The sequence below is a fragment of the Eriocheir sinensis genome, chromosome 17 (genome assembly GCF_024679095.1).
Source record: "Eriocheir sinensis breed Jianghai 21 chromosome 17, ASM2467909v1, whole genome shotgun sequence".
Lineage (NCBI taxonomy): Eukaryota > Metazoa > Arthropoda > Malacostraca > Decapoda > Varunidae > Eriocheir > Eriocheir sinensis.
Genome location: NC_066525.1, coordinates 8309720 through 8381808, shown reverse-complemented (window position 1 = coordinate 8381808; position 72089 = coordinate 8309720). Strand labels below are relative to the sequence as shown.

At 39.0% G+C, this 72089-nt stretch overlaps 4 protein-coding genes across 10 annotated transcripts in view; 2 read left to right on the top strand and 2 right to left on the bottom strand.

Moving 5' to 3' along the window:
* The window catches only part of LOC126999903 (uncharacterized), a 5521-nt gene extending 4510 nt beyond the window's left edge, over nucleotides 1-1011 (top strand). The window contains exons 9-10 of the mRNA XM_050863039.1: nucleotides 1-365; nucleotides 492-1011. The exon at nucleotides 1-365 is cut by the window's left edge and continues 268 nt beyond it. Of these exons, the coding sequence (XP_050718996.1) occupies nucleotides 1-119 (119 nt within the window). The 3' untranslated portion in view covers nucleotides 120-365; nucleotides 492-1011. The remainder of the gene's footprint in view (nucleotides 366-491) is intronic.
* Nucleotides 1-21658, bottom strand: part of LOC126999901 (uncharacterized) — a 41573-nt gene extending 19915 nt beyond the window's left edge. For 3 of the 5 annotated variants that reach the window (XR_007753655.1, XM_050863038.1, XM_050863037.1), the window contains exons 1-12: nucleotides 21046-21657; nucleotides 16139-17533; nucleotides 15305-15736; nucleotides 14721-15035; nucleotides 14186-14368; nucleotides 13916-14087; nucleotides 11525-11670; nucleotides 10887-11152; nucleotides 10519-10643; nucleotides 7538-7725; nucleotides 6725-6892; nucleotides 5322-5459 (exon numbers count right to left, since the gene is read on the bottom strand). Coding sequence is in view for 4 of the 5 variants with exons in the window: in XM_050863038.1 (XP_050718995.1) it covers nucleotides 5322-5459; nucleotides 6725-6892; nucleotides 7538-7725; nucleotides 10519-10643; nucleotides 10887-11152; nucleotides 11525-11670; nucleotides 13916-14087; nucleotides 14186-14368; nucleotides 14721-15035; nucleotides 15305-15736; nucleotides 16139-17533 (3528 nt within the window). In the remaining variant the exon portion in view is untranslated. Of the gene's footprint in view, nucleotides 1-5321; nucleotides 5460-6724; nucleotides 6893-7537; nucleotides 7726-10518; nucleotides 10644-10886; nucleotides 11153-11524; nucleotides 11671-13915; nucleotides 14088-14185; nucleotides 14369-14720; nucleotides 15036-15304; nucleotides 15737-16138; nucleotides 17534-21045 lie in introns of all 5 variants that reach the window. The other 2 variants (XM_050863035.1, XM_050863036.1) reach the window with 1 other exon arrangement.
* A 4013-nt stretch (nucleotides 21659-25671) lies between these two features.
* On the top strand, nucleotides 25672-53472 carry LOC126999900 (uncharacterized). 3 transcript variants are annotated; one of them, XM_050863034.1, is made up of 5 exons: nucleotides 25819-25839; nucleotides 27652-27931; nucleotides 31096-32111; nucleotides 40589-41529; nucleotides 44801-44925. In XM_050863034.1, coding segments are annotated over exons 2-5 (2070 nt in total). In that variant the 5' UTR covers nucleotides 25819-25839; nucleotides 27652-27929; the 3' UTR covers nucleotides 44912-44925. The 3 variants fall into 3 exon arrangements, with proteins under 3 accessions (XP_050718989.1, XP_050718991.1, XP_050718990.1); XM_050863032.1 differs by lacking the exons at nucleotides 27652-27931; nucleotides 44801-44925 and adding an exon at nucleotides 52995-53472 and having other exon boundaries at nucleotides 25672-25839; XM_050863033.1 differs by lacking the exons at nucleotides 25819-25839; nucleotides 27652-27931; nucleotides 44801-44925 and adding an exon at nucleotides 52995-53472 and having other exon boundaries at nucleotides 31096-32060.
* Nucleotides 53473-62667: 9195 nt separating this feature from the next.
* Nucleotides 62668-64728, bottom strand: LOC126999899 (migration and invasion enhancer 1-like). The gene is made up of 3 exons (XM_050863031.1): nucleotides 64524-64728; nucleotides 63512-63609; nucleotides 62668-63028 (listed from the first exon to the last, which is right to left on the bottom strand). Exons 1-3 carry the CDS (start codon nucleotides 64547-64549, stop codon nucleotides 62868-62870), a joined length of 285 nt encoding a protein of 94 aa, XP_050718988.1. The 5' UTR covers nucleotides 64550-64728; the 3' UTR covers nucleotides 62668-62867.
* Nucleotides 64729-72089: the final 7361 nt, after the last annotated feature.

Sequence of the window (72089 nt, the reverse complement as noted above, 5' to 3'; positions counted from 1 at the left end):
AAAACCGCTCCAAACTGAACACTCCTCGTGACCCTTGCCAGCGTGTGTCATCGGAACGAGGCGTGAGGGAGGCGTCCAGTGACCTTGATGGTGTGACGTACCGCATCTCACCCCATTAAGGACTGGCACATTGTGCCTTGCTGTAGATTAGAGATCACAGACCAGACGCTCCATTAACAGTTTATTATAAATATGGACGCCACCAAGCCATACTTCCCTTTATCAGTTTTACTAGTATACTACGTTTTAAGTAATTTTTACTGATTGTGAAAAAAGTATTTATTTTCATAGACTACATACAAATGAAAAAAAAAAAGGACCCTCGGGTGGCGTTCCTGGACGTCTAGAAAGGCAAAAAACACAAGGTAGGGATGAGCACTGTCTTTGTGGGATCAAGCGTGGCATACCAGCACATGTAAATAGCTCTCACAAATACACACATATCTCCTCTTTCTAGATACTTATGGTTGCATATTGGCCTTCTTTTGCAGATGCTTCCTCTCCAGGGACGCGGCCCTCCGCCACTCACTCAACATTCCTTGCGGCCACTCGCGGTGACGGGCCGGCCACTCAGCACCGCCAGGGCGGCACGATCCTGCTTTTGTTTTCCTCTCATTAGTTATTCTGGCCATTAGTGAATGGCAATACTTGTCTATTGTTACAAAAATCACTTAATATGGCTACTGTGAATTTTTTTACTGCTATGAGTACATATGCTATAATTTTTTTTATAACCCTTATGTGATATGAAGATTTAACGTTCGGAAATTTGCTGTGACTGGAGATGATGGTAGAGTTATCTCTGAGTAGCCTTGGAGGCACAGATTACATGTCGTTAATCTCGATTCTGATTATAAAGAGGACAATATAATTAATGGCACAATGAATGATTAACATAATTAAGCAGACAATGATATACATAACAAGCTTGTGAAGAAATATGTGACAACACTATAAACAGTGTTATCCATTGATAAATCCATTTCTGTTGAATAAAAAATAAAAAAAACGTATGCACTACGTTAAACATATTAATTCTTTCTAGGTAACAAACATCTCAACCTCACTATTCATGGATCACTCTTGCCATGTAGAACAAGACTTTGTACACCATTCCATTCCATAACACCGTACTCATCATGCTCATCTACAGTATTGTCTCACCTGGGTCCAAGGGAAATGCTCCCAATCCAAGAGCTCTCGAAAGCCTTTACACTGATCAGGAAGAAATGACAGCAATACACACTGAGAGTAACGGTTTATTGGTACAATAACGGTTAATAATTTAAATATACAAACTTCAAGGTATGCTAATAAGTATTTTGAAATGTGACCACTAAACATTGCTTTAATACGATATATATATATATATATATATATATATATATATATATATATATATATATATATATATATATATATATATATATATATATATATATATATATATATATATATATATATATATATATATATATATATATATATATATATATATATATATATATATATATATATATATATATATATATATATATATATATATATATATATATATATATATATATATATATATATATATATATATATATATATATATATATATATATATATATATATATATATATATATATATATATATATATATATATATATATATATATATATATATATATATATATGTACATTCACAAATATAGACTGTTTGTGTGTGTGTGTGTTCCGTGGGCATCACTGCGTCGTTTGGGCTAAGCGGGTTTGTGAGAGTGCTCACCAGCACTCATATAGACGTCAAAGAGCAGTACAGTGGTCACACCATATTGCCTACTACTATTGTGGTTGCTCTATTGGGAAAAAAATATTCCTTTCTTACAGTTTAGCTTACAAAGTACAAGGCGGAAGCCAAATGTACAGTCTAATTATAACTAATATCACAGATACAAGAAGACTACTGACACTGTACCTTTGCTGCCTCTCTTTACCGTAATACTAACATACGAGTGTAATAAGGAAGAAAAAAACAGTAAAATGATGTGTTTGTGTGTGTGTGTGTGTGTGTGTGTGTGTGTGTGTGTGTGTGTGTGTGTGTGTGTGTGTGTGTGTGTGTGTGTGTGTGTGTGTGTGTGTGTGTGTGTGTGTGTGTGTGTGTGTGTGTGTGTTGTGTGTGTGTGTGTGTGTGTGTGTGTGTGTGTGTGTGTGTGTGTGTGTGTGTGTGTGTGTGTGTGTGTGTGTGTGTGTGTGTGTGTGTGTGTGTGTGTGTGTGTGTGTGTGTGTGTGTGTGTGTGTGTGTGTGTGTGTGTGTGTGTGTGTGTGTGTGTGTGTGTGTTTGTGTGTGTGTGTGTGTGTGTGTGTGTGTGTGTGTGTGTGTGTGTGTGTGTGTGTGTGTGTGTGTGTGTGTGTGTGTGTGTGTGTGTGTGTGTGTGTGTGTGTGTGTGTGTGTGTGTCTGTGTGTGTGTGTGTGTGTGTGTGTGTGTGTGTGTGTGTGTGTGTGTGTGTGTGTTGTGTGTGTGTGTGTGTGTGTGTGTGTGTGTGTGTGTGTGTGTGTGTGTGTGTGTGTGTGCAATATATAGAAACTAAATTTGATCTCATCCGAGGCGTTGTTTTTAAAGTGTTTCAGAATTTCCATTTTTCGTTTATTTCTGAAGAGGAGCCACAAAAATATCTCCAGGTAAAGATCACGACCTAAATACTGTTATTTCCTTCGCTAGAATCCTTTAAATCCACATCGTTCAAGGACGAGTTGACCCGCAGGGAAAACGAGGCGAGTGTATCTTAATAGCCGGAAGAGAACATTAAATTTTGATGCAGGGCAAGCCTTTAAACGATAGTGACAGCTGTATCTGCCACCCAAGGAAGCTACTCTTATTGAAAATATAAAGCTGAGTGGCCCAGTACAGATCAATCACGGATGTTATGGATGTCTGGCTGCGTCCTGCTTTTGTACTGGAATAGTCAGATTTTTTTTGTTTTATACATTTTTTTACCTATAAATATATATTAGACAGAGCATGTGCAGTGAGAGTGTGCAATAGAAATAAAAAAAAACTAGAACGTATTTGCGACTCTTCAAAATTTCTTATTAGTATAAGCCAGTTAGAAAAAAAATGTACTCTTTTCAGTATCAGATAGTTTTCATATCCGACGTAAACACAAATAAACACACAAAGATAAAATATTACGTCAAACTTGGAAAACTATTGAAACAAATGAGTACTAAACACCAGCCATTCGTCTCGGTCCCTCCATCACCTCCTTACACCAACTGAGAGTCGTCTGCCTTGACGAAATTTTTCACTGTTACTTTCAATGCGTCTTCTCACTCTAAATACGCGTTACCATGTTGGGTCTGTATATAATATTATGTACTATTTTCGCTTAAACGACACTTTCTTTTTTTAACGCACTTTAGGGTCCAACTCCCACGTCAATGGCCTTCGAAAAATATATTCAAGCAAAACCTTACACCCTGCCACTTTGAGAGCTTATGAAAATTTGACAACAACGCACAAGTAATTCTGAATGTAGTAACACAACAACATACTCACAGATGTTCAAATTCATATGTGTTATGTAGCCTCAATTCCTGCGATCGTATGGGATTAACTTAAGTTTCCATTAATTTCTACTCGCACATCTCTCGATCGTTTCCCAAAAAGTAAGCACCATTCGAATTAGCATTCATACTGGAGAGAGGGAAAACCAAATGATACTCATAAATACATAGCTGAGGTATGAAAATTGATTTGAATCGAAATCAATCATGATAAGCAACTCTTTTTTTTTTTCTTTTTTTTTACGAGGTTTTATTCTTATACCTTAACTTAATTTTTCTGTTTTTTTTTTCTTATATGAATACTGATTGTAATGGTGTATAAAGGAGTGGCGAGCACATATCTTACACCACAAGGCAGTCGTTGTGCATTTAACTCGGCGACAAACACTGCTGAATCCTGAACAAGGTGCCGAGTGATGTGGCGAGTGGGGTTGATCGCTTGACTTTTCGTCTGATTGCCACCTGGCCAAGTCGGTAATGTACTACTATAATCTAAGGACCCATTACATCAATACGTGAGGTCCTAGTCAAAGAATATATATACTGCTTACACTTATTCTTACAGCTAAACACACACACACACACACACACACACACACACACACACACACACACACACACACACACACACACACACACACACACACACACAGAGAGAGAGAGAGAGAGAGAGAGAGAGAGAGAGAGAGAGAGAGAGAGAGAGAGAGAGAGAGAGAGAGAGAGAGAGAGAGAGAGAGAGAGAGAGAGAGAGAGAGAGATATAGAGAGAGAGAGAGAGAGAGAGAGAGAGAGAGAGAGAGAGAGAGAGAGAGAGAGAGAGAGAGAGAGAGAGAGAGAGAGAGAGAGAGAGTGTTTAATGTTGCATTATTGCATTATAAAATTCAATTTTCTTAGTTATACCTTTGCAATTATTCTTATTATTTTCACAGAAACGTCACTGGGCTTGACATGACTATAAGTACAGTAAGTACAGTGACCTTCGTTTGATGCCTCATTATCTTCAATGATGTCTAGTCTACTGCGGGCCACTAATTTTATCTCCGGATTTTTGTCAGCCCTGACTTTTCCTACAACTTCTAGGTTGCCACTCTAACTTTAGCTATACATCATTTATCAGTTTTACACATATGGCAAGCCCAATATTGTTCGTTCTTTATCGTCATTAGAATGTCATCAATCTTTTTTTTATTCCTTAAGCCATGATACTCCCTTCCTATCACACTATATGTTATACTTTTTTCTTTTCCTTTTTTACGTTTCCCCTATGGCGCCGGTAGTCTTTCTTGGTGGGGCCTGGTGGTCAGCCCCAGTCCGTTATGGCGCGGGTAGTTGTTTTTAGCGGTGCTATCTTGCTTGGCTCATACACAACAATTATCATTCAATTCCTCTTTGTACTCTTCTTAGTTTTCTCTCTGGGGATTTTGTGATGCGCCTAGATTTTGAACCGAATGTCAGGACTAGCACGATAGATTGAATTGGCCACTCTTCAGGAAGAGTGGCCAGTTGCCATGCATAGTTATATCGACCAAAAGCACTCCATCCCTTTCCAATTATTTTCCTGATGTTTGCACTTTCAATACATTTGTCAGCAATACTGATAAGCTTGCTTGTTTGGACACAGCACGCTTAAAAAAGTCATCACTACGATTACAAATTATACACAAGTGGATTTTCACCACATTTAAGAACCGATACGAGGTTCTTCGTCATAGAAAGCATATATTTAAGATACAAATGCTACAACTACGTATCCATCAATCCTAACTCACTGTATAAGCATCGTAGGGATCCAGTTCAGTGTCACAGATGTCGTACCACCTCTTGTAGACAGAAAAGGGTCCTACCACAGTGTTGTTACGTTGCTTGTCATGAGGATGGAAAGTTGCTACCTCCCAATAACGCTGACCCTGGAAAATAATAAACAATAGAATTTTGAATTAATTATATTACACACACACAACACAAAAACTGTATGATATAATTAATCATAAGTTTAACCATTCATTAGTAGCAATAAAATGTATAAACCAACATAGCATTATCACTCGGGATCATAAATATTCATACCACACCTCTGGGAAACAATCTAAAGTTTATAGTAGGCTATTCTTTTGCTGCTTCAACTTACGATTGTTGGGTAACTTGGGCTATTTTCCGTATTCCTTTTTTTTTTTTTTATGAAGCTATTTCTTGCCGTTGATACTTAAAAAATACGATTGGGCTATTTCTTGCCGCTAGTATGTATTTTAATCACTAGGTTTTTACTTGCTATTGACACACAGCTGTAAAGTTAGGTTGTGTGTTCCATTTTTTTATTAGCTTTTTTCTTGTCCTTCCCTCTCTTCTCTTCTCTGCCTCGGAAAAAAATCTAACACGGCCAGTTAACCCCGCCCCGAAAATAGGTCAAACATCCAACATGGCCACATAAATATTAGCAAAACATGATAAAACGTAAATAATAAACCAGGCGTAAATATTAGCCACGAGGGTCAACATAGGTTAATATAGGTCAAAATAGGTCAAGTAGCCTTAACGACCACATAACAGAAGAAAAAAAAAAACTATAAAAAACAGGCGTAAATATTAGCCACGTGGGTCAACATGGGCCACAATAGGTTAAGCAGCCAACACGACCACTAACTGCTTGTAAAGAAAAAAAACATCAGAAAAATTAACTGTACTTTAAAATATAACATGCGAGCGTCACGAGTGCAAAGGCAAAAGCTTACATGTCTTAATTAACGAATGCTGGCTTTGTTATACACTTACCCACACATCGTACAAGGCTCGCCCACTTTCAGACATATTCAAATGGCGACAGCGGCGACTTACCGGAGTGTGGGCCGCTTGGTTATAAAAAGAAAAAAAATTAGGCGCCAGTCAGAGCGTCGTGGTGGTCTGCCGTGGTCTGCTGTCCGCGCGTTCGACATTGCCATAAAATTTGTCCGAAGTCCAATAAACGGATGGACTGATTTATTAATATGGTATATAAATAAGCAGAAATACTAGATAATAGCAATAAATAGATGAATGAATAAAGTTAAATCATCATCATCGTCTCCATCCTTTATAAGTCGTTGCGTACTGGACAACGGCCAAAATAGTATGAAACTTGCCTTTTACGAGTACCTGAAGGTCGCCTGGAGGATAATAATCAGTTCCAGACACTCACCTTGATGAAGTAAAGTTTTTGGTCGGTGTAGGAGTAGTAGGCTGCGTCGAGGGCCCGGGGCAGGCGCGGGAGGTCCTCGGCCGCGGGCGGGAACTCTTCGTGCACGCGGCGAGGGAACCCCGGCAGGCAGCACCCTTCCGACCCCTTGCTCACGTCATACCCGTAGACCTACGGTAAGCAAGAAGCCACTCAGCGTACACTTGACAGCTCCTTAGAATTACCATTTACTATCTGCCACCCTATAGCCTACTACTCAGTGTGCAAAAGGAATACAAAGAAATTAGAAGAAGGTTTTTAGTTAAGGAGCCACTTAGCTATACCTGATAGCTCTTGAAGACCTATAATTCAATATCTGCCATCTCTATACCCTCTAATGTGCACACGGACTAAATAAATTAGAAGTTAGTGTTTTAGAAGCCATTTAACCTCCACTTGATAGCTTCTTCAGACCTATTATTTGGTATCTTCCATCAGTATGCTATACCCAAGGTTCACTAGAAATACAAAGAAATTAGAGGTAGGTATCTAAGAAGCCGGTTAGCCTACACTTGATAATGAAAAGGACGTGGTGACATTGAGATCAGTCTTTCAAAGTCCTTAGATTTAAACAAAACCGTCTTCCCCCCCAAAAATCATCATAATTTGAGGTAAAAAATAAAATCTTCATCCTCAATATCAGATAATTTTGATCTGTTTATAAAAGAGCCTGCATATTACTCTGATGCAACAGACAAACAAAAAAATAAAAGCGAATGGCATATTTCTCCCCTAACCATAAGTTGACGTGAATATTAGGGGATTAGGCTGACTGACCTTCTTCCCCTTGAAGAAGTAGAGGTTCCCGTCTCTCTTGTCGAAGTAGACGGTGTCGATGTTGTTGGGGATGATGCGTCCATTGGGTCGCTTGGGTGTGGGCGGCCCGTGGAAGTCATGGGCTATGCGTCGGGGGTAGCCGGGCGTCACTTTCTCCGTCCGGGGGTCGTACACGTAGTAGTGCTCACCTGTGTGCAGTATGTTCATCAGTGTGTAGGTACGATTCTTATCTTTTTTTTACATATATAATCAGAGTACAAATTGGAATGGTGCGTGCAAATTAATGGATATCCTCTACAAAGTGTCTTTACACTGTTAGGATCCAGTTGTGTTATAAACAGCAGGCTCTATGGGAATTGTAAGCTCCCTAACCAGTTTTGATAAAGACTACGAAAAGTTCTCGTGTAGAGTTTGGTGTTCGTATAGGGCTAGTTACTAACATACTTGATGACACTTAACAGGAAATCTTTTTGGTAACGGGAAAATAGTAGAAATCCTGACCTTTAAGGAAAGTATAGTTTGGTTTAATTATTACTAAATACTACGAAAGTTTGCTGTATAATGTTTGATGTTCATATAGTAGCTAACATATGGGAACACACTATACAGGGAAAACCTAAACTTTATGAAAAGTATAGTTTGGTTTGAGCGCTTATTTTGGCTCAGTGTTTGAATGTGAAACTCGCTCAAGGACTCCAGGCAATGGCATTTAAAGGAATATTGGTCGTTGGTGTGAGGCGAAATGGTTGTTGTGGAAATAATATTGAGCAAGTCAAGCCATGATGCAGCTTTTACGACCGCCATGGCAGCGAGCAGTTCAACCCAACAGTAAAATACTCGTGATGTCAGCCAAGAAGGTGTATGTTCAGCAAGGTGAATAGTAATAATAATAAAAATACCTGCTCTCTCTCTCTCTCTCTCTCTCTCTCTCTCTCTCTCTCTCTCTCTCTCTCTCTCTCTCTCTCTCTCTCTCTCTCTCTCTCTCTCTCTCTCTCTCTCTCTCTCTCTCTCTCTCTCTCCACTCCACCCCAACAGAGAGAGAGAGAGAGAGAGAGAGAGAGAGAGAGAGAGAGAGAGAGAGAGAGAGAGAGAGAGAGAGAGAGAGAGAGAGAGAGAGAGAGAGAGAGAGAGTTTTATATAGTCATACAATATCATCTTCCTATCATTGTTCCTCATTGAGCCAATCATGAGCTGAACACAGAGTCACCGTGACCGTCCACACCCTTCTGTCTCGGGGATCGTGACATACCCTGTTGCTGCTGCTGATGATGATAATAGTATAAGCATAAGATCGTCCCCGGTGTAGTGAGGGCCTTAGATCAGCGCTGATGGCCCAAGTGTGTTAGCAGTGGGAATGGATGTGCTTGATGCGTTTTTAATGAGTAGAGTGTGTAGCTAGGGTTAACAGGAGGCCTAGTTGCTTACAGACAATCACTAATAGAAAGCCTAAACATCCCTTCTCGCCTGTTTGGTGCTCCATGTCAGGCAGCGCGATAACACTAAACTGAGTGACTCATTCTTTTTATTGTTGTAAATTTTATAGCAGAGAAAGTGTGGGTGGGTTGCTTATCATCTCATCCACCAACCAATGTAAAAGATACTGTGATTGTGCGTAGTTTTATACGCCAGATTTTACGGTAAGAGAAGAGTCAGAAGACATACTAAAAATGATGAAAACAAGGGTCGCAACATGCTGCTTCAAGAAGGAAGATGATAACTACCAATAAAAAATACGAAATCTAGGTCCAGTTTAGGTTTACGTTACGAAATTTAGCTTCTTGATAGTAGCCTCTTGAAAGAGATCAAGATTACTGTCCAGTCTCTTAACTTAATCACAAACTCAGACGCTGGAATTGCTAGAATTACTATTTTGAGGTCACAGTGTCGTCGAAGCCTCAGCTATGAGTCTTTGAACAGTCTCCATCAATCATTTTGTTTAAATGCATTAACAGAAGGAAAGACCAAATTGAAATTGAAAATAATTCCTTTCTTCCTCGTGCTTGATTAATAATATAGGCGATGGTTTCCTCAGTAGCCGCAGGAACATTTATACCACACACACACACACACACACACACACACACACACACACACACACCAGGCCGCAATTTCTAGGGGGCTAGCGCGCTACAGCCCTCCAATGTTTACTATATCGGCCTCAAAATGCCCCTAAATGTGTTTACTTGTCAACAAATTTCCCCCACTTGTGCATGTTCGCTTCGCTCGCCACTCTCCCCTCCCATTTCATGAACCTATGATGCCCTCTAGCCCCCCCTCAAAATCTGCCAAAAAAAGGGCCTTCACACACACACACACACACACACACACACACACACACACACACACACACACACACACACACACACACAATTCAAATATAATACGTGCAAACACAAAGGAATATTTATATGCTTACGATTTATGAAAAATGACCGTTTGAATATAATATTATGCTGCAGACCAACCGCCTTGACACAGGACAACTTACAACAGAAGGTCAACAGATTAAAAATGAAGGCCTGTCATGCATATTTGTGTATGTTTAAAATTTATATCACTGCAACCCATTTCTGTTTTAACCATTACCCTCACTACCCATTTCTAAATCACTGAATATTACTGTGCTCTAATTATGTTTCCCGCCGTCTGGTTCTGATGTTTACTTGTTGTGTTGAAAAGTGGTTACCCAGAACGTGGTCCGTCGTGACCTGGTATGGTATTTATCTCAAGAATAAGAAATGAAAAGATAGGGCGTGGAAAAAAAATGCATAATAATAAATTAGTGATGATAGATGTTGATAATGAAATTTTCAGTTTCTATACCTTAGAAAAAGCTTAGATCACTTCTTTAGAGTAGTTATTTTCCTGATGAGTACTAAATGACTGGTGAGAACGATTTAACCCACGCATTCATTAACAAAACACCTAATGGACGATTCCCTATATAAGTAAAATACATATTTTCCCAGACCTGCCCTTACCTTTGAAGGCCAGGTGAATGTCTTGCGTGCGTGTCCACACGTGGGCGTAACCATCCAGCTGATCAGGCAGACCACCCCACTCAAACTGTATTTTCAAGGGGTCTCCAAACCTCGTCCTGTTGTACCTGTGTAGTGATAACAAGCATCAGTATTGCTGGTCGTGGATACATGAAATATTAACAACAGGTCTTTGTTTAAAATGATAATACAAGATCTATTACAATATATTTCTGGCTTACGATCCTATTGATGTTCATTTTTTACGCATTACCCTTTAGAATTAATGTGTTGCAGAACTTAGAGATGAGGTGAAAAAAGGGAGACATTTAGCATATATCAAAAAAAATCTGAGACCTCCCTCCTCTCACCTGTTTTCGTACATCCAGAAGTGATTCCTCCTGAAGAAAAATGTGTTGTAGGTGAGGGAACCGTCGGCGCGCCAGCGAAGGAGGTCAAACACAGTGTCGAAGGAGCCCATGCATGGCCCGTAAATCTTCTGTACCAGCTTTCGGTCATTCCACCCCAGTTCGAATCCCTGATTGGGCAAAACACGTTCGTACACGGCGTGCATTACCGAGTCTCGCTGTGCTACGTGGTTGAGACCTAAGACGTGTCCGATTTCGTGCACGGCAACCTGGGGAAGAGGTGAGCGTAAGTTAATCAAAGAAAGGGGACCCGAGGATTGTTGTGTTCTCTGAAAAATATACTATGAAAGTGGCGGGTCTCGTATTTGTTTGATTGTTTGTTTGTCATTGTTGTCGTTGTTGTTGTTGGTGGTGGTGTTACTGTTGTTTTGTGATGGTAGTGTTGCAGTTGTTGTTGTTGTTGCTGTTGTGTTGCTCTTATTATTCCTGTTTTTGTCATTACCATTATAGATAAAGGTTGTAGAAGGGTATTCATATGTCACACGGATGAAATGGAGCATCGATGACATTGAGTGAAGAAGCTGCGGGGTGTAAGGAGTAAGTGATCAGGAGGAGGAAAGACGCTATACAGGACTTCATACCTTTACAAGATTGGTGCCATGGTCGGAATCGAGGGTGAAGTGCTCGTCGTCGTCCATGTGGATTTGAGCGTCTTGTGCTGGCCTCAGAGTATGTCCAAGCTCGCCGCCCAGCCCATCGAACTCCGTCACGCATCCCAAGTGGCTTCCTGCGACAAAAAATCACGTCAGGAGTTATATGCGGGTGAAGAGAGAGAAAGAGATAGATAGATAGATAGATAGACAGATAGATAGAATGATAGATAGATAGATAGATAGATAGATAGATAGATAGATAGATAGATAGATAAATAGACAGATATTTAGAGAGAGTATAGAAAGGTAGCGAGGTAAAGGGAATGGGAGAAAAAGGTGTAAAATGAGAGTTACGAAGAAACTATTGAGATGGAATGATTGATGGAATGAAACATCGGAAAAGTAGTAAATGTGTGTGCGTCAAGAAAGTAAGAATAATATTAATATGAAAATTGTTGAAAATAAATGAGAGAGGAGTAAGTATGAATTATAAGAGAGGGAAAGAAAAAAAATAGAAAAAAGGAATGAAGGGAGAGAGAGAGAGAGAGAGAGAGAGAGAGAGAGAGAATGAGAGAGAGAGAGAGGTGAGCCAAGTTAGCTGCAATCAAAGATAAATGGTAAATGGCGCTAAAACGTCGAGATAAGTGACCCAGCAGGAGTGAATAGGTGCTCCTCTCTCCATCCTCAGCGCGCCCCTCCCTGCTCTCGGTCACGCCCTCTATTGTTACGATGGTTAGGTTCATACAGTCACGTCCAAAACCCTCCTCTCTTTCATTCCTCACTGACTGGTAGCATGACAGGTGACAGGTCGTTTTGCTATGCAGGAAATGGGAGGCTGTGGATGATTGATGACGTAATGTGCGACCTACCTGGGGAATGGATCTTATTCTGAATCTTACTGCCCAGAAAAAAAAAATCAAACTACATTAGAGGAAGCAAGTAATACACACATTCAGAGTTTATGATTATGAGAGCTTCTGAAGTAAATGTATATGATTCTATCTTCTGTATTATTTTTTTGGGGGGGAAAATAAGTTAAATATACTAGACGTAATGTTATATGTGTTTTATCCCAAGAAAAAAGTTGAACGACGTGAGCAGTTGTCTGGAGGAAACCCCACTCTGGGGGTCTGAAGGAGAGCTCAGAAAACTACATGAAACGCCAAGATGAGTGAAAGTGGCTCACAGTGATGTATACCATAATAAACGTAACCCTGCCTGCTACTTCAACAGAAAGAAAAATAATGTGCAATGATCTGATCGATGAAACGCTGTAGAGTTGAAAAAAAAAAGTTAAGGTGCCCTTCATGCAGGGTGATTACGATATTGGAGGCAGGAGGGTTGGGTCGTAAGGCTATGGTGGGGGAGTATATCCTGATAAGGCCAAATGGCTTCCACCTGGCCGCTGATTCGCCTCGCTCACGGCGGGTCAGGCCAGGAGAGAAGACCCCCTCCATGACGTAATGCATGATGCCCTCGCCTCTACACCCAGCAGTTTTTTGTAGAATATATTTATGGTGAAAAGGAATGCAGAGATATGTGCAAGTAATAAATGTATACTCTGATAAGTGTTAATATATTTCCGATATCAGTCAACGCTAAGATTGTGAAGGTGTACAGAGTGAGGGAATGCTAAAGACAATGACTATAATAGATGCATTCTCTTCTCTGTGTGAAATACTTCCACTTCAGTACATGACGACGATGCCCCTCCCCTCAGGCTGCACCGGAGTGCCGGATTGTATATCAGCCTTCTCTCAGCAGCGAAACTTAGGAAGCCAATAACTCAAACAAGAGAGTTGGTATATTCTCAGGTCTATTTTACGAGGTGGTACCTCAGCAGAAATTGAACCGATGGCCGACACTTGGACGCCGCCAACCCCTCAAACGCTGACGCGTTCATCGTTAGGGACGCCGCGCAAGGCCGGCGCCCGCGGAACAGATGTCACTCACTGCAAGGCCGGCCCGCACGGCAAGGACGCCGCCCGTGGCACGGCAACAGGCACCCGCCGCACCCACTGTGTCACGGAAAATGGCAATCATAAGTATGAACGCAATTTATGTTTTTAAACACGCCTGTAACTACAAACACTCATAAGTTCAAATCGGGAGATTTGTGAAGCTGCATGTTGCTAAACACCGACCTTTTGGCCTTATGTTTTATATTCGAGCCATTGGTATCTATTGTCCACAGGTGTCCCGAAATATCTATTGCTTAAAGAAAAGGGTTGATTATCTTGCACTACATATGGAACACCACAACAGTGAAATCACACGACGCTGACCGCAACAAGGTAAACATATAAGGAAGTGAAAGGGTAGTTACACCTCACATGCAGAATTTTCATATGCATTACTTATGTAACAGAGACTACTTACTTTTCCCAAAGCCGATGCTGATGTCAACCGTGGAGGACGCAAAATGTTCAAGGAAGATAAGCGGGACAACTTCAGACCACATTCGGAAGGCGAGGGCAAGGGAGGCTCGCTGCGCCCCTACGTCCAGCTGGGAGCTGTAACCCGTCGTTACCAACCGCCACCTGATAAGGTTCTAAAAGACACATTGAATTCTTTTCTTTCTATATTTCACCAAGTCATATTTCTGGTGCAAGATGATTTATCATGGATCACTCCTAATAAACAACTTACCGCGGTGAAGTGTCGTCCCAGGTAACTGAACAATGACCTCTTGTCTCGGCCGCGACGTGACGAGTTGGATGCCCTTGCCACCACGGGGCTGGACAGCAAGGAGGCAAGGCGCGAGTCTTCTTCGCCGCTGGCGTAGCGTCCCTTCATTTCCTCCAGCCACCGCTTACGTCGCTTCAAAGCCTCCTGGTTTGACAGATGCACACACATGCTAACACAGCTTTAACGCTTCTGATTTTTTTTCTGATTACTGAACAAGAAACAAACTGAAGACCAAACAAAATAATATAAAGAATACACCTTCAACGCACTGCTTCTCAAAATAAAATAAAATGGAAACAAGAAATCCAAAGCAAATGATCAAAGATAGCTCCACAGCTCTCTCGATCTTTCCCTCCTGAACAAAAAGATTAAGCTAATACTTATTCAGGTTCCAAAGATTGCTTTAATTAAACCATGATGTTTATGATTAATTTCTAAAAGGATAAATTTCATGAAAATAAAAACGAACTGCCCCTCTTGAGGCAAGAATATTTACGTGAGGATTCGGCTCCCACTCCTGATGTGAATCTGGCTTGGGATGGCGCGCGTTTGCCGCCTCCCTCAGCTCTGCAGCCATCCTGTGCAGCATTTCATGGTAGGGAGGTATGTTTGTGTCTTTTGAATCGTTTCCTGGCACCTCACTGTGCTGGGGAGCTCCCCTTCGATATCTGCTGCCGGGTGATATCGTCTGCCAGCCCTCATCGGCCTCGGGCTCCTCCATCACGTTGTCTGGGTTTCCGCAGCGAGGACGCGACAGTAACCCAACGGTGGGTGTGTCCAGCGTGCCCCCACTGCCTACGTGATACACGTCCTGACGGATACCGATGGTACTCGTGTGATATACAGTATAAGTAATTCACGAATAAAACATTTAGCTCCTATAGTGTAAATCAATAAATTAATAAACATTTGTTGAACGATTTAAACATAAGACTTTCTCAAGATAAACCGGCTTTACCGTTTCATTTACAGAAAATAAGATTAAAATTTTAAAACTATACAACTTTAAGTGGGTACCCTTTTTTTCAAACCTCTATAAAAAAAATACTAATATCCTTGCATACTATATCGTTGACTCACCTGAAACTTCCTGACAGCCTTTGCTATGTCCCCGGGTGAGCAGATGGGGAGGTGGTGGAGGTGGCCCGAGAAAGGGTCCCAAACAGTGACGGTGCGACGCTTAGAGTCAATGTACTTTACAAGGTCTTTGTCTGGATTCCTTGAGGAGGAGGAGAGAATTCCTTTGGATGCACCTAGTTGTGATTTATCCTCAGTAGGTGCCCTGGTCCCAGATATGGCCTTCTCGAATCCTTCATCTTCATCACTGTTATGCCTTTGATGTAGATCCTTCATTAACATGTGCTTGTCTGATACTGGCACGCTGCCGTCGAGCGTGTCAGGGCCGGAGGGAAGGAGGTGGCGGCGGCGGTACAGCAGCAGGCGGTGAAGGCGAGTGTTGGCCTCACTGCCGGATGGCACACAGTCCAAGTAGCCATACTTTTCCAGCAACTCCTGACAAACAAACACTTTCAGGGTCAGGGTGATATATTTTCAAACAAGGGTTGCTCACCAATTCATACGGACAGTTCAAGTCAGTCCCCACGCCAAGAAAAAAAATGTGATGAGGTATAAGAAAGTACAGATAGGCAGAATAGTTTAACATTAATTAGATTTTACAGTATGTATTTACCATACCTCGTCTTAATTCTCTCTCTCTCTTTTTATATGAATTCTGCGCACGATTTGGTGAACATACTCCTATACACATAGACACAGATAATCAAACAGCATATTTACAAGTTTCTACACTACTGAAAGCCACAAAATAAACTTTGCATCACAAAAAAGCACTAAAGTAGATAATATAAACTATAAATGGAAATCATTTACTTCAATGAGCCCTTAGGAACTGACCTCAGAGTGAATCAATTGGTCCTTGTTCTTTGGCTCATCTATGACCCCTTTGGCAATGGTAGGCCTTTTCGTCTCCGAGGCTCCTTCCAGAACTACGGCAGCCATACTTATTTGGTCCTTGTTTTCCGGCACGTCTAGTTCCCCTACAGATTCGGGAGAACTGTTTGTTTCTTGCAGGACTTCGATAGTTGGCTCGGTAGTTGGTAGTTCGGTAGTTGTCCTTGTTTGGTCCTTGTTCTCTGGGTCGTCTAGTTCCCATGTGGCTTGAGTAGGCCTTGTTTCTTGCAGAACTTCCGCAGCACCATTCTTTTGATCATCGTTCTTCTGCTCGTCTAGTTCCCCAGTGGCTCTGGTAAGATTTGTTTCCCGCAGGACATCAGCAGTCATATTTATTTGGTCCTTATTCTCCGGCTCGTCTACTTCCTCTATGGCTTTAGTAGGACTTGTTTCTTGAAGAACTTCGGTAGTTGGTTCGGTAGGAGGTTCGGTAGTTGGCAGTTCCGTAGTTATCTTTGTTTGGTCCTTGTTCTCCGGCTGCTCTAGTTCCCCTGTGGTTTTGGTAGGACTTTCTTTTTCTTGCAGGACTTCGGAAGTTGGTTTGGTAGTTGGTAAGTCGGTAGTTGTCTTTATTTGGTCCATATTCTCCTGCTCTTCGATGTCCCCTGTGGCTTTGGTAGGACTTGTTTCTTGCAGGACTTCGTCACTCAAATCCATGTGATTCTCGTTCTCCGGCTTGTCTAGTTCCCCTGTGGCTTTGGTAGGACTTTCTTTTTCTTGCAGGACTTCGGTAGTTGGTTCAGTAGTGGGTAGTTCGGTAGTTGTCCTTGTTTGGTCCTCTTTCTCCGGCTCGTCTAGGACCCCTGTGGTTTTAAGAAGACTTGTTTCTTGTGGGATTTCGGTAATCATATTAGTTTGGTTCTTGTTCTCTGGCTCGTCTTGTTCCTCTGTGGCTTCGGTCGGATTTGTTTCTTGTAGGATTTCGTTAGTCATATTCATTTGATCGTTCTTCGGCTCGTCTAGTTCCCTCGTGGCTTTGGTATGACTAACTTCTTGTAAGACTTCGGTAGTCATATTTATTGGATCCTTGTTCTTCGGCTCATCTAGTTTCCCAGTGTCTTTGGTAGGATTATCTGTATCCTGCAGGACATCGGTAGCCATATTCATTTGGTTTTTGTTCTCCGGCTCGTCCAAGTCCCCTGTGGCTTCGGTAGGACTTTCTGTTTCTTGCAGGACTTCGGCAGTCATATTCAGAGGAGATATCACATTCGGCACCGTCTGAATGGGAATGCCGGGTTGTGAGGCTGTGCTGCGTTTGACAGGCTGCCACGCCAGCCGAGCGCCGCCCACCACCCCCACCACGGCTGCAGCCCACCATGTTACTAGTCCGAGGCGCATCTTCAAAAGGAAAAGAAAATCACACAGGGCATACACGTCAATTCGCAATCACCATTCCAATTACTACTCATATCATGGAAAGAAGGAGAAAGAACATTAGCTGAGGATGTCAAATAAACGAATATCTAAATAATACTCAATTTGCAAATTACATTATACTCTTTTAGCGAGTCTAGTAGCGAACTGCATCGTTTGATGGCAAAAAACAACAAGCAATGCGTACTAAAAGGACTAAAGATGAATAAGTAAAATACTTAAGTTATGTTGAACGATTATGTTCATATTTAGAAAAAACAGTCAGCTAAGAAGTTGCATACACAGTGAATTAATCTGTATACTTAGGATAAACAAATTCCACATTCTAACTAGAAATACAAGGACGCATAAGAGTGGGCTAGAGCTCTTTCGGAAAACAAGGGAATACTATACTGAGAGGCTCTCCACCCGGTGTGCGTTCTCCCCGCCATGACAAATAAATTAGAAAAGTGGATGTTGACCAAGTCTTCGGAAAATAGACTGAGAAATGCTCAACGTGAATAATAAAGCTGCAAACGGTTAAGAGAACGAGAAAAATGAGAAAATTTAAAAAAAAGATTTAAAAAAATATGTCGATGACCAGAACAAACGAGAGGACAACATATGAACAAAAATATTGCAGAAATTGGGAATAACTGGTATAAAAAGACTCGAGGGGCAACCGTTCACCAGATAGTGCGACGAAACTAAGAAATGGGCACTAAAGGCGCACTGCAAACAATGGAAAGATTTGGAAGAAGCTTATGTTCTGGAATCTCTCTCTCTATCTCTCTCTCTCTCTCTCTCTCTCTCTCTCTCTCTCTCTCTCTCTCTCTCTCTCTCTCTCTCTCTCTCTCTCTCTCTCTCTCTCTCTCTCTCTCTCTCTCTCTCTCTCTCTCTCTCTCTCTCTCTCTCTCTCTCTCTCTCTCTCTCTCTCTCTCTCTCTCTCTATATATCTCTCTCTCTCTCTCTATATATATATATATATATATATATATATATATATATATATATATATATATATAGATATATACACACACACACGTTTGGTCCTATGGCGTCGGTAGGCTTTCTTGGTGGGGCCTGGTCCCAGCTCATTTTGGTGTAGGCAAGGGTTTTATAGTGGCGCCATCTTGCTTGGCTCATGCTGTCTCCTGAGCCTCATCTTTGATCCTACTTTCGAGAGAATCTAGAGTCCGGGTTAATAAGTGGTCTTCAGGACAGCGTGTGGGTAATTTTAGGCTCTCGGCGATGGCTGAAAAATTGCCAACTTGATTGTCGCGGCGGGCGGGACGCGAACCTACGTCTTTTTGAACGCCGCGCCAGCACGCTGACCATTCAGCCACTGCCTATATATATATATATATATATATATAAATCTATATATACATATATATATATATATATATATATATATATATATATATATATATATATATATATATATATATATATATATATATATATATATATATATATATATATATATATATATGTCTTGCATGATCACCTCAGAGTAGCATCAATTCATCTCCGATAAGTTCCTTCCAGCAGTACCTCAGAAACTTATTCGCGACCTTCGCCGTGGAGTTTCCCAGATCTGCCCCGTTCAACCCTTATTTGGGGTTGAGGTACTTAATCTCTTATAACCTTTCACAACTCCAATGAATCGAGAATGTTTACAAATAAAGATTTGAGAGTCCTTCAAACGTAATAAAAAGGGCATATTTTCAGGTGGGAAAGCAAGGCAAACGTATATATATATATATATATATATATATATATATATATATATATATATATATATATATATATATATATATATATATATATATATATATATATATATATATATATATATATATATATATATATATATATATATATATATATATATATATATATATATATATATATATATATATATATATATATATATATATATATATATATATATATATATATATATATAATTTCCATCTCTAAAGATTAATTATTTGCTTAAACTTTCGCGGAAAATTTTACTACGGACGATTCAAGGCATATTTCTTCCCATTATCCCCCTTGACCTTATGATACCTCTTATTAACATTCTCTATATTGATGTATTCTACTCCCTCTCTTGCCTAAATCCTCTGATAGTTTTGACGGAATCCCTCCTATTGTCCCAAACTGTCTTTCCGCTTTGATGCCCTGCCTAGTCAAACTACGACTTGAATGCTTTTAATTTGTGAGTATCAAAATAGCTCGCGCACCTACACTGATTACTCTTTTTGATGTATTCTGTCATGTGTGCAAGAGTAGCGATTTGGCGTTATTTATTTTTATTTTTTCGCTGTATGTGTGTGTGTATGTGTGTGTGTGTGTGTGTGTGTGTGTGTTTTGCCCTTGGCTGCCTCCTTTGCTGTAAACACACACACACACACACACACACACACACACACACACACACACACACACACATACATGCGCGCACACACACACACACACACACAGCTTTATCAACCATCAAATGCTTTTTTATTATCTTTATCAGCCCTAATCAATGCATTGTTAACCCGTTCATTTGTACCAACGTGACGGAAGAGCTGCATATATCACTTCAGCCTTTAGTGTAATGGGCTTAGAGCTACTGCTATTGTTAGCGTGTGCCACCATGAAATATCAATATTTGCTTAACACAGTCTCATGGAGTAAATGAGGACATATACATTACTTGCATTGTCACGAAAATGCTAGTTATCTTCTCTGATATATATATATATATATATATATATATATATATATATATATATATATATATATATATATATATATATATATATATATATATATATATATATATATATATATATATATATATATATATATATATATATATATATATATATATATATATATATATATATATATATATATATATATATATATATATATATATATATATATATATATATATATATATATATATATATATATATATATATATATATATATATATATATATATATATATATATATATATATATATATATATATATATATATATATATATATATATATATATATATATTCATATATATATATATATATAAATTATGGGAAAAAAATGCCCGCAATTAGCTACCCAATGCATATCGAAAGACATAGTTTAATTTTGGTTTGATTGGTGTCTGGATACCCCCTCTTCCCCCTTGAAAAAGTGGTTCAAGACTTCACCAATAACAAGGAGTAAAAAATGAATATATAGGTAACATTTTGCATTAGGAAGTTGAACAGCAAAAGGATAAGCAAATTAATTCTTTCCGATAATCACCGTTTTTCTTCTTTTTAGATATAGTGATTGGGATTTCTAGTACTTATGAAGAACCTTAATTTTGGCCAGAAGTATATCTAGGAGTGAAGGAACTTATATTTCCACCGACACTGTTAATCTAACCTGCTGACATATCCGACTCAACGTTCCGGGAAAAGTTTTCACCAGTATGTTCACGTACCTTGAGGAAACTGAAACAAGTAAGCCAGTTGTCGTCGCACCAAATCTCAACGTACACCTCAAAACTTTGTTTAATATGGACTTGCTTATCGACGCTGCCTTTACTTAGCCAGTGTGTCTTTCCGTGCACTCCGTGAAGAAAGCCGAGTAATCGTAAGTTATTTATTTGTTCTTTTATCCTGATGATTTCTCAGTTCCAAAGAGATCTTCTCCCGTAGGAGTTGATAAAATTGATATTATTGTAAGAAACGGAATGAACCGGAGAAGCTAGAGACGAAGGGAGTCCCTGCCCTGGCACCAAAGGCGCTGGCTGGCGCCTCAACTCATGCCCACTTCAGGCACTTCTCGTGCCCAGCGTGAGCGGCCCAGTGCACTTCACAACACTTCAGAAGCACCTAGACGCCCGGGCCGCCCTCATCTCTCCCATAACATTAATGGCACTAGTGGGCGGGGCTTCCCGGCAGGGACGCCTCCCCTTGCAGCGTCAGCCGTGACGTCACCCCGCCCTGTGAAGGACGTAACAAAAGGAAGATCTCGCTTCACCTTACGAGGCTTTCCGCCGATCGAGTTCTAAACATCGGCCTCAGCCAAAAAGTCAAACAATAAATAAAATAAGATCAATGAATGAATGATTTAATAACAGATATATAAATAAATAAAAATACAGATATGGGAGTATTTCAGACTAATGTTAATAAGACAACGCGCCATATAGGCTATAACATGCTGGCACTCTGAAGGTGTGTGTATCCTAATAATATTATGTTTCCACCCTTTTAAATTGCTTACATTCATGAATGCACTGATACCCATAAGTGCCTTAATCAGGCACTTAGTTGGCCGGTGTCGCCATTACCTTCCCCTCCCCTCCTCCTGACAAGACGAGTAAAAGACAAACACATTTTCCACCGGAAAAGTTTCACTTAAATTGGTCGTTGCTATCTCATAATCCACATTCGTATACCTCAACAATTTGTTGTTATTACATTTTTAGCTATTTCTAATCCGATAACTTTTAGAATATAACTTTGAAATTTACACGCTTTTTGAGAGGGACTTACTTTATAGCCACATATAATATTACTATGGAGACTCCATGTTTTCTGTTTTTCATATTTGAAACGCGTTGCTTCTCTTCATGGGGACTCTGCAAGCCAGCGGGTCGCTGCTTGCATCGTGCCGCAGAACCGCGAGGATTCCTGCTGTCCCCTCGTCGCTGACCTCGCCCATTCTACTGACGACGGAGAATGTAGTTTATCAGACAGACTTGACAAATTATTAAGGCATTAAGTAACGGCAAAACTATTATAGTCAACATAACGATAAAAGTATGAAAAACAGTAACAATTAACAGCAATGACAAGAACGACTGAACAAGAACAAGATTAATTGGTGTGTGTGTGTGTGTGTGTGTGTGTGTGTGTGTGTGTGTGCGGGACTGGCGGGCTGGCTGGCTGGCGTGAAGTAAAGTGGTGCGGGCATAAACAATGATAAGTGTTTCACACACCTGGCCTGCCAGCCTACCTTCCTTCCTCATTATCTTCCACCACCGAGGAAGGCTCCCTCACCACACCGTCCCCATAGTTTCCTCCCTACCTCTCCTCCTCCTCCTCCCTCCACGCCGCCCATTTCCCTCACTGTCTCGCCTGCTGCCCATACCTCCCACATTCGCAAGCCCGTGGCGCCGAGTTGACTGCTCCCAACTCTCCTCTTCACCACATCTACTTGCCTGACCGTGAATAATTGGCTCGTATTCTCAAACATTTCGGGGTTTACACACCCACACGTGATAAGACTTTCGTAGACGCTGGGGATATTTCCATGGACAGTGTTATGAGCCTAGAGATAGTTTGACAAGACTTTTGCACCATGAATGTGAAAAACACGCATGAGAACCCGACAATTTCCGATGTGGCCTTTTGAAGCATTCGTTGTGAGAGACGAAAGCGTCTGAGAATACGAGCCATTGTCTCGAAATTTATGGGTAGAAATAGTGGGGTAACGGCTTACAACACACCTTCAGAATCATAACACATATGAGAGAACCTTTGAATCTGCTCAGTTTTAATTATAAGAGACAAATGTGCGTAAAGGATCCTTATTTATTTATTATTCGCTTCTTCCAAAATGAATGAGGGAGGACGAGCACTCGGCAAGCAAAGTGAAGGATGGCTTCATTCGCAGTTATGATATTTGCCTTGTAACTTATAACAAGAATATTCATCATTAAAATGATACAAGAACAATAAAAAACAACAATGACAACTAGCCTACTACTACTACCTACTACTACTATTACTACTACTACTACTACTACTACTACTACTACTAGCCACTACCACTACTACTGCTGCTACTACTACTACTACTACTACTACTACTACTACTACTACTATCGGTACAAGTTCTATCGTCAACTAAAAAAAAGTCACCACATAGAAAAAAAAGTCGCCGGATAAAAGAAATGTATTTGTCAATAATAATTTCTGACACTTTTAAACAGTATATTACAACTCATTCTGACATACTTAAAATTAAACAGCATAATACAAGTCTTCTACTTTATGTGCATACCTAATAATGTAGGCCTATAGTGCAGTGGCTCTTAAATTTTTATTACCGCGTACGCCCTTTATAAAAATGGGTCTCTCCTTCGACGCCACCCCTTGCATATTAACAAACATTCCAAAAACATAAATTCTAACATTTCCCCATAGGCTCGCGCCCTCCCTAGGGGGGCGTGCCCCCCAGTTTAAAGAGCCACTGGTATAAGAGGCTATAGTGTCAGCAGACAAAAATGACAAACTGAACAAGTATTTTTTCCTCGGCAGAAGGTAAAGGTGGAAAGAATTGATCCGCTGTGGCGACAACAGGGACAAGCTCAACAGGAACAAGCCGAACGAAGAAGAAGTAAATATTGATGGTATATTCAGGTAAAAAAAAAAAAAAAAAAAAAATCCTTATTTTTCATCCAAAACGGCCGCTCTACAGGCGACGTCATCCCACAGTAAACGTTTTCTTCGCGTTGAGGGAGAACTTCACAATTTATTTCACTGATTCTTCCTCGTACACAAGAAAAATGCACTTTACCTATGAATCAGACTGATAGAATTATAATCATGTGAAAATAAAAAGCATATCAATAAAAATATATATAGCTACATGTTCAGACTGCATAAGTAGGCTATGCGAAGCTGCTAAAGTAGTATATAGCTAGGCAATGTCAATCAAAAAAATTGTAAATATGTAAGAATAAATAATAGGTATATAAAAAAAAATACGTGTAGATATCTGACGATAATGTCTGATATTAATAAGTTTGTGAGGTTTGGTAGAAGGTTAGTGGTAGGCCTATATCAAAGAAGAGGTTTCAGGAGAAATTTAGGAGAAAGTGGCGGTGGTCGAGAAGGTTCTGGAAGTCGAGATCGAAGGAGGTTGAAGAGAACGAGGAAAAGAATTTGTAAGTCAAGGAACAGGTCATACGGGTCAAGGTGAAAGTTGTGGAGGTTAAAAAGGTTCTCAAAATCGAGGATGAAGTTGTGAAGGCAGAGAAAATTTTGGAAGTCGAGAAGCGGGCTGATCGAGAAGACTGAATGGGGGGAGTGGGGGGGGGTAGGTCGAGGAGGAGGTTAATTGTGGAAATCAAGGAGGAGGTCATGGAGCTCGAGGAAAAGGTTGTGGAGGTCGCGGCTAATGTTCTGAAAGTCGAGGAGGAGTTCTGGAGGCCGAGGAGGATACTATAGGTTCTGGAGGTCGAGGAGGAGATATAAGTTCTGGAGGTCAAGGAGGAGGTCCTGGAGGTCAAGGTGAAAGTTCTGGAGGTAAAGGAGGAGGTTGTAGGAGTTGAGAAAGGCTGTGCATGGGGATCGAGGAGATGATTTGGGGTTTGAGAAGGAGGTTTTCGGGGTCGAGGAGGAGGTTGAAGTGTTGAAAGTTGTGGGAATTGGAAGAAAGGTTGCGGTGGTCAAGGAGGATATTGAAAAGTTGAGGAAATTGAAGGGTGAAGAGTTAAGGAGGTGGGGGTTTGAGGATGAGGTTCGATCGGGGGTTAGAGGAGGAGCTATAGGTTATGGGGTTGAGGAGGAGGTTGTGGAGGGAAGGAGGAGGAGGAGTGTCAAGGAAGAGATTAAGGGGTAGGGGAGGAGACTGAGGGGTTGAGGAGGAGGTTGTGAAGGTACGTACAGGTGTGCGTGCGTGTGTGTGTGCGTGTGTGTGTTTTGGTTTGAGGTGATTGCACTCTGTTGGTTCAAGTCCTTTTGAACAGCTTAATTTCCAGCCGGAGAGGAAATATTTCAGAGCTAACATTTTCTGTGTAGTAAGCTATTCCCAACCTACCAATAATAATTAAAATATAAAAAATAATCTAGTAGAATTTCGTGGGGGGGAAGCGCAACACACAAAATTGGCGTTACTCGACAAATAAATGGAGTTAGATCAATGAAACGTGGCCAAAGAACTCGTCTTGGTTTTGATCTCCTTGGTGACAAGTGTTTAATTTCAAAACTGGCTGGCGGACCCTAGCGGCCATTGGCTATTGCCGCCCCCTAGACGTCACAAGGACACCAGAAATATCAGGGGGGCGGGTGGAATGTAGAACGCTGGCCTTTACCATTTTACAGATTCAGATTAGGAGAGTTTACCTCAAGATACGCCTTTGTAAGATTAGAATGCAATATAGCGAACGTCATTTGTCTGTTTTGTGGCTCCCGTCAGTGGCCGGCGTCAAGGCTCCGCAGCTTATACTGTAAACACCCAAGGGAAGTAGTTTCTTCTGCCTTATTCTCGCCCTTTCAAGGTAAGAAATGGGAATATAAGGTGCCTCAAAATCCTACACTGATCCCGCGAATTTTTGGCAGTATGTTCTAGCCGTCAAGGGGCAGTATAAAAGCGAAAATGGGAGATAAGCCTGGGGAAGATTACGTATGTACGCACACACCACCGGGCCAGGGTTGCCGCTGATGTGTGGCTGGCATTGATCTAGACGGGAACGGCGGGTGGCGGCTCATGCTACAACCATTTACACCTGTCTGACTTAAGCCCCGCGATCCTGCTTGTGGTGCCCTGCAGATGATGGATGCTGCTAAAGTTTTGACTGGAATAAATGAACTAGAGTCGTTTTATAGAGTTTGCATGTTACGTAATTGTATCAGCATTACAGTTTGGGTCATGGAGCAAATTGTTGTCTGCCATACATGTAATTTAGAGATGAGCTCTGCAGTCTTAGCTTTGATATACTGCTTCTTTAATTTCCCTCCAGATATTTTTATGTTTCTGGTATATATCGGTTATGCTAGACAACTTTTACTTATGATTAATACTCTTAGTGTTAGTTACTTGAAAATCGAATAAAAGGCATTTGATGGAATGTACTTTATATATGATTGGTTGGGGAATTTTGCCTTCGTTTAGCATTGCCCAGAGTAACATTTATATAAGGTTTAGTATGGTAAATGTAGTGAGCATCCCAGTGGTGTAGGGAAGGTAGGGGAGCAAACTCATGGCAAGGCTGTCACTAGTAAGGTTCGAATGGGATTTGCTTTGCCAGCTAGGAGAGTCCTCAAATCTGAAGATTGGGTATATTAGTTTGCAATCTGCAAACCTGTTATGGTAATTGGGGTGAATCATTCTTTGCCTCCAAAAGATGAAATTTTGCCTCCCAGTTGCAGTCGAAGAATGAAATACACATCCCAAAGCATATTATATAAAGGCTCAACCATTTCAAAGTAAACTAAAGGGCAGTTAATCGTAATGTGCATTTTAAATGCTCCTGCATTTTGTGTTGAATGTTAACCTACTGTGTGTTGAATAGTAACTTGCTGTGTGGGGGATAGTAATCTAAATGCTTCATGAAAGTTATTATAAGATAACAAAACCTTCCCAGTAACCTATGGATAGTAACCCACTGCCATTAAATAGTGACAACAAGACCAAGAAGCAATGTTGTCTAACAAAGGGCTGCCATGCTCTGCAAATTATTTACAAAATTCCAATATCCCTAAATTATTGTTCAGAATTGCTTCATATCAGTTGGAACAACAGTGTGCTTTTACCCCACCATTTCTATAGTCTCCCTAGTCCTCCCCATTACTGTGTCTTAAGTTTGTTGGATTGGAGGAACAATATCTGTCCCTTGTGTAGGCCAACCAGCCTCTTGCTGACTCCTTACCTTCTTATGTTCTTATAACATCATTTTTAGACACAGTAGATATGATTCACTGGTTAAACCAGAAGTAAAGCAATGTAAGATCTCTTGGTTGGAGGATGATTCTCATGGGGAAAATAATGGAGGAATGGAAGGATTTTCCATAATTATTTACTCCAATTATACTTGATTTGAGAATTCTCGTGAGCTGAAGGTTGGGGGTATAGACACACCTGCAGAAAGTTATGTATTTATATATAGTGTGAATTATAATAAGTGAGTGTGATTAATTAATCTACTTGAATTTTTAATCATACTACAGAAAACACTTTCTAGTAGGCATACATTTCACTATTTTTCAGGGAACTATGCAGACATTGCAAGAAACATAGAGGGGAGACACACAAATATATAACAAATTATCTTGCAGACAATGTAAGAAATAACTACAGAATGTTTTTTCAGATTCTTTAGGTATGCATGCAGACAAGATACAAACAAAATTACAGCACTAAAAGACAACAACATACTGATCCTCACTCCAAGACACAAATACTCAACACAGTTACACAGATACCCAATCAGTACACACATGAAGACAAGCAAATGCTTAACATGCCAGACAGCCCTTTCCCTGATGCTCCTATTGACTTAATGATTAATGGAATATATACAGAATTACTGGAGTGACAACATCGCCAAATCTACACTGGCCTGGATTTGAGCATGATTGTTAAGCATAAATGTAATCTTCATATTCATCTTTATCCCTACTGTTTTACTCAACCTTTTATAGTTCATTTATAGTATGCTGCAGTTTGCCACCAGTCTTGCTAAAAGGCGCAATGTCATTTGCAAATCGAAGATTATTTAGGTATCTGTTTCCTATTTTATTTCCCTTATTCCTCCAGCCAGCTTTTCAATATATCCTTTCAGGTGCACCATGAACAGTTGGTATATGTTTGTTAGAGATTACTCAAAGGCTTTACAGATGAGTGCCATTTCCTAACATATTTTAATGTGCTTTTTAAGAAAATCACAATTATTTTCCTCACAAATCACTAGCAGGTTATTTTTTTTACCCTTTACCCAGGGAGGAATGCTGATGTATGAGAAACAGCAAACAGACTACATACAACTCATCAGATCCTATCAGAAATAAAAGAAGTTTCATTTTAGGGGGTGCTAGGACACTGCAATTTAAATATAAGGGCTGGAAAGGCAGAAGGCAAGTGTGGTTGGGTTCCATGGGAAGAGTTCTGATGTCAAGATGGCGATGTGATGCTTGACTTTTGATCTTTGCACGAAATACTGACATTTTTCTGTAAAATTTTAATCATGGAATATTTGGAGGTTGCTGGAAAACAAAAATTTGTGAGAAAAGATATCACAAAACTTGGTGCACCATTGTACTCGACCACATCCAAAAGGATGTATCTAGATCCATGGCAAGAGGGAAAATATTTGTCAGTCTATCCAGGCCAAATGGCCTTTCTCTCTTAGTTTTGAAACTTATCCATTTCTTTCTGTTGGTAAACATTCTCTTAATCATAATGTAGTACCAAGTGGTAGTCTCATGTGGCAGTAGCAGCTTGCTGATATGCCTTGGCTTTGTTGTCAGCAGGAGTGTCTGAATTCTGTTAGCTCCTTTATATATATCTAAGGAGAAAAATTTATCTGCTATTTACTCGTTATTTATCATAAATTATCACCTTTAGCCCATATGATACGTACTTGAAATATTTAGAATAACATTTTATGTAGGCTACTTCCATTAATCTAGAGTTCATTCTCAACAGTGATAATGATATAGTTAGCACCTTTTAGCTTACAGTTAGACACAGCAGTGTTTTATCAGCTCATACTTGCATTAGTCATCATCTGTGCTTCATTGTACAGCAAATCCTGCAAAAGCTTATGGGCAGTAGCAGAGCTTGGAAGTATGAGAGTGAGGTAAGATAAGTTAGTAAAGAATTAAATATTGCAGGAAAATTAAAAGGGAACACTTCTTCCAGGTGAGATGAACTGGAAGTAGTAAACAGTACTTTCTAAGTACAAGTTACATACATTTATGTCGATTTCAGGTGCTATATCATATTAACACAATCTGCTAATCTAAGAAGATGCAGGCCTGATGTTACTTTAATTAATGAACTCAATATATATATCAGTTTTACCTACTAAAAGTTTGTGATAATTACTGAGAAGTTATCTTTTATCAGTTTTAATGGCAAGACTTGTGTAGGAAGACTGGACTCATGCAAACTCTTTGATTGTTCATATATTCTTAATGATTTTTTTAAAGTACATAGGAATAGTAGTTGTACTATGAAATAATTTTGCTGAACCTGAAAAAGATCAAAGCCAAAGGTTAGAATTATTTGCTGTCAAAAGGCCTATGCATCTTATTGTTGATCTTCATGTTTAATAACTATATAATACCAGTAGCAAGCTTCCATTTTGGGAGATATAAGCCTGTAGGGCTGCAGTTGCGTATTGCATTTCCTTTTTGTACTAACGTGCACAAGTTTATTGCTTGCACCACTGTGAGTAATAATCTCACTGGCATTGCATTTTGGGTTAAGAGAGACAACATGCTGGTTGGCACCCTTGGAGGTTATTGCATGATGTGTAGGAAGCACACAGCAGAAATGTATCAGCTTCAAAATAGATTCCAACTTGAATATTGTGTTATTCTCCAGGAGCATAGCCTGCCCTCTGAATAGGATGCAAGTGTAGAAGGTGGGTACATGAATAACATTTTTTTTTTTTTTTTTTCAATTGGTACAAACTAGGACTACATAATGAACACTTCAGATTGATTTTTTTCTCATCATCCCAGTTTCATTATCAGATGCATCTAATCTATGGCTCTTTTATATCTTGGCAAATGTTTCCATCCACCTCATGACACATCATTCTTATTTGCTGTTCTTCATCACATTTTCTATGCTATTTTTCTTAACTTGAAGTTTTTATTTATTTATTCTTTCTTTAGTATTCTTTGTAGTATGTATTGTGTCTTCTTTGCCAATCTCACACATTATAATGTCCATAAAAACAAAATAAACATTTCCACCCTTCTTCCAGCATGCTTCTTCTTATATACGGTATTAAATATAATCCCCTTCTTTCCTCTATTGGCTGATCTACTCACTTTTTTTTCCTTCATTTTTGTACAGTTTATCTGCAATAATAAAGAACCCCCCAAAAAGTTATGTAATGATCCAGCTAACCACTTCACATGGTGAATTGATGCAAGACAGAGAAGTCCGTGGAGCAAATCTCTGCTGCTTCAGATTTCTGATACGTTTTCATATGGATATAATGATTATTCATTGAACAAATATGCTGTCTAGTATAATGTAAAACTGAAACTTTACTCACAAAGTAGATGTTAATTAATGTCCAGGTGTGATTCTACAGAAATGTTAATGGAGATTAGATTTGGGGCATATAGGGAAATAATTTGTGTTGATTTACATTTCACTTACTATATATTTTTTTGTTGTTAGAGAATTTGTGGAACATTGTGTTTGAATTTAGGGCTTTGTACATTGATGGGTGAAACTATTCCAAAGTCTATGGACGTAATCCCATCACAATTGTGATTTCTGTGCAAATTATTTTGTAGCGATACTAAATGTTATTACCCATGTATTAAAATATAATGAAGTTTTCTTTGAAGCTGTAGGATCAATTTAATATGTGGCGATCAGTCTTAAGTTTTACCTTAAGCCAAATCTAATATCCAATCTTAGCATCTTCAGTTGTGAACATATTTATAAGAGCAAGGTGCTTTTTTATTGATTTTTTTTTTATTAAGAATAGGAAGTTAAAGATAATTGTGCAACAATGATAATTGAATTATTAATCGTATAATTGAAGAACACAATTGTTTTCCTCCAGGAGAGATGAGTGTGTGTACTCTGTGAAGATGTATACAGGCAGTGGGATAAGTAAGGAAACACAGCATATATCTCCTCACATAGCAGCCCACAAATCATCATTGGCACCAACCTCTTCTGTATCCAGTCTTACATCTGTGGGATTGAATTCTGGAGGACCGTATGATCTAGTTCACCATCACATCAATAAGGGTGGTTTCAACAATCATATTCCAACCTACAAAGTAGGAATGCACCAGCCCCATCAATCCATTGCAAAGGGTCTGGACCACGATGAAGTTTCTTCCATGGGGCGTCATGGGCACGCTGCAATGTCTCATCATTGCAGAAGCGCACCGCAAGACCTTTCTGCCCATGCTGCAGGGACAGATAAGACAATGCCCTTGGAACTAACACCTCATTCCTCAATTCACCATAAGCCCTTGCCTCACATCCACACTGTAGTTAGTCAAGGTGTCAGTGGTAACCAGATTGGGAGTTTAATGCCTGCCCATCAGACAGACCGAGGTTCGCCCTATTTCCGTGTGCCAGATTCTGTCATAAATGTGCAAGGCCCATCAGCTGTGCTTGTGTCCTCTGGTGGGGAGGGAGTGTCGTCATCCTCCCACTCCATCTCTCATGCATCTTCTATGGTACATGCAGTGTCGTCTCATAACGTGGCCACAAACTTAACAACAATGCCTCCAGCATCCTTGGCTACGACAGTTTCTCTGCCAGGTGGTGTGGCAAGTACTATGTCTAATAGCCACATGATGCCTAATGAGTGTAGTGCAGCTTCCAATGTTTCAACTGGATGTGTAATGCCACATTCAGATCTTAGAGATGTTAAAAAAGAAAAAGCAGAGCAGCTAGAAGGAATGGGCTTAGCAGCTGGCCAGAGACAAGTGTGCCATCCTGAAGGACCTCACAGAGACCTGGTCCGTCAAGCCCTCCAGGCAGTTGTCACCAACCCTCAACACAAAACTGGTAATGACCAAGAAGTAATTGAATATAACTACACAGCTGGTGATATAGCAGGTAATTCTGGTATTTCACTCATATCTTTACTGATAAAATCATTGCTTTTAATTTTCTTTCCTCACTGCAACTAATATACTTTTCTTACTTGTATTCATTGTTGATTTCAAGAAAATACATGATTAAATTGTATTGATCATATTTAAATAGACTGGCAACACAGTCTACAGTAATTTGATGATAAAAACAAACTAAAGAGTAAAAAAATATGTAGCAAAAAGTATTACCCTCACTGCTAACATTACATCTTAGTAGTGTTGTGGTACATTCCCCAGTTTGTGTTTTTGTATTCATTAAAATTCTTTGTTGTGTTACTTTGAAATATAAGAGAAAAAATATTAACATAATACAAAATATTTTAATGTTATTAGGGTGGTCCCAAAAATTTTGGATAAAAATTACAAATGTTAAATGCTGGAGTAAATGATAAAGGAAAATTCTTGTATAGATTTTGGAATCAGGAAAAGTGAGAAGGGAATGTTACCTTGTGAAGCCAAGATTATGTGTATGAAAGGGTTAGTGAAGGCTTTTTTTGCCGGATTTTTTTTTACATACCTATATTCTTACCACCGCGTACTCCTTTACTTTCAAAATTATGAAGTATAAATGTTCTGGATGTAAGGTTTTGTTGTTGAAGATAGTTGAAGAGCAAGAAATTGGTGAAATATTTACCATTTTTTGTGGTGGAAGTGTTGTAACATGGAAATCATTGTATATTCTTTCATGATGCTTTATTTGTGTTAGCACTTACACAAGCCTCTATAGTGAAAGGGTTAGCATGCCTAGCTACGAATCACTCGGCATGGGTTCGAATCCTGTCGATGTGCAGCTCACCAACTTGTTCATCCTTCCTTTGGGCTGGTCGATAAATGGGTACCTAAGGAAACCTGGGGAAGGTAACTGTGATAATCTGGATGTCACACTGTCCCTGTGTCTCAAGGTAATGGGTTATTTTCCGCCACAGGCTCAAGGGCTGATGTGACAAAGATGAGCTTTGAGGTAGCTTTATATATGCCCCCAACTTTTAGTTTTTACCTTTACTAACACAATTTAGGATGGGGACACAGTTATTGTGCATTTTAATTTCACTCTTATCAAGGGATATGCATTGTGAATTGATGCATAAGAGAATTAGACATTTTTTTCACAAGCCAAAACTTATGGAAGCTGTGACAAATCGAAATTTGAGTTGATATTCTATTACAGTACAGCAGTGCTTGAAATGAGCCTAGCTTGCTTGTGGAATTCTTGATTTTTTTCTCATGTAGCAGATAATTAATATTCTAGCAGACAAAAACTGATTTCATTAAATTAGACAGTATATGTTGCAAATTTTCACGTCCAGAAAGTGATGATGGTTCTCCTGACCTGTAGTGATTAAATTGTTTTCAACACTTTTGTAAAAGACCAGAGCTTGCCACAACATATTTTTTGTTACTTTTGATTTAGAACTAGCATTAATATACTTATTTATTGCATTTAGTATTCCCATCATTCTTGACTTTTCTTTCTTTTGGAAATAATACTTAATTTTGAGTTCTATAGCACTTTATGTGTGTGTGTGTTTGTGTGTGTGTGTGTGTGTGTGTGTGTTTATTGATTTACATAGTAAGAGCATACAGGATTTGAACTACTACTCTTTTTGTCTTCGTGTTTGCTGTTTCCCCTGTTCATATATACGTATTTCCTGTTTGTGACAGGCACATCCTTCATCTGCTTCTCCTTTATGTATCCCTCATGCTTTAATGTTCTTGCTTTCATGCTTTGACAAAAGATTATGTTCTATAACTGCACCCAAAGCTTTATCTTCCTTTACCTATTTTCTCATTCTCATTTAGAGTATACCCATCTTATACTTTGCACACACACACACACACACACACACACACTGTCCAGGGCACACCTTTGCTAACTGTGGGGGTTACAATTCTTCAGAATGTCATGTTTGATGAATTTAGGGTTTTATTTATATTGATAAAGTTAACACTCAATGTCGAAAATAGGGCCCAGAGAACCTTTGGTAAAGCTACAAGGTTTTCTTACCTTGATTACATAATATAGTAAAGATATGCAAGAATGTTATTCTGGGCATTAATCTAAATTTTTTTCCTATGATATTAGGCATGAAATGGATTTCAAGGGAATTCATATTGCAGCCTTTGACCAATGTCAAGATAGAGGGGTGGATGCAAGACGTTTGCATTCCACTTGGGAAATCTAGTAGGGTCTTGCCAAAGATGTCTAATTGGTGCCTAATAAAATGCCAGTCTTTAGCAAAAATGTAATATGTGACATAGTAATTCATGTATAAAGGGTTAATTAGTAATGCTACCTCAGCACTTTCACCCAGTTTCCCATTTGAAACCCTGCTTTTATTAGATTTTATTAGCAGAAATATTAAAAATCCTAATTAATTAATTAACATGAGTGTGTAATTTAAAATGAGGTGTTTGGTGTGATTGTTGTTCCAAGGCTTGCACATGGAGGTTTCTGTTGCTTACCTCTCACCCTCTTCCCATGCTGCCCCCTCTTGCCTGGCTCACCTGGCTTTTAATTGTCTTCAATATGTCATGTCATGCATTGTTTTTATCCATTATAGTGATACCCAGCATTTATCTCTCCATCCCTCTTTGGGCACTTTTCAGTTTCCTTTCCAGAGATGGTATCAGAGTCCATATTTGGGAAAATGCACTGATTAAGAACCCTTTGCTTTGAGCATAGTGGTACCAACCGTCTCAGTATGTTACCTTGTTTTTTTTAAAGCACCCCAGCCCAGTTTTTTAGGTCTTTCAATTTCCAGTCCTAGTAAAGGTTTTGTTTATATCAGTTGTCCTTAGTTAATATATTTCCTGTTTCATGAGCTTCCTCAATCATGGATGACTATTTGTTTGATTTAAATATGATTTTTTAGCATAATTTGTCTTCTCATTCATCTTCAGTTCTACTTGTAGAATTTCCCTGTTTATTTCAGCTGTCATATCCTGGAGTTCACCACTAGTTTCACTAAAAAGAAAAATGTCATTTGCAAATTGAAGATTACGTAGATATTTGTTTATTTTCATTCCCTTATTTCTTCAGTTGAGCTTTTTGAAAATTTTCCCTAATTATGCTGTAAACAGTTTAGGTGATATGGTATCTCCCTGTCCAACTCCTTTTTCTATTGAGACTTACAGTATCTGCATGAAATTTAATAGTCTCTTCCATCTTTATATGTTTTCAATAATTCTGCAATAAATTTCCTCATACACCCTTTTGTCTTATGGCATTCAACACCACTTAAGTTTCTACTGAGTTGAAGGCATTTGAGTAGTCAAGGAATGCCAAACAAAGAGTTTTACGAAATCATTTGTTTTATGTATTACTTGGTTTACTGTCTGGGTGATCCTGTGATCCATGGTTGAGAATCCATTTTGAAAACCAATTTCTTCCCACAGTTGGTTAGAATCCAATGTGTCTGAAATTCTGTTTGTGATTATTTTGGCCAATAATTTGTATATAACTAAGTTAGTGGATAGGATGATAGGTCTCCTTTTCAGTGCACCAGGATTATGGCTGCATTTTTTCAAACTTTTGGTATTTTCTCCTTCATGAGACAGTGAGGACTTTTGATATTTTATTCACATCAATTTTTCTGCCATCCTTTATAATATCTACACTGATACTGTCTCCCTTAGGAGCTTTCCCTCTTTTCATACTTTTCAGTGCCTCTTTAACTTAATCTTTTGTTACTCTGGAGTATCTGGGATATCTAGTCTTACTTCATTCTTGGACTGAATGTCTGAATGATATAGTTCACCTTAAAACTCATTAACCACCCTTATTATTTCACTCCTGTTGTACACAAGTTTTTCTTATGCTATACATCTGTCATTTCCCTATATCAAGTCTCCTCTTAACCACTTCTAAAATAGAATCTGGAATTAGTGCTTCTTTGATTCTCATCATGTTTAATTTTCTCATGTCCTGCTTTTTCTTATAGGTTTTGTAAGTTTTGCTGCTTCTATTTTGTCTCTGGCTGATTGTACTTTTATGTTTCTGTGCTTCTTCTTTGGTAGTTTGATGCTTAACCCGGTAGCAGCAGGGATCATGTTTCTTAGTGGTCCCTCTAAGCGAGAAAAATGAGAAAAAATCATCACTCACACAAACCATTTCATAATATGTATCAAAGCATTTGTGATCAGTTTATGTATCATCTATTTTGGGGGTGTTAAATCATGGCACAAATTTATCCCGTCGCTGCTACACGGTAAAGCCACAAGTTTGGCCCGGCGCTGCTACCGGTGTGGTGTCATGAGACAGTCGCTATAATAAGACATCCCATCCTGATCTGCGCATGTGCGGGCTTTGTTTACAAACAGAGGGTGGATGAGGTATGACACGGCACCATGTCTTTTGTCGACTGCCTATCATGAAACGTTCTACCTAAGTTATTCTTTATCTTTTTTAAAGTGATAAATGAGATGACCTACTCCCTTTGTATGTCAGTAAATAATAAATGAGGTAACCTATACCCCTTGTATGTCAGTAAATGTGATAAATGAGATAACCTGCACCCTTGTATTTCAGTAAATATTCTCCCGCAGTCTCCTCAGATTTCTCTTCTCATTGACTGTCATGTTTCTTGGATACTCTCCATTTAGTAGTATCTGAATAATAGGGTCCATGTCATCCTTGAATTTGGCCATTTTCCCACAATAGCTGCCATGGTGCCTTGCCGCCATCTTGCCTGGGACAAACGACGATATCAACACTCTGCTTGTAAACGTTGGGTTCCGCGCATGCGCAGATCAAGATGGGATGTCTTATTATAGCCGGATGCCTCATGACACCACACCGGGTTAAAGAGAGTTTACAGTGATTTTGTTTGTCATTTTTACCTTCTACTTCAAGTGCTGCTGCTTTCAAAATTTGTGAAGTTTTTCTTAATTTATTTTCTGTCAAGATTTTCTTTCCTGTGAAGGGCTGCATATCTATTTTGGATATTTACTGCAGAATTGTGTTATAAGGGGCTTTCTCTTATCAGGTGGATATTAATTTCACATCCAACAATTCTCTGGTCACTACCACCATTTACTTTGTTGAGGATTGTTACATTTTTCTTAACATCTGATCAGTTTGTTACTCCAGAACGAGATTTCTGCAACCATACTCGGTTCACTTTTTTGTCAGAGCATGTGCAATGAATATCTTATTTTCAGGGAGTGATTTTCTACGAATTTGATTAAAATGTAATCGATACCACACGCTTTATTTCGTTTAACCCCTTTACTCCGGCGATGCCGACGTTGCCGTCCAACGGGCGTCTGATGGCGTCACTGTATGGAAAGGGTTAGTCCTCTTCTAAACCTCTTAATCCTCTTCCATTTCCTCTTAATCCTCTTCTAAACCTTTTAAGAGGAAATGGAAGAGGATTAAGAGGAATTTAGAGGAGGATTGAGAGGTTAAGAAGAGGATAATCCTCTTCCATTTCCTTTTGACCCTTTCCATACTGTGACGCCGACGTCTGCATCACGGATGGAAAGGGTTAAAAATATGATCAAGTTCTTTTCTACACATTTTTGAATTAGGAACCTTAATCCTTGTTCCTTTATGCTGCCCTCAGCCTTGCCTTTTCAGTTAAATGCATGACTGCTCTTAAGCACTTTTTCCTCACCAAATCTCCTCACCTCTCTAAGCCTACAACATTCCATTTGATTTGACAGCTCTTCCATGAGTACTAATAAATCAGCATACATTCTCAAAGTCTGTGTATTGTAGGTGCTAAGGTTTAGTAAACAATGGTGGCCTGGTCCATTATCCCAGATATTCATTGCACCCCTTGCTCCAGAGTAACCTGATCATCATAGTAACCAGGCACTCCATTGCTGCTAGGTAGTAGAGGTCATTGGTTGGAGCATCCGGTCATTCTTAAGAGGAAGACAGTCAGTACCTCATGCTGCTGGCTTATGGCAATGTGCTGCGGGAGCACACTTGGCCAGGCTACTCCTAACAGGCCCTTAGAGTACAGTTGCACCATTCTATCATGGCCTTACTGGATTATTGTGGCATGCAAACCTATTCACCACATCATAGTGTTGCTCCAGTAAACATATACATGACAATTTTATGTATGTAATAGGATCTCTATTTGGCATTACGTAGTTTGGCAATTTACTATTTTGATGAGTATTAGGTGTGCCAAAACTTTAGTTATTGCAAATCATCAACTAAGTTTGTCTATCCTTCTAAGTCTAAATCAGATGCTGCATTCGTAATGAACACCACTGAGTGCCAGGGATCGAACCCGAGCCTTCCGAGCGGAAGTCAGGGCAACATAGGCTCCGGTTCAATCCCCGGCACTCAATGGTGTTCATTACGGATATTTTCACTGTGTTACTGCAGTTTCTCTAAAGATGCTGCATTGTTTAAAATTACTGCCACAGTGTGCAGAGACAAATGAATCTACCAAAATCCTTTATTACAATATTTTTATTTTCATTTTTACTTCTGTTATTTGATGAAATTCAATATATATATATATATATATATATATATATATATATATATATATATATATATATATATATATATATATATATATATATATATATATATATATATATATAAACTTCAGTTTACTTCACTTAAATGAGTTCAAAAGAATGCTGTGAATGATCTATATATAAATTAAGTTGATCACTCCACAAATGAATGAACCAATAGAGTGGTGGATGAGTGGAACAGACTTGACAGGCATGTTGTGGGTGCGAATACCATAGATACATTCAAGAAGAGGCTGGATAAATTCATGGATAGTGAGGTTAGGTGGGGTTAGGCTTACAGGAGCTGCCTTGCATGGGCCAACTGGCATCTTGCTGACTCTTTACATTCTTCTGTTCTTATGTTCTAAAACTACCTGTTCCATCAGTTATAATAATTTATCATAGAATATGTTTATTATAGTAATAATTAATTCTGTGCACTGTAACAGGGCCTAAGCATTGCTCCATTGATGACGTTGCAGTTGCTTATCCATTACCATCAGTTGAAAGCAAACTGTCGATGCTGTATGAAGCAAGCATAGCTGTGTATTTTTTCAGCAATGATTCAGCAATTACTCGAAAGTATATGAAGCGAGACAGTAAACCCTCCCTTTAACAAACCAATTAGAGGTAAGGGGGTGACATCATATCCAAAAATCCATCATATCTGAGGGACCCAAACTTTTTGCATATAACAAACTTTGTTTGTTATATGGGCTGAAAGTTCGCTATTTCTGACCATTACTGTATATAATGAAATTTGATCATTATATAAGATGAAAGATGAAGCATGGATGAACGAGAGTGGAGGTGTTCACAGTCGGGTAGGCAAAGCTAAATTTACTAGACATGCACTGCCCAGGCAGCTTTGTTTCCACCGTCGCTGACTGACTCGTGTGTACATGTACAGCCAGCCCACCACTGAACAAAACCTGCACACACACACACACACACACACACACACACACACACACACACACACACACACACACACATATTTAGAGCGGGGTGGAGAATCTGGACAGAGAGGACCTGTGTGTGTGGAGCGAGAGAGAAACATGGACATGGAAAGAAGTTGAGGATGACCATGTGTAGGCGAAATGTGAAAAAGTTTGGCTTCCCAAACAGAAGCATTGAGCTGTGGAATGGACTGGAGGTGGAGGTGGTTTGTGCAAGAAACATTCATGATTTTAAGGAAAAGCTGGATAAGAGCGGATATGGAGACGGGACAGCGCGAGCCTAGCTCTTTTCTCGTATGTCACAACTAGGTAAATACAAATAGGTAAATACACACACACACACACACACACACACACACACACACACACACACACAGGCTGGATAAATGTAGATATGGAGGCAGGACTATTAGAGCTTAGCTTGGGCCCGGTACAAGTAGGTAAATACAAATATGTAAATATACACACACACACACACACACACACACACACACATTGCTATCTTGTTGTCTGACAGGGAGCAAGCAGAGTCTTGGTGTAGCTTGTAATCAATAACATTGGGCAAGAACGTTACATTCCAAATTAAAGTCACCAAAAATTGTAAAATTGATAATTGATTCAGGGCATCATAATTAATTGATCATTTTAAATAATTTGATGTTATTTTAACATCATACTATACTGTTATTCCATCTCGTTTATATGTTCTTACCTATTAGATGTAATGACCTTCCGTTGTGTTTAGTATATATAATTATAAATATTGTGTTGATTTTTAGAATTATTGTGCCAAAATCATATGCATTTGTTGTTCATCCCTTAATTAACCTTCATATTAATTTGCTGATAAATGTGAAAGGAGACTGTCTGAAATACATATTGATGTTACTTTTCTGAAGGACCTGTACTGTTTTCTGTTTTGGGACCACTCTAATGTATATTTAAAAACCTTACATGACTGCTAGTAATTAATCATAATTTTAACTGATTTCCACAGAGTTGTTGATGATGAACATCCAGGTCAATGCATCACTACAAGCCATGAACAAAGGCAATGTTCCACCAGAACAGGAAGCAGGAGAAGTGGTTATGCTTCAGCCAGCAGAAGTTGATGAAACAAGCAGCGTAACTTCATTTTCTCAGAGTCCTAAGCGTCGCCGTCCAAAACTGTCAGATGAAGCACAAGCAGAACGGCGAATCAGGATTGCCTTACGCATGAGGGAAAAAAGAGCAGAGGAGTCAGATGAACAAAAAAAATTACGTAGAATAAGAGAAGCGGAGCGTATGAGACGCAAAAGAGCAGCAGAAGATGAGGAACAAAAAGTAAGGAGGAGATTAGAAGCTGCTGCCAGAGCGAGGAATCGACGTGCTTCTATGACTATGGAAGAGAGGATACAGGACAGGGAAAGAGCAGCTGAACGCATGAGATTGAGACGGGCCACCGAGAGTCCTGATTCAAAAACCGTACGTCGCGTAAAGGCTGCAGAGCGAATGCGGAAAAGAAGAGCTACTGAGACTCCCGAACAGCGTAATCAGCGGCGACAAAATATAGCAGTCAGAATGAAAGCTCGGCGCAAACGCAAAAGTGAAGAAAGCATTAATGGTGATGATGAACCAGAGGTATTAAACCAATCAACAAATGCTAGATTAGTGAAGACTGAAGATACTAGGAGTGCCACACACCAAGAAAGTTCCGAACCAGTTGTGAATGTGAACCCTAACCATTCAACACCTCAGACTGTTACATCCTCACCTCACTTATATGTACCATCCACTATTGGTGCGGGTGGAGGAAGTGTTGCTGTGTTACATATGGATTCCTCTTTGCCTTCCATGTCTTTAGGACATCCACCCAACCCTGGACTCTCCACTGTTGACATGACCCAGCTGGGTCAGCCACTTTCCTTACAAAAGACCAGCTCAGCAAACCAGGAACAGGTAAATCTACATTTTGCTCCAGTTTTATCTTTTCTTTATATAAATTGCCCATAAAATAAGGATAACTTCCATGGGAAGCAATGAGAGTTTAGAAAGGGAATGAGACTTATATTTAATCAAATACCTATTATTGCACCTTGCTAGGACATTGAATAACATTGCATGACTGATGTAAATGTTATGTTTTGGAGTATGATGCCTAGTTACCATACATATATACAATTGAGAGTCCTTTAATTCAGTCATCAGTAGTCTGGCACACCCGACTTGTTTTTTGTCCAGAGATAATCTGCTACCTTTGCAATGGTCCAGTTTTCCCATTGGTAGCAGATGGGTGAATTACAAAGAAGGGATGCCTACCTGTCCATCAATACTGTTAGTACTGTTAGTTTTAGTATCCCAAGTACTGTTGAAATAACTGAAAGTACTAGTACTGTTAATGATACTGATAGAAAACCAAAGGCAAAGAAGCACTGTGTGATGCAGCTAGCTTCAGCATAGGAGCACCAAAATGCAGGCAGCTATGATCCCAATGATTCAGTGCTGCACACGTACAATTCTCACCAGCTGACAGAAGTTTGATATATAGCTACACTCACCACCACAACACTACCTTGCAGCTGCCCACAGCGTGTAGTAACAAGGTAATGTTGTGAGTGAAACACAAGTGTCACTCCATCTTTGTTTACTTTTGTCAGCTGATGAGGACTGGTAGACCAATAAGAAGACATGGGTACTTGCATATGCACAGTTCTCTATCTCAGAAAATAGGCATTCCCTTAATTACTAACTGCTGCTAGTGTAACATCAAAAGTTGCTTTGGACCAGATTACTGAAACAACAGCTGTTCATGTGTGGTTCAGGTTACCTTAATCCCTATGGCATAATACACTGTGGAAGAAACATTATAAGATCTGCAGCCCTTAAGAGATTTTTCCCAATCTACTCTGCATCGTTGAATACAAAGTGCCAGCCATAACGAATCACACTCCCTGTAACTCTGGGGTGAGCTGGGCTGTGCATGCATAGACATTTTGGTAACATTTGACTTGGGGTAACATTCTGGTCAGCTATACTGACAGCTCTGGCACAAATGTTGGGGTGTCAGTGATGGATAGTAACATGTTGGTGGCATTTGATATGCTAAAAGGACAGGTCCCATTAATTTCAGTACCTTGCATACCAGAACCTAAGGATAGTGGAACTGGGAATACTGGCACCAATGCAGATGGGATGCCAGAGACAGAAAGACACATGGCATGGGACATCTAGCCTCAGTAGTGATTACTGCTAAGAAAGTGGGGATGAAATGAAAAAAAATATTACTTATGCATGTACTAGCTATAAAAAAAATAATTGGCACCATAAATGCATGATACAGTATGCCACATCAGATGTTACCATGTTACCTTTTCCTGCCTGCAATGCCATTTGGTGCAAAGGGCTTCTACATATTCTCTGCTTCAGTCTCTGCCCTGTCCTTATCTCTTTCTGCAGTATTCTCAGCCAAGTAGCCTGAGGTCTTTCTTTCCTCTTAGTACCTTGGACATATTAACCAGTCTTTAGGCTAGAATGTAAGTGCATTGCCCAGCCATTGCCATCTACTCTCACTATTTCTTCATTTATATGGTGTGCTTCTGTTGTCTTCATTAATCACTAACTCATGCTGTTTAATCCATTATATTTTTTGTAAATATGTGTGTGTGTGTGTGTGTGTGTACACACACACACACACACAATGAGATCTCACCAATAACATCTAAATGGTATCAGAAAAATGGTGTTATTTACGAAAAGATTAAGCTGTGGCTCCGCATAAAAAGATTGAAAATGATCTCGCAGACACAGACAGACTGTATGAATGCAGTCTGTCTGTGTGAATGCATCCTGCCTTTTTGGGGAGGGCTTGGGCTTTGCTAACACTTTAACTAAATTTTGTATGTGGGGACTTTTTCTGGGTAATCAACATTTTTTTAGATAGTATGTTTTTGCCAAAAGATGTTGGTGACACAGTCGCTACTGTGCTTACTTAAATCACTAGTGGTTATTTATTACTGGAAGCCTGATTTCTCCCATCTTTGATTGATGATTAGCTGAGTAGCAAAGTAGCAGCAACAAGAATGGTACCTTGCTTGAGGCAATCAGCTTTTGAGGAAAGATTACATAAATTAAGACTGTCCACATTAAAAGGAAAGAGGGAGAGGGTTGTTCATAATACAGTATTAAAAGATTGGGGGTCTTAGATTGGTCGAACAAAACAAACCTCTTGATGATAAGAGTCAAAGGAAAGTGGCCAAGGGAGATGGGAGTGCGTTTGGGAGGTCCCAGCAGTATCTATAGATTGGCTAACGAGCTCCAAAGCTCTCCCCCAAAACTCTCTTTGGGAGGGTACTGGCTGGCAAACACCAGTCCAGCATGTGACGACCACACGAGCGTAGCTTACTTCCTGTATATCACAACTTGGTAAATACACACACACACACACACACACACACACACACACACACACACACACACACACACACACACTGCTCTGATAGCTCAGTTGGTTGAAGCACTGCGCTGCCAGGCTTCGCGGCGTGGCAGGCAGAGGTTCGAGCCCCGCTCAGGCCGAGTTTTTTCCGCTGACTAGGAGTGGTTACTGCCCCCCCTTGAGCAAGGGGGATGGGGTGTGTGGTGTGTGAGGTCCTGGCAGTACCCAGAGATCGACTAATGATTGCTCTATTCGGATGGGTACTTGCTGGCGATTGTGAGTCCAACTCTTGATCAGGCCATGGTGAAATACACCCACACTCACACATGCAGACAAATAGTAAGAAGGTGAAACACTGGTCTAAGCTCCCAGTAGCAATTTGTAACTAAACAATGCCTATGCCAGCAAACAGCTGTAAGCTATGAAGGAGTAAACTGTCTCCATAGTTGTATGGTAAACAGAAAAGGTGCATGCTAGTAGATGGATGCAAAACCCTCCCCAAGCTGACCACATTACCAAAGTTTCATTACAAATTATGTGACTTGCATTCAGCAGAGTAGTACTACTTACTCGTATTATTACATTTATGAGCTGTAATCATTGAGATTATTGCTTATTATTAGAATATAGTCTATACTTTAGTGGGAAAAGACTTTACATGATTTTCTCTTCCAATTTAGGGATAGCAGTTCATTGATGACTGCATGCAGGGAGATATTGGTATAAGGAAGTCATGGTAGGGTGATGAGAGCAGGGAGATGCTGTTAGCTCACCTGCAAATCACTTTGTGCATTTCAGCCCCTACCAGCACCTCGATGGGGGTCAGGACATTTCACCCGCTGCCCCACAGTTCATCCGCGCTTGGATAGGAATCTCCCGTGGTGGCCATGGAAACCCACAGATACTTAAAGCTGGAGAATTTGGTTGGTAAACACTTATGATGCTTAAAACCATGGTTGGTGTGAGAAACATTTAGTCTTTTGGGTGGCAGTTACCACCACAGCTGCCTATCCTCCTGCTGTCAAATACCCATTATCAGATTGATTAGAATTTTGGGGAGTGCTCTTTTGCTGAACCTTATGTGTTTTGTGTTGTTTAGAAAAACAGCTCAAAATAAGTTATTTGAATAGAAAAGGGGTAGATTTAGTTACAAGCATGCATTATGTGTTTGTAATGAAATTGGGAACATCTACATAGTCACTATGATTCCTCTCACCGTGCAATTAGAATGGATGCAGAATTACACTACATGATGAAGCCTTGATCATGAAACAGAAACAAGAGGACACTAATTAGATATGAAGGTCTTACATCAGGTTCTTAGATGCCACTGCATGAGAAGTAAAGGTAGTGAAATAGAACATTCTTTGGGTAGTTCTCTGATATGCAGGTGTTACATTTAGCACCATCTGAATCTAAGGCATAATTAGAAATACTGTAAAGTCTTTTTTCCTATGTTTTACATGAGGGATTGTCAGATGTGAAATAGTAAGGTTAAAAAAAAAAAAATCCAAAATGCAACATTAGTGCACAGAAATATTAAACAGTTATTTAATGGAATAAGCTTTTTTTTTTTTTTTTTTTTTTTTTTTTCTCTCCTCTTGCTGTGTAAATAGTTGGAAAAATATTGAAGGAATATTTAAAGAACCCAGTTATCATTTGGAGTAAACTTAATTTCATACTAATGCATGAGGAGTGACAAAGAAAGAAATGTTTAGGATCTACTGAATATTTATTCAGTAGATGGCTTACAGCTTTTGCTGGCATACGTGTTGAATGGGTATCATCATCATCATCATTTCATCGATGCCTGCTCCTAGGAGCTCCCACCAGGGGATGGCCATGGCAGAAGAGCTTCCAACTTTCTCTATCCAGACACTTCCTCCTTTTCAAAGATCTTTCCCCCCCTCTACCTAGCGTACTCTTGCACCCTATCCCTCCATTTCACTGGAGATCGTCCTCTAACATTCCGTCCCTCTATCTCACTCACATACACCCTTCTGGTCATCTTACTCTCCTCCATTCGCTCCATGTGGTGAAACCACTTTAAAGTCTGTTGCTTCACTTCTTCCACCACTCCACACTTCTTCCCTTCACCCCCGTGACACATTCCAAAACGCTCGTACACACTTTCATTACTCATTCCGTCCATTCTATTCACACCACAAGCACTCCTCAAATAACTCATTTCCACTGCCTGCACTCTAGACCTCTGACTTTCATTCCAGGCCCATGTTTCACTTGCATATGTGAGGGTTGGTACTATTATTGTATTTCTCAAATCCCTCTTTACCTCTATGCCCACACTTCTGCCATTCATGATTTGTCCCAAAGACCCTACCACCCTTCTTCCTTGCAATGCCCTTTCTCTTATCTCTCCCTCCATACCACCATGCTTACACATAACTGATCCAAGGTACTTAAACTCATTGACCTCCTCCATTCAAAATTATTTTGCATTCTTTTTCACATTCAATTCCCACTCTATATGGGCATACAAAATCTGCAACCTCACTTCTACTTCGCTCACAAACCATCACTTTACTTTTGTTGACATTTACTTTCAGCTTTCTCCTGTTACAGACACTATCAAAAACACTGACCAAATTTTGTAGGTCACTTTCATTTTCTGCAATGAGCACTGTCATCAGCAAACAGTATCGAATTCAGTACCCACTTCCTTCCCTCAGTGAACATTCTTACTCCAACTTCCCCAACTTTGCCCTTCATTTCTCTAATAACACCATCCATATAAATATTGAATAACCATGGTGATATGACACACCCTTGTCTTAAGCCCACTTTTATCTCAAAATGCTCACTTGTTTCTCCAGTAATTTTGACACATGCAGATGCATCCTCATTGAAAGACTTTATTGCACCAAGCAGTTTTCCTCCCACACCATAAATCTTTAAAACATCCCACAATGGGTATCATAACCAATGGTATTACAGTTCAAAGCTCCCAAATATAATTAACTTCATCTTTGTCAATACTGGTTGTGGAACAGTAAAGGAAATTAGTGAAACTTTTTTTATTTATTTTTATTTATTTATTATTTTTTTATGCTATACAGTATATCCTCTATAATTCAGACCCCAATATTTTGGATATCGGACAAATCAGACTCAGGGTTTGAGACACATCCACAAATCAGACCAAATTCTGGGATATATGGCATCTTCAGGCAGCGTTAACTTGGATGTTGTAAATCAGTTGAAGATCTTGTTTATAGCTAGAAATTTGGTGTGAAACTGGACCACACTATTTTAAAATAAAGGCTGTCTCACTTCCCTCCTGAATCCTCATTGACATAGGGCGGGAGGAACACGGGTGCTCATTAGTTGATTTTATTTTTTGATGGTATAGACACACAGGAAATTATTAAATTAATTTTTAAATTCAACAATAGCTTAGATTTGTGTGCAACAGATGCTTGCAATTTTTTCCTCTGAAACTAACTTTCATGATGCACATGGCGTGCCTCATACTTTTCTGTTCCATTCTTTGTTTACAACCGCTGCCCACATTGCTGCCACCTTGTCCTTGCCACTCTTGCACAAGACAGTACTCCAGAGGTGTATAAATTCATATTTGTACTGCCTTGCACTACTCCAGCTCCCCTGTGGTGTCTTAATCTTTTATGCAAGAATTAATCAGAATTATTGGCCAACGGTGGAACAGCCTTGCTTGGCTAAGCTTGTTTTTTTTAACTTTGGTTACTTCAAATTTTGAAGTATTCTGGATAAGTCTCCACCAACTAGTCTGATTTATGGAGGGTTTACAGTAGCTGGCTTCAAAGCTCATCTCCGGCATATATGCCATTAACCCCTTAATGATGATGATGCCACTGGTGTCATATAATTCTTTCAGACGTGGGCAACAAGCATGACGCCAGCGCCTGAGAGCAAGAAACTATCTGGAATTTGAAGGGCAGGTGTAATTATGTCTCTGTCGTTGCTAGTTGACTAACTGGCACCTCTTTTGTCCCTTACCACGGTAATACCACCACTCCATGCTAAAAATAGCATACAATTCCTGCCTACGCATCATGGTCTGCAGAGCAATTATGTTCCCTCAGCCGATCTGTTTTCGCGTTCTTCCTATAGTTTCTGCTCGTTGTGTGCGTGCTGAGCGTAGTCTTAACACCTCCACTTATATACGTGATGTTCTAGATCAACCAATATCTTGTTCACAGGGGTGTTCAGAGAGTGGGAAGCAGAAGTTGGATTTTTTTAGGAATCATGGAATTCCAGCCAAACGGTCTGTCCAAATAATAATCTGATTTCACAGTTGAGTTATACGGATGATTTTCTACAACTTTTATTCAATGAGATTCATTCCAGAATGAAAAAAACTACAAAATTTTACCAAATTTATTTTTCGAGATTCACCACAACTTTGGCTCTCTGTAGGCAGTAAATTTGCGAGTCAAAGATTATACTATACTTTTCAGACTCCATCGTGATAAAATGAGCAACTTCAATAAATTTTCCTGTATGTCGCACCAGTAAAAAAGTTGGAATTTTGGGGGAATCTTGGAATTCCATCCAAACGTGATAACCTAGAAAGAAACAGATTTCACAGCAGGGTGCACCAGAAATTTTTCTATAAAACATCTTTTATGACTTTTTCTCAGTTTCAAAGTGTATTTTCCACTGACTTTTGCATTATGGGGGGATTTCCCGAGAAAAACTTTTGCGGTGTAATGGGGTTAAGCACACACATACTTATACACACACACACACACACACACCTTCTTTTAGGGATGGTATCCCCAGCTTTTCCAATCTTTCTTGGTAATTTAAGTCTGCCCTAGCCTGGTGGTCTTAATGTACCAAGAAAGAGAGAGGTGATATGACTGCAGTTTTCAAGGTGATGAAAGGAATAGATAAAATCGATAGAGAGGATCTGTTTGTATGGGATGAGAGAGCAACTAGAGGACATGAAAGGAAGCTGAGAAAGACAAGATGCCTGAAAGATGTAAAGAAATACAGTCAAGCCTTGGTTTACGAGTCTAATTCGTTCTGGAATTTTGCTCGCACACCAAAACATTTGTAAACCAAAACGAATCTCCCCATTGAAATTAATGTAAATCCCAGTAATGCGTCCCATGTCTCAAAAAAAATATTGATATTAAAATCATTTTAAGTTATTTATTACAGAATTATTATTATTATTATTTTTTTTTTTACTAACAAATTGCAATTATAAATAATATGAAACACAAATCAATGTGTTTCACAAAGACTCCCGCAACTGCTAACTATGCTCCAGGTGTAGGCTTCGCCCCGGGGTTTAACCCTATTCTCGAGGCACCGGAACTACGTTCGACCACCAACATGAAGCTAACCCAATGTATCGTCCGAGATGGAGGGTGAACAGGAGTCAGTCACGTCCAGGAGGGCATACAAGCTGCAAAGACTTGCCCCCCGTTCCTGTTGCAAGCATAGTATCTACCGTTCCTTTTTTCTTCTTTGCAGCACCATCCCTTTTAACCATCTTTCTTGGGGACATTGCTAAAGCACAAAGAACTCACACTGTAGTGATGAAAACATGACACGAGCGCACGGATGCTATTCCTTCGAGTTTACAATTTGGACTGAGACTAGAGCTGTCATCTGGCGGTCAAGAATTACCCTAGACCAAGCAAGAATCAACCCCAAATCTTGCAAAATTCTTGCGTTTCTTGTTCTGGCGTGTCAGATTTTGAAGAATTCCCCCCAATTCTTGGCAAGAATCGGGGCTCCTGCGCAAGCCACTGCTGGGCTGGGTACGGCCACTGTCTTGCTGGCTACACCTCCATAGGCCTATGGCGATGACCATTTCCTGAGCTTTCTATAGGTAACCCCCATGTGGGGCTGGACAGTTCACGAGGTTACTGTTGTACCACAGACCATTTTAAAGCATCATGATGATAAACAAGAACTTCCCCTCATGAAAACATCGTCATCATTAGAAACAAGAAATTGAAACAATGCCATTTGTCAATATTTTGGAGAAAAAGGACGTTTTAAGAAACTCCATCTCATGCAATGATGCTAAGTAGCTACTGAAATACTCCTAATGAACTGTAGATCTCGTAATGTGCTGAAGCCCTCCAGAGACCCTTCCTATGTCCTCACTTTCCATTTCCCTATTTGTCTCATAAACTCGAGAGAGTAGTTCAGCATGCTCTCTAAAGACAGATTCTCTCTTTTTCCACACCACACTACATTCACACAACATACACACCATCTCCCAAAATTTTACAAATTCAAAATGGTGAAAATTAGCATTGCCTTGGAGTCCCCACCTTAGGGGGGACCACAAATTCCCCCAGGGAGGACTCTCCTTTTGGCTGCCGACTTGAGAGGTTTCTTGATAACTCCTCAGACCTCTTTCTTATCAATTTCTGCAACATTTGCAGTCTTCGTTCCAATTTCCAATCTGCGGAGCACCATCTTTCCTCCTCTAAACCTCACCTTCTCTTCCTCACCGACACACAGGTCTTGGCAGCTACTGATAGCAATCTCTACTCTGTTCCTTCCTACTATCTCTATCCTAAATTTCAGTCATCACTTGCTCTCGTGCCCATGACCTTGACTCCTCTGAATTTTCCGCCATCTGGCTAAGTCTTCATTGTCATTCTATTACTAAATACATCTGTGCTGCTTATCTCTCACCTAGCTCTACTAACTATGTAAAATTCTTTGACTACTTGAACTCTAAAGTGGAGCACATCTTGACCCACTCTCCCTTCACTGAAATTTCCATCCTAGGAGATTTCAGTGTTCACAACCAGCTTTGGCTTTCATCCTTTTTCACTGACCAGCTTTGTGAACAAGCCTACAACTTTGCTCTCCTCAATGATCTAGAGCAATTGGTTCAGCACCCTACACGTATTCCCGACTGTCTTGGAGACAAGCCCAACATACTAGACCTCTTCCTTACTTCTAATCTTTCTACTTACTCTTTCTTACTTACTTATACTTCTGTATCCTGTCCTATCGCTCCTGTACAGCCTCTGGACCCACTGAAGAGGCAATGCTTCTGGCATTTTGCTTCAGCTCAGTTGGACAACCTGAGGATGTACTTTTCAGATTTCCCAAGGAATGATTACTGCTTCCAGGAGAGTGACCCCTCTGTGTGTGCCCAGTGCATCACAGAGGTGATTGTCTCTGGAATGGAGGCACACATTCCACGTACTTTCTCTACTCATGCTAAAAAGCCTTGGTATAATCACGCTTGTTCTTGTGCTATCAAAGATAGAGAGGCAGCTCACAAAAGGTACCAGAGCCTTCACACTCCTGCTAACCATGATCTTTATATTTCTGCCTGGAATTGTGCCAAATCTATTCTTTGATTTACCAAAAGCTCTTTCATCCATAGGAAATGTCAAAACCTTGCTTTTTCTAATTCTTCCAGAGACTTCTGGCACCTAGCCAAAAATATCTCCAATTTCACTTCTTCATCTTTCCCTCCTCTACTTAACCCTGACGGCAGCACCGCCGTCTCACCTATCTCTAAGGCTGAACTCTTCTCTCAAACTTTCTGTAAAAATTTCACTCTGGAAGATTCTGGGCATATTCCTCCTACTCATCCCCCCTCTGACTCCTTTAAGCCTGTTATTAAGATTCTTAAGAATGATTTCTATGCCCTTTCTCGCCTCAACTCTCAGAAGGCTTATGGACATGATGGAGTGCCTCCTATTGTCCTTAAAAACTGTGCTTCTATGCTGACACCCTGCCTGGTCAAACTCTTACGTCTCTGCCTATCAACATCTACCTTTCCTTCCTGCTGGAAGTACGCCTTCATACAGCCTGTGCCTAAGAAGGGTGACCATTCCAATTCCTCAAACTACTGCTCCATAGCTTTACTTTCCTGTCTATCTAAAGCTTTTGAATCAATCCTTAACTGGAAGATTAAAAAGCACCTTTCCACTTCTGACCTATCTGATCGCCAATATGAGTTCCGCATGGGGCGTTCTACTGGTGATTTTGTCACTCTCTTAACTGACTCTTGGTAATCCTCTCTTAGCCGTTTCGGTAAAACTTTCTCAGTTGCACTAGACTTAGCGAAAGCTTTCAATAGAGTCTGGTACAACTCATTGCTTTTTAAACTGCCCTCTTATGGTTTCTATCCTTCTCTCTGTTCCTTTATCTCCAGTTTCCTTTCCGGCCGTTCTATCTCTGCTGTGGTAGACGGTCACTCTTCTTCCCCTAAACCTATCAACAGTGGTGTTCCACAGGGCGCAGAAGCAGGATGGCAATCCTCCACCGATTTCATTTCTTTTTTTATTTATACTGGTTATTTGATAGCCCTGTATTCTATGGTATATATTATAAGACAGCTATGGACTATGAAGGATCATAAGCATTAATAATGGTAAGTTTACAGTTGTTATTGGACAAGACAAAATAAAGACCCTTAAAACACCCCAAAGAAGAACAAAATCAATAAAAATTTGTACCTTCAGCATATAACACGCAGGGTTAAACTTTCAGGTATTTTTTCAGTGAAAAAGGTGCGCGTTATACGACGCAAAATACGGTACCTATATTGATACTTGATACTACTCAATTCGTACATGTATCTCCGCGGTACAGTGGTTTATGTGCTTACCTATGAATCTGTGGGCCTGGGTTCAAATCCAGGCCTGGGCAGTTGTCTCGCAGTCCATCCAGCTGTTAACAAATTCTTCCTTTAAAAATGATAAAATAATGGGTACATGAGGAAGGTTAATCATGGTAACTCGGATGTTGCACTGGGCCTGTGTCCCAGGTTAATGGGTTCTCACCCACCACAGGGTCAATGGGCATTGGTAAGGAGATGAGCACTGTGGCCATGCATGTGATAAATGGTATTTGGTGATACATGGTAATGGAAGTGTAAATGCATGAAACCTTAACTCTAGAATTATCAGATAAGTAATATTTAAGTTTTAGAATGTTACTTTGATTTGTTTTTATAGATGTACCCAAGAAAAAAATTCCATATTTCTTTCCTCAGAAACAAGCAGTGGCGACCCAAGATACTCCAACTTCAATGTCATCTCAAGAGACCTCATCGCTCTCCAGCTTCATCACAATCCCACATAGCACTTTGGAACCCCTCTCTCTGCACAAGGCATCAAGCTACCACCACCATATACCCCACCTCTTACACTATCATCAGCCACACAGTAGTTCTGTACAGCAGCATCCACAACACCACCATCTCCATCACCACCACCATTCATCTCACCATCACCAACAACGTCACCAACACCAGTAGCAATTAATTCTTAAACATTTGACACATTCAGTTTATAAAACTCATGTTTTATAAGTAGGGGTACATGATTAATATTTTTATTCTTAAGAATAGGGTTAAGTGTGTTTCCATCACTGTTTATACTATGAGGTCTGTGGGATGCTTTGAAAGCTTCAGACTGTCATGTGGCTCCTACTACATTGTATACCTCCAAAATACAACTCTTTATCATGAACTTACTGTGCTTTTTAGATCCATAATAGTATTTCATGGAAAATATAATAGAGAACAGTATAATTCAGATTGCAAGATGTATGCAAATCATATATATATATATATATATATATATATATATATATATATATATATATATATATATATATATATATATATATATATATATATATATATATAGTGGGTATGTATGTGTGTCTGTGTTAGGATGAACTATCAAACATATCAGTTTTCTGTTTTAGCACTGTTAGGTGGAATTAGAATCCCATTATCATGTTTAAATTATAGGCAGTCGTCCTTATTTACCCTGCTAATCTGTACCTACATAACTATACCTCCATTTGTTAAGATAGTAAGTCCTCTTCAAAAAAAATTACGTTCAACTTGAATACTGACCCTACCTTCCTTCTTTGACCTGCTTCCCAGAAGTTCCTTGAGGAATAGCTTATGACAAATCTACAACATTTATTTTTTGCACAGTATTTGCATGCTTCAGTTCCTTCATCCTTCCACTCTTACTCCTATATTGTCTTTTATTCTGTAAATTTCTTTACTCTCATTTTACATGGAATTTTCCCCTCACACTTTTGTCATTCCTCTTGATCTTTTATGTTTTTAACTCCAACAGTTCCCATTCCCTTTGGGTAAGTAAAACTACCTCAGCTTGTTGCTTCAGGCCAATTTTGCTGTTCCCCAACCCTTGTCAAGTGTGTCAGACCCTATATACATATTAATATCAAGACATTCTGCTCATTTCAGAGCCTCTTTTCTCCCATCAGAGGCACTTTCTTTGCATTTTGTCTTGGATTTTCATGTTTCACTTGCATCTCATTATTTCAGCAATTGACATGTGAAGGTCATACAAACAGTTCATTATTATCATGTCATACAAATACAGGTGATCATCATCATAAATTTTTTTAATACTTTTTGTTACTCACAATGATTTTTGTGAATATACGTTTGAATGAAATTTATGCATTATCATATCTCGCAATGTCTCCACTAACACTACCATTTCAGTAGCCTCGGTTGAATGCCAGAACAACTTCTGATCATTATTTTAAAGTTTTCTGCAATATTATGCTGTGTAGCAACTTTCATGCTGGCTATTTAAGTACTGATGTTACTTTTTTTCCTAAAGCTAAGTCATTCATTGTGTGTGCCACAACCAGCTAGCCTATGAAACCTCAATATTAGGTTTCTTGAAGAATACACTAATAATTTATTTTCATTTGAGATGAAGAGGAAATGATGGGTCAGTCACTGTGAAAGTGTGCACAATGCATTCAAAAGAAATACCAACTCCTTACATTTTGACAAGCTGTCTTTACTTTGTTCAGTTTCCTACATTTTACCTCAAAATTTGTTAATCCTCTTATAGCAGAGCTCTGAAATATTCTGTTTTCAGGTAATGGTTAAATATTCAGAGCTGGGCTACCCTGAAGAGCCCTGTCAACCTTAAATTTGTTGTTGGAGACAAAATTGGAGAGTGAAGTGAAGAGTATTAAGCCATTAAGTATTTATAAACACCAAAACCATCAAGATGACAGATAGGATCTTTCCCTTTGCAGTCTAAGTTGTGTTGTGATTTAACATCCTAAGCTACGTCTACCAAATTATGAAGCCACTTTAGTGTTCCTTAATTGTGTGATATGGCTGTTAATCTGTCTCAGATGGCAAGCTACTTTCAATACATGCAGAATAATAGGTTTGGTGGTTACACCAGCCCATCAAAAGAGGTTTATATCCATATACAAGAAAAGCCTGGTGATTCAAATTTATCAGGCCCAAAAATCCCAACCTTCTGAATTCATCAAGGCATGAAATTATGATAAAACAAAAATCACAGTCCAGATTCTAAAAGGCAAAATAAGAAGAAAAAAATTAACAGAAACCAACTTCAAATTTGTAAACATCAAACAAGTCAGCCATGAACAAAATAGCAGCATGATCTCCAGAATTGTTGTCTTTTTATATACATAGATCTTGCCTTGTGCAGTGACTCCAGAACACCCAATATGCCACCCAAAGTAGTAAAAGGATAAAAAAGAATAGTAAGAAAATCATTATGTTATTATGCAATAAATCTAAAATAGTATGCCAGATGGATAGCAATGCGAGTCTAACCCTTGAATGGAAATGCCAGCACATGCAGTTAGAGATTGAATCATATTGTTTTCCAGTTCTATATTTTCCATAGAGACAAATGGAGTAAACATATACTTAAACCACTTGTCTCATATATGCAATGCATACATAATAAACCATTCCCAGGTAGTGGGAAAATTCCAGACGGCATAAATATTCCTGTCAATGTATCATTTCAGGTTATACAAAACTCAAATTTATATAAAAGAATTAATTACTGTAAAAATGTCATAAGATAAAAGAAATGTCCACATGTATACATGTATACATTAAATTAACAGATCCAAAGTTACCTTTCACGCACACACACACACACACTTTATGTCAGACACTTCATGGTTCTGGGTTTTTTCAACTTGCTTTTTTGGTCTTTTCTTGGTCCAGCTCTTACATCATTTGACATGCATGACTCATAAAAGTATCTATAACTTGTCATAAAAATTTTAATTTTTTTCAGACAATTCCCAGACAAGATTGAAAAATATTGCTTGTCAAGGCAACTCTTGACTTTTCTGGACAGTTCCCAGAGGTTAGAACAAAATATACTTCATCTTATCTGAATTAATTCTGCCAAAGTTCCTCGAAATAGTCGCATAGTTTATTTATTTATTTATTTATTTATTTTTTTTTATTCTCAAAGGCTTCAGGCATGAAAGGAACAAGAGAAGATGGACATGCAAAAGTGAAGGGAGTCAAGGAAGGGGAGGGGAGGAGAAAGGAATGACGGGAAATGAGTGTGGGGAAATGCAAAGGGAAGTATGAATGAGTTACCATTGTTTATATATTGTCATTAATTTATTTGAATTTATTTATTTGTCTATTCACTCACTGTGTGTGTGTGTGTGTGTGTGTGTGTGTGTTACCTAGTTGTGAAATACAGGAAAAGAGCTGTATTAGACTTGTGCTGTCCCGTCTCCATAACGCTTATTATCCAGTTTGGTTTTAAATTCATGAATCGTTTTTGCACACACAGTCTCCTTGTCAAGTCCATTCCATGTTGTTATGCTTCTGTATGGAAAACTGTATTTCTTGACGTCTCTCCTACAGTCGCTCTTCTTCAACTTCTTATTATTCCCTCTTGTCACACTCCTGTCACATACCACTAAATCTTTCCTGTCCAATTTCTCCAATCCCTCTTGTATCCTGTATAATGCTATTAGGTCCCCCCTCTCTCTCTCTTTTTTTTTTTTTTTTCCAGTGTTGTTAGTCCCAATTTCTCCAGTCTTTCTTCATAAGTATGTTCTCTCAGTTTCCGGTAGTTTGGTCGCTGCTCTTTGTATTCTTTCCAACTTTCTAATTGTGTGTGTGTGTGTGTGTGTGTGTGTGTGTGTGTGTGTGTGTGTGTGTGTGTGTATTCCCCTCATTTACCTAGTTGTGATTTACAGGAAGTGAGCGACACTCATGGGGTCTGGTCTCCAAATCTCAGTTTATCAAGTTTAGCTTTAAATTCATGAATAGTTTTGGTGTAATTTATCTCCTTTTGAGGTCAATCCAGGTAACAATGCATCTATGAGAAAAGCCATGTTTTTTATATTCCTCAGGCTCTTAGTCTCCTTCAATTTCTCTCTCTGAGCTCTTGTATTACTGTTATCCCATACAAACCCTTGTCAATCATTTCCATTTCCCTCATTGCACAGTACACTGCATCAGCTCTCTCTTTTCTCCTCCAAGGTAGGCAAACCCAATCTTTACAATCTCTTCTTGTATAGAATGTGTCTTGAGCTGGGCACTATTGTTGTCACTGCTCTGAATTCTTTCTATTTACCTAACACTATTCTCTATATGGAGACCACACCACCACTGCATATTCCAGTCTTGGTCAGATCACCAACACAATCAAATTCTTCATAACATCCTCATCCATGTAATGGAATGCCACCCTAATATTGGTTAGGATCCTAGCTCATATGAGGTGCCCAGCAGAGAAGGGCCCAAAGCACCACTACCCTTAGTGTGAGTAAACGAACATCGAAGTTCATGGACTTGCAATGACTTGCACAATAATTATAATGATGATCATTATACATCAATTTAATGTTCTGGAGTAGTTCTGTTTAGTCACAAAAATAAATCACAACATTCTTTGCTGGTACACAGATAATTATAGAACAGGTTAATTTACAAATGTAACTTTTGTTCTGCCACGGCCATCCCCTGGAGGGAAGTTCCGGCAAGGGAGCAGGGCGTTGGAGATATAGATAGAATTGTAAATTAATATTTTGTGAGTAAAAAGTATGTCTGTCTGTCTGTCTGTCTGTCTGTCTGTCTATCTATCTATCTATCTCTCTATCTCTCTCTCTCTCTACATATATATATATATATATATATATATATATATATATATATATATATATATATATATATATATATATATATATATATATATATATATACATACATACTTTTTACTCACAAAATATTAATTTACAATTCTACTATATCTCCGACGCCCTGCTCCCTTGTTGGAACTTCCCTCCAGAGGATGGCCGTGGCAGAACAAAAATTATATTTGTAAATTAACCTATTCTATAATTATCTCTGCATCAAGACTGTTCCAAGAGTCAATGATTTTACTGAGAAAGCTAAACTTCGTTTTATCCTTTCTACATCTCATTTCCTCAAAGTTGTGTTTTTGTTCCTTTGTCCTTTCATTATCCCTTACCAGCAAAACTTATTTTTGTTAAGTGAGGTAACCACACTACGGTTACATATCCTAGTCTTGATCTTATCAACATTTGAGGCATATCCTCGTCCATGTTACTGAATGGCACTTTCATATATCAGTAACCTACAGCATTCTCCAGTTATTTTTCCCCCTATTTCCATTCATTACTTAACCTGGAATTGGCTTTGAGGATTATGACCACATTTTCCACCAAAGCCCACTACCTCCCCCCCCTCCCCTCCCCCCCCACACACACACACCTTTCACTACAAAAATCAGTTTTATGCAAAGAAAGAACACCATGTAGCCCAAAAGCCAAATCATTATTTTGCTGCTACCTTATATGCTGTGGTGCCTAGTCACATCTATTCATTGATATACTTGTATATATATATATATATATATATATATATATATATATATATATATATATATATATATATATATATATATATATATATATATATATATATATATATATATATATATATATATATATATATATATATATATATATATATATATATATATATATATATTAATGTGTGGACATTTTCCCAATATCATGTAACATTTTTATGGTAATAATTGTCTAATTCATATGTAATTATTAATTATATTAATATTTGATAGCCATTTGTCCTAGACATAAGAAGAAAAAAATTAAATTCAGGCACACATATTTTTACCTCCACAGAGGAAGTCAATTCAGCACTAATATTTGTTGAAGGGGAAGCCATCCAATGAAGTGGAAGCCTTCTATTAGTTATACATCCTTCCAGACACTTCATTACCATTTAGACATTATGAAGCACAATGGAAGTTTTGTTTCCAAGATGTCAGTTAATCTATAAATCAAGAATTAGTCTGTATAATAAGAAAAGAAAAAAGTTCCAAGACTGCAATAGTAACTCATTGATATGTTTCAACAGTATTTTGTATTTCAGTTTCAAAATAAAACAAAAATCATCAAAAATCATAGTAAGTTTGCGTGATTAATAAGGGTGTAGATCACCTATACAGCTAAAGAAATTTCAGCCTTTAGCATGTTAAATAACAAATGAAAATTGGAATAGTATCCTTACAAAGGATAATATAATAAGCAACTGAAGAAGACTGACCTTCTCCTTGTTACCTGAAAATTAAAGTTTAGTATTTTAAGTAAAGATTATATTCTTGAATGTTGGATATTTTCACAGGTGTCTCAAGTTTGCTGTGTTAAATACAGACAATTTTTTATGTTTTTCCACAGATTCATCTTATATATATATATATATATATATATATATATATATATATATATATATATATATATATATATATATATATATATATATATATATATATATATATATATTAAAGCTGCATCCTTAACTGTAAAAAAAAATATATATGAACACGGTTACCACATAGTGCAGGAGAACTTGCATGTAGCACCATCACTCTTTTTATTTACAACTGATAAAAGACTTAAAATAATACAAAATTGTGGAGTTTAAAGCTGTACTTTGATATTTAGTATTCTGTACATTTACCTTCAGCTCATCCAGGCATCCAGTAAGCTATCCTCTCAAAATAATCCAAAGACATCTTAGGACACACAGGGGGTTGGGTAGCTCACTGTGTTTGGTGGTTACCTCACAAGTTCAATCCCAGGTTACGGCAGCTTCTGGGTGATAGGGATAGTGCAGTCTTGTAACTTTAGAAAAGCTATTTGGTCTTAGGTACCTAGCTTGGGTGGGAACTGTCATGAGCTGAGTTAGCGATGCAATATTTAAGTGATACAGAACTTGACTGAAAGTGATGCAATATTTAAGTGATACATAACTTCCTTTTTATTCTCTTTCAGCCATCCTCAGTCAAACTGAGTTTTAGGCTGTTCTCAAAACCTGAAAAGCAGTCAAATTCATTTGATGTGACGGGAAGTGAGAGATCTTGTGACATGTTAGCATACAGTAATAACCATCCAAGGATGGATACTTTAGAAATATCTGGTTTTATATTAGTGCTTTCTGAAGAAAGTGGATGCCATCTCTGCACATTTCACAAGTAAAGCATACCCAAGACTATGCTCAGGATTTTCAGTAAACCCATGATCACAGTGGCTGATTGATGATGGCCTCTTCTTGTGATGATCACAGCTCTTAGCACAATGAAACCAATCAAATCACCTTGCATCGCTACTCTAGATTTTAAGCTTCATACTCTCAGGCAAAACACATCCGATTTGACCCTGCAGAGAAAAGGGGTATCAGAGCTGTTCTGTATGTAGAGTTGTAGAGAAGTCCAAATATTTGCTTGATCCGAACTTTTCATGCATAACCATTCTGAACACTCCAGAGGTATAATGGTGATAAATTTAACTTATATTGATTAATTTTACTCACTGATCTTTTGTCCAACACTACAGAGATGTCATGGCTTGCCAAATAGCCACGACAACACTCCTTAATTAAGAAACCATTTAACCTTAAAAATAATTGGAGTCTTCTCTGCTGTTGGGCTGATTGTGGTGTGTGTGTGTGTGTGTGTGTGTGGTGTGTGTGATTACCTTAATGTGTTTATCTAGTTGTGATATACAAGAAATGAGCTATGCTTGTGGGGTTCTGTCTCCAATGTTTTAATTGGTCAAACTTTGTTTTAAATTAATTTTAGGTTTTTGACTGGATGATCTTTTATGTGTGTGTGTGTGTGTGTATATATATATATATATATATATATATATATATATATATATATATATATATATATATATATATATATATATATATATATATATAAAAACACACACACAAACACACACGTGAACAGTTGTTGTCACAATTTTGTGAAACAAAGATGTTGAAAGGTTTGATATTGAAAAGCATTGAAATGAAGTTAACACAGCATATTTGAAGAAATATATGCATTATATATACATTACAATATTTTCCAGTGCAATACACTTCTTAAACAGTCTTGCTGCAATATACACAGGTATTAGTCCCTGGCTGTGAAGATTAACATGCAAAATGTGTGAGCAGTTTCTTATCTTGGTGAACAGAGAAGATATGTATATTGTAGTGTTACCTCAAACTATGTGAGCTCTTGCAAATGAAATATTTTTTTTTAACTTAGGAACTCCTACAATATAATTATAATCATTATATGAAGAAAAGAAGCCATGAACCTGTACAGTATATTAATATCTACATGCAATACATGTGTGAAAAAATTAAGATATAAGAGTACAACTAATAAAGTAAGGAATAGTACATATCAGTAGTTATTAGTATCACAACCTGCACTATACAGAAAATTAAGATATATATGGCCCACAATTAAGATACTCTTTGGCGTCGCATCACTGATTGTTTGTTAACAAGTCCTTTTCAAGCAATTGCCTGATATTGGTCTATATTAATTGCAATCCTTGTTCCTTTCTAAACCTTCCCTAAGAGATGTTCATGGCAGAAGTTAAATGCTCTCCATAACTGTGCTCACACCTCTTTAAATATTCCTCCCCCACACACCTCTATTACGTCCTTTGCTATCTCTCAAGTCTATTACTATACATCTATAAGTTGCCCAGTCACCTCACACCCATTTATCTAATAAATTTTTATTATCTCAATATTTTACTTTCTCAGCACATGTCTTAACCCACTTAAACCCACTGTCATAATAAGTTTCAATTATTTAATATCCAATGTCTTCCTCCTTTCATTCATTTATCACCTCTTATACACATTCTAATCTCATTAGGCTCCTCTTTATTGAACACTAATGGTAAAGGGTGATGAAAGCTTTTCAACCTGAACACCTTGCACCTTATGGTAATAAAATCCCAAGAAGTGCTGCTCTCACAAAGTAGGAACTAATGGTTAAAAGAGAAAGTCAGATTCTATTAAGGAAGTGTCTTGATACTTCCCTTTAGAAAGTAAAGTACTAGGAAATAGAAAGTTCAGACGAGGGAAGGCAGTTTCAGAGTTTACCAGCAAAGGGATAGAAGAATGATGTTGATTAACTCCTTTTAAAAAGGATTTGGGCACCACAAGGGTGAGCTAGTCTTGTGCAGCAGGGCTGCAGTAATGCTGGGGGCATGCAGTTAGCAAATTTAGTTGACACTTAGCATGAATGTTGATAGAAGATAGAGGAAATTTAGTAGTTGAATTCAAGGTAAAAGGACATCTTCAATTTAGCAAAGTCAACATCTTTCATCATAATTTCTTTGTTCATTCCCACCCTGAGTTATATGCAGATAGTATAACCTACTACTTCCCATAGCAGGCTTTTGAAATATTATATTCACGACACACTTTTGCATGTCATTTTCATAAAATTTATAAAGCAAATACTGACATTACAAGTTTAGTATGTGAGAATAGGAAAATAACTATGAAGTGTTTCTCATTTATTACATCAATAAAATGTACTTCAGAAGAAAAAAATATGCTATGCAATAACACTATCTTCCAGGAAATGTCCCAGGTTTCAACACTTCCCTTCACTGGGTATTATTGCCCAACACATTCTCTTCCAATTAATACATTAAGAGGCTCCATCAAAATTGAATGTTATGGTTGTTGCAAATTGCAGATCTACATGATAGTGCAAGATTTTTCCACTTTTTCAACTCTCTTTAAGCTTCCACCACCGTCAGCAGAGATCACAACCTCAACAACCTCATCAAAGTTAGGAAAGGCTCCACGCTCAACCTTGGAGAAGATGAGGGTGTCATTGACAGTAACTTCGAAGGATCCTGAAAAAAAGAAGTGTCAATAACAATGGCTTTAAATTATGAAATTTCCTATCAAGGATTGTTTCAAAAGAAAGGAAAAATATAGGACAGTAGTATGAAGGAATAGAGTGGTCACCCTTTTAGCACAGGTTGTATGTAGGTGTACTTCCAGATAGATGTCAAAAGGCAGAGGTAAAAAGAGTTTTAACCTGCACAGATTTTAAAAACAATAGGAGAAACTCCATCCAGGTCCATAAACCTTCTGAGGATTGAGGCCAGAGAGGTTATATAAAACATCATTCTTGATTTTAATGATAGGCATAGTGCAGTCAGAGGGGGAATGAGTAAAAGGAATATGGCATTAACCACCTAAAGTGGAATTTTCAGAGAAGGTTTGAGCAAATAGTCTCACATCTTGCTTTGGTTCGAAAGTTGAAAAAAAAGTTTGAATTTCAGAATAACATAACACCCATATGTAGCAGTTTTAGAGAGGCCTCCACTTACGTGCACGACCGGTGTAGCCAGTAACCTCCGCCTGAGGAATTTTAGCCTTGATCATCCTGGCCAGCTCCTCATAGCGGGGTCTGTAACCTCATCCCCCACTTTGGGGAAAAATAAGGTTAGCTTTCCTTTTCATAACTGTAAAAATTAGTTGAGATTGGTTTTATTTAAAGGGACGAAATTTCATCTACTTGACCAACTGCTTCTTTGTTGTCATATATGTATTTTACTAACATTCAAACCTCCTGGAAATTCACAGGAGAATGTGGAGATGAAAACAACTGGGAAAGTAGCCATGCAATATGTGTAGGAACACGCACAGCCGTGGGCGTCGAAGTAGCCCACAACGTCCCGCGGCAGCCCAAACCCGCGGCTCAACCCACTTCTAAAATAGACTCCTACCTGCGGGGGAACTTCGACCCCCCTAAGCGGCAATAATATATAGGTGAATATGCATGAGCTTCGTAACCTAACTGGGGGGCTTCGGCCCCTCCCTTTCGACCCCTCGTGTCTCCACATTTCACCGCATTGGGCTACTCAGCCGCCCGAACATTCATGGTTATTTTTGCACAGCTGTTTTGATCTCTACACTTTTTTTTGCTCAGGTTTGGCGGGAGGTTTGAAGGTTAGTAGAAGCCACAAAGACACAAGTGAGAACGGAGTAACGGTTGATTATGTGAGACAAGATACTGGGGCGTTAATAAAACCAATCTTAATCGAAACTGTTGGTAGAAACATTTATTACGTTGTTTTGGGAGAAAATATTGCACTTTTTGGGACGGGGGAGGGAAATTTGGGAAACCATAGTTATTTCTGAAGGGAATAGCCTGTAGCTAAATTAAACACATCACAAAAATACCGGAAATTGTTTCATTCGGCACTGTGAGACCTAGGTGAATATTTAATGTCTTATTGCCTACAAATGTAAATTCCCCTGTATCCTTGCAGTGGGAAGGCTCCCTAGCCACTCTTGGTTTAGAGTGGGCTGGGGGCCAAGATCTTAATACAAACTTACCAGTACTCCACCACCACCTTCACCATGGTGCTTTGTTCAGGAACAGATCGAGCTTCCAGTAAATTTCGACAGAGTAGCTAGTAGCCCCCTCAGCACTCGATGTTTAACGTTGGTGTGGGGTGTGGCCGGTCAACACCCCAGAAATACGTGGATGCCCTTGGGGTATACTTGCCTGTTAGCAACGGCACCCGCCTATCACCATCAGCTCATTGGTCGCCCTCAAAAGTGACGTCACTTCGCGCTGTGCCCACGAATAAGCCGTGTGACAAGACCACAGCGTGTGCAACAACAGATAAGGATGTGGGAGTGAATGTTGGGAGCTATGTGATAACACACAAGGTCAAACACAGATTAATGCTTATCATGATAGCCTACTCATCTTGCATTATATACAAATAATGAGGTCTAAGTTTATCAGGAGGGCAATTTAAGAGGCTCCTAAACATCCATCTCCTTTTAATCTCACTTGATCGAATAACAGCTGCTGAGGAAAATTTACTGAGAACTTCCTCAGCTTTAGATCATTAGTTTATGATATAATTTGGTATTTTTAGATATCTTGCGCTCCCTCGGCCGTTTGATAGGCTCAGTTGGGCAGCTATAATACTTGTGACTTTTGTGCATGTAACGTATGCAAGAAATGTGACCAGGAGAGGAGAGGGTAGGACTGGATATGAAAAAAGAGCAAGGCAAGATAGGGTATAAGAGAGGAGAGAAAGCAGGGCAGAAAAGAATATAGAAGAGATAGGGTCTACAGAGGGAGAAGATAGAGAGCTATCCTGCAACAATGACGGGCAAAGCAGAAGAGAGAAGAGGAGGGTGAGGAGAGGAAAGTAGTGTAGAGGAGAGGAGAGGAGAAAAGGGGCAGAGCAAAGAGATGCTAACATATATGAGAGTGCAACTGCAATAGGCCAGGGAAGAGTAGGGCGCAATAGAGAGTTGGAGAGGGTTATTTAGATTAGATAAACTGGACAGGGTACACTGCAAGGAAGGAAGGGGGAACAGCAGAAAGACGGAAGGGAAGAGTATAGGGCAAAATAGAAGAGAGGAGAGGAGAAAAGAGAAGGAGAAAGAGAAGTAAGCAGATGAAAGTAGAGGAGTGGAATGCAAGGCAAGGCAGAGAAGAGCAGAGGAGAGGAGAATAATCAGGTCAGGAGAGAGAGAGAGAGAGAGAGAGAGAGAGAGAGAGAGAGAGAGAGAGAGAGAGAGAGAGAGAGAGAGAGAGAGAGAGAGAGAGAGAGATTTTCCACTTGTAAGCTTCTTCTTGTCCGTAATTTCCACTTGTAAGCTTCTTATTGTCCAAACTTTCCACTTGTAAGCTTCGTATTGTCCACATTTCTCACTTGTAAACTTTTTTTGTCAACATTTTCCACTTGTAAGCTTCTTAATTAATTGTTGTCTATATTTTCCACCAGCAAGCTTCTTGTCTATATTTTTCACTTGTAAGCTTCTTGTTGTCCACATTTTTTTCACTTGTAAGCTTCTGTTGTCCACAGTTTTCACTTGCAAGCTTCTCATTGTCCATATCTTCCACTTATAAATTTTTTGTTGCCCATATTTACTTGTAAGCTTCTCATTGTCCATATCTTCCACTTGTAAATTTTTTGTTGCCCATATTTTTCAACTGTAAGCTTCTTATTGTCCAATATATCTTCCACTTGTAAATTTTTGTTGTCCATATTTTTCACTTTTATGCTTAGTCCATATTTTGCACTTGAAACTTCTTGTTCACATTTTTTCACGTGTAATCTTCTGATCAGTGGCGTACCCAGAAAAATTGAAAAAGGGGGGCAATATATATATATATATATATATATATATATATATATATATATAGATATATATATATATATATATATATATATATATATATATATATATTTTTTTTTTTTTCTGCGTCCAGTATTATTGCAAGCGCAGGGAGCCCATACAGCTTTAGGATTCGGGTTAGATCGCTAGAGTAAATTTATCATCTTTTATACATACATGCATTGATACATACATATACATACATTGTACATTTTAGAAGCTTGTTGGTAGCATATAAGTATAACATAAATCTGGGAGATTTAAATAATCTTAAAAGTACTGATTTTATGTTACTTGAGCGAACATTACTTTTAAAATCTTGTTCATTTCTGTAATTTGGACTGCAAAATTTTACCCTCGAAACAACACTGCTTACTTTAGAACTACATGTTCTGATAAAAAAGTAATATACTGGCAAGGATTTTTTTTTTTTATATTCATATAACATGTATATTCTTCGTTTATACAGGCTGGTGCTGTAATACATATTTTTACAAGATACATGGAAACTGGGTCAGGTATTTTATGAATATGAAATAAAAATTAGCTATATGAATTAGATTAGTTACTGTTAACAACAATACATTGAAACTGGTTTACCTCAAATTTATGCGTCTGTTCTTACGTGCAGATTCATCAAGGACTTCATGATCAAGATTTGTGTCACAATAGACAGAGTAAGGCCAGTCCATTTAAACGACTTTCACTCATTGCGTTCCTAAGGTATGTTTTAAGCAATTTAAGGGCACTAAAAGATCGCTCATTGGTGGAAGTGCTAACAGGTAGGGTTGAAAAAATCGCAATAAGGTGGAAAATTTTGAATATGTGCCCAATTTTTTGGCACATGCCAATGTCTCAACAACTTGCTTTGACCTCTCATGAGATTCACGACGCTTCCAATAACATCTGCCCCCGTAGATATTCATCTTCAACGAGATCTGCATCTCCATCAAGAAATTTTCCATAAAATTCAACTGCGTCCTTCAGTTCACTAAAATCAGTATCAATTGAAAGAGAGGGAACAAGATTTCCCAACAAAAAACTCCTAATGTGTTTAGATGCGTAACGGTCCGAATGTGAGTGAACGAGATGCAAACCTTTCCCTGAGTTGTGCTATAGCAGTGTCCGAAAATAGGAGGAAAATAGCTCTTCGATAGTACTCCTATGGAGTTGCTGTTGGAGGGTTAGCCTTAATTATGTTTCTGATGACCACTGATTGTTCAAGGCTTCTGGATGGTATCTCCGTACCTTTCCTCAGCTTGGGCAAAAAGCTGGTTGAACTTATTTCCATCACGATATGACTGAAATGCATCTATGCAGCTCTGTACACTTCCAAGAGCACCCATCAGTTCTTGTTGTGACCCCTGCAGCTTTTCTGGCAAGGGTTTAATGACACTTAGAACTGAGGTGAGCACTTCCAAACTCATGAGAAAACCTGGGTCACTTATTGCTTTGGATTAGGCTTGGCTGCTGATACTTCACCTAACGTGTTTTGCAGTAATTATTCTTAATCATTATTTCATTATTTACCTACCTGATTAACTGAATTATCCGGGGCATCAGCCGAGTCAGTGGTGACTTTCATACAACAGAGGGAGTACGTACGAGAAGTGTTTTCTGGCGTTTTGTGACCAAGGAGGAAATATGTAAAGAATGGAAAGGCACAAATCCCAAGCCTGCGTGAATTCAAGAAATAACACACGCTATAGTAAAAGAGTACTACAAAAACAGAAAATGAAGTCTATCAATCATAATTTTCAGAAATCTGGAATTTGTGGTCAGAAAATATTATACGGATAACATGAATAGGCTACGGTCACGTGAGCCTACGTCGTCAATGAATGTTTCTCAAAATAGATCACCTGCTCTTATTCAACTCAGCAGCTCCATTGTTCAAGTGCTGAACATACACTAGTTACTCAGCCACTCTACACTGTCCACTGTCAAGCACAAAACGGTCATTAAAGGTGGTAATATAGCGGCAAAGGTCGACCTTACAGGTCCCATACGCGTCTCACGTCGCCTGCCACTCTCCCCGTCATAATACAGAATCAATTATTACATACTCACCACTGTCACCAGACAAATTCACTTGGTGTCTCTACAGTAGAATCATATAGTTCTCCAATCACTTTGACTGCACCTTACACCTGAAATCAAGTAAATATGAGAGGCAAGAAGGAGAGAAGGCACACTTACGACTTTCGTGCTCTCTCTCTCTCTCTCTCTGCCAGAGCCATCCCCATCTCGTATTCCTCTTCTTCCTGTCTCCCCGCTCCCGCTACAAATACCCCTCCGCCGGTTTCAGTTGACAGCTTGACATCGCACTCTACACACAATTTTATGAACCCATCATTTAACATCTTAATTAACTCAAACAAAACCAAAGGGGAAATAACTCGGTCACTCGGTGCCACCGAGCTCTCAACTCCACACACACACACACATTCGTAATCGTAATACTAATATACATATTCCTATTATTTTCCTGTAACATTTATTTATTCATTATTATTTTTCTTTGCAAAAGGGGGGGGGGGCATGGCCCCATGGCCCCCCCCCTCGGTACGCCACTGCTTCTGATTGTTCACATTTTTCACTTGTAAGCTTTTTGTTGTCTATATTTTCCACTTGCAAGCTTCTCAATATCCACATTTCCCACTCGCAAGGCTTTTATTGCCCACGTGCTTAGTGAGTATCCTGCATTTGCCCCTAGATTGTAGTCCATATGTACAGTCCCTTATGTCTGCTCCCTTGACTAAATCAAGGCCTTTATTTTTTTTAGCACTTGTCCCCTACCATTGTATCTTTTTAGTTTCCTGAGTGCTACTTACACATGTATCCTTAGTTGTATAATCACACTCTGTACTGCCTGGGGGTTGGGATGGCATGCTCCTCCCTTCTCCTTTGTTGTTTTATTTGCAACAATAAACTATCAATCAATCAATCAATCAATCAATCACGTTTTTCTTTTTTAAGCCGGAGTAAACAAAACCGATCGAAAGGCGGAAATTCAAGTGTTGGTAATAGACTAACAGACAGTTCGAAAGACGCTTCACAAGACCGGCGGTGAAGATTTCCTGTTGACTGTGTGTGTCCTCTGACCTGTGGTGACTGCTTACTAATCATTATTAAACGAAAAGCAAGTTCCATCTTGGATATCAAGATTATCGAAGACATTATTGTGGTAAAACTCAGGTAAGTATATTTATGAAGGGATTGGAGGAGGAGTACGGAAGTAGTTTTCCGCACTTTGTTTATGTAGTTGTTGAAGGACTGGCGGTATAGGAGACCCTGCAGACTTATCGGTAATGTTGATTGTTTTGTTTTTATCTCTACAGTCATCTCTATTAATTTCCGGGAGGTGTGAAGGTTAGCAGAATACATATATGACAACAGAAGCTAGAGTAGTTGATTAAGTAGGAGACAAGACCAATCAATCGGTTAGTGAAATATCACCTTTGCTGGTCTAAGTTGGATTTTGGTATAATTTCTCAGGGATCCTTGACTGCTTGAGCTTGACACTGAATGGCCAATATCTTGTGTACATCTGCCAACACCTGCTGAGAATAGTCGATTTTCAGCAGACACTCTTTCTGCACGTCCACAGATATGATATGTGCGGGAAAATGAAAATGAGAGCAGACTGATAAATTATGTAGTTAGGAATATTAGGATGTGTTGGATGCATGTGGTGGAAGATGTGTTGAAGTTTAAACCACAGGACTGCCCTGACCTGCCCCAAATGATTTGTTGGCTCCTGAACCATGATGTCCCCCCTGCTATCCTCAAAGAACACCCACAGTTTGCACCAAGGTGGTGATGCAGTGTGTGGCAGCCTAAAATACTCCATGCAATACAAGGCTGTGATTTTTGCAGTATTCTACTTTAACCCAGTAGCAGCAGGGATCATGTTTCTTAATGGTCCCTCTAAGCGAGAAAAATGAGAAAAACTCATCCCTCACACAAACCATTTCATAATATATCAGATTACGAATCATCTATTGTGGGGGGTTTATATCATGGCACAAATTTGGCCCGTCTCTGCTACTCGGTAAAGCCACAAATTTGGCCCGTCGCTGCTACCGGGTTAAGGACTACTTACTCTATCTCTGCATTCTTTCCCATCTAGTGCCTGGGCAATGTATTTCTCCGTCCCCACATTTTATTTTCTTATTGTCTTGGGGGAGGCCGGCAGGTACTGCCCCACTCCCTTGTTGTGCATTCATTCCTACCATTGTATCTTTTTAGTTTCATGGTGCTACCTACACATGTATTACTAGTTGTATAATCACATTCTGCCCTGCCTGGGGGTTGGAATGGCATGTTCCTCCCTTCTCCCTTGTTGTTTACCTGCAACAATTAACTATCAATCATTCAATCAGTGGCATAGCTAGGTATCTTATCAGTGGGGGGGTTCTGCTGAGTATTGTGGGCGCTAGGCAAGTGGAGCTCACCGGGATTCTAATACCATATAGAACGTTACTAGGGCATATTTTAAGATCAGATCAATGGTGAGTATTAAGGCATGGCCAAGGGGGGTAGTCACTGGGTTCTCATAGGGACACTTGCACCCTAGTAGCTATTCCACTGGTTTTGAATGATTCTGACCACTGCATTTGTGCCTAAGTAAGGAGGAGAGAAAAGTGTGAACTGAGGGCCAGTTCCACAGTCCAACACGGTGTCGTTGTAAGTGCCCAAACTAAGCTAGATTATCCATGATGATCAGGTCAATGACTAGGCACCAGATATATATTAGAGATTTTCTGTTGTAAGTTTCCTCAGATTTCTTTGTTTCTATATGAACACCAGACACTATAAGAAATTTTCACAGTATTTTGTGTTTGGTTTGTGAGCTTACTAACTAGGATCAGGATTAGAAAATTCCATTAAAGGTTTGAGATAAGGTATGCACTTGTAATTAGGTGTAAAATTGTTACTTTTTGCTGCTTTCATGAAGGTGACGAGGTCATCATGCTTCTCCTTTGTTTTCCAACAACCAATAGTAAAATCCAAATACATAAGAGGATGTATTAGCCAGTGCAATATTACTAATAATATCCAAAGCTTTCTTTTGGCATTAAATGCCATTACTAATCCAAAATGGCTTCCTATACAAAATTGATATAATTGGCCACAAGTCTCAGAAACAGTGTAAAGATTATCTTTATCGTTAGTAGAATTTAATGGTAAGCACCATGCCAGTCAGTTGTGCTTTAGTGATTAAATTGAGAATCTGATGATGAGATCATTGATGTGGTGTAACGGATAGGCATTGAGCTGTGTGATTTTGTTCATGGTCTGAGAATAATCTTTAACAATTTGGTTTTATTAATTTGTTTATTTTCTTTTCATATGTTTGGCCTATAACACCAGTAGGCTTTCATGATGGGGCCAGTTGGTTGGCCCAAGCCCGTTAGTGGTGCAGGCAAATGTTTTATAATGGCATCATTCTTGAGTGGCTCATGCTGCTCCTTGGAGCTCCACTTGATAGTCTTTAGTGAGTTTTACTAGAGTCTGGGTTGAAAGATGGTCATCAGGAATGCATGTTGATAGTCTGAGACCACTCGGCGATGACTGAAAATTGTCAGCTTGTATATATAGAGGTGGGCAGGACTAACCTGGGGCCTCCTGGACACCACGCCCTGACACTGACCATTCAGCCACCACCTCCCTATGCCTTTAGTGGTGATTACATGGGTACCACTTGAACTCGCCAAAGGGATGCACTAGGCTCTGTTATGCCATCAGCCAGCA

Excerpts from the sequence above, each read along its gene's own strand:
- LOC126999900 (XM_050863032.1), top strand. The coding sequence starts at position 31,124 with ATGTATACAGGCAGTGGGATAAGTAAGGAAACACAGCATATATCTCCT. Across the intron at positions 32,112-40,588 it reads CACAGCTGGTGATATAGCAG|AGTTGTTGATGATGAACATC; the intron begins GTAATTCTGGTA and ends TGATTTCCACAG. Across the intron at positions 41,530-52,994 it reads GCTCAGCAAACCAGGAACAG|AAACAAGCAGTGGCGACCCA; the intron begins GTAAATCTACAT and ends TTCTTTCCTCAG.